The following is a 58,855-nucleotide window of genomic DNA, read 5'->3' as shown; positions in this document are numbered from 1 at the left end:
TGTGTGAGCATTCTTGATCGATGCAGGTTTTCCTCTAGAGATCTTCCCGTTCGCCCGAAAGGCTCTGTACGCTTTTTCCGAGGCCCCGTACGTTGGAGTACACGCAGTTGCCCAGGGGCCCTTCATATTAGTATCGGGTTTTTCCACTTGCTCGGAGGGCCTCGTACTCTTGCTGGAACTCATATATGATAAAGTACGGAGACACTCGATGCTCATGGGCCCTCCATCTTGATCGGAGGCTCTTTCCCTTTGATCTCATTTCGGAGGACTTTTCATTCCTGTCAAGTCTCTTGCAGTTAACCTGGCCGTGCACTCTTGACCGCACAGGGGTATTAATTCATAGTTCTGGGTGATTCCCCTTTGTTCAGAAGGTTCTGTGCTTTGGCCGGGGCATTTTATGTCAGCCTGCCGGGACGCTATCGGTTGTTTAGGGGCCCATGACGCTGGTCTTGAGTTCATTTTGCTTGCTTTTAGGATCCTATACTTACTGACGAGAGTCTGTTTGTTGTCCTCTTGTGGCACCCATGATCGCCCAAGTTTCGTCTCTATTGGCCTTAGTACCTTAGCCTGATAGCAGCAGTCGGATATGCGCCGACGAAATTTTGCGCACAATTGTCGAAAGTAATTTTGCGTGCCGCAGACGTTGTATGTGTCATTTCCCTAGGCTATTGAGAACGTAACTTATTACTATCGTGCATGACGTTTGTAACACATTTTGGATGTTGGGATATTTTGTACTCGTTTGTATGTAAGGAAAGATGGTGCGTTAGTCATCAGCCATCAGCTGTTAACACCGCCTTACCGGCCAGCCGCAAATAAGCTTATCAAGTCCGTGCTTGGTTTTGATCGTGTTTAGCAGCCAACTTGATTTCATTTTGCCTTTTTTTTTAGAAACACTCAGGCTCAAAATCACAGAATTTAGCATTATCCGTAGAGAAAAAGTAGGCTCCATGTGTATGCATACGGGGCACGCACAGATTTATAGGGCTGCGCTCAGTACGATCAGATAGCTTAGTTGTCCTTTTTCATGTTTTAGCCTCATTTTAATTCACGCTACTGAACATTGTTTAGACTCGTTACCTTTTCCAGACGAGATGTTCGATGGATAGAGCCCTAGGGGGCACATCGTCGTTTCCGGCTAGGGTCTCAAGGGCCTCTCCGTTCCAGCGCGAGGTGCCTACCGGCCGTCATTCTAGCGACACAGAGGCGGCGATGCCTGGTCGATCCGGCGGACCTCAGAGGGGTACATCATATGTTGGTCCTCTCCCTGACGCGGGAGGCCCCCCGACCCAACCACCTGACCCCGCAGCGACGTACGGGCCCTAACTCAAGCAAAAAGATTCCGTTTCGCTGCATGGGGCCCTATCAATAGCACAAAGGCTCCAGTTTGCTTAACCAGCCTTCGGCTGAAATATGGGTGAGGGTTTCTGTTAGGTACTGGGTCCCCTTGCTGACATAGCGCCTTTTTACCGTCTCATTGAGGCTCTCGTCATAAGTTCTCGTATTTTCTGTTATTGTCACAGGGCCCGACTCGCACAACAAGCCCCTTAGCATTCGGGGTGACATTCCTGCCCCCGTGCCCGAAATGTTCCCCTGGCTGATTTGGGACCCCTTGCGAACACCGAATACCCCGCTGGGCACTGTGGTCTCTGGCTGATACAGCTTTATAGGCCATTAGGTCCTACTTGCTCAGAAGCCCCGACCAATGTAGGTCGCTGGCGGCGGCCTTGTCCCTGCTTGGGAGATGTGTGGTCAGGCACAGACAGACACGGAGTCGGCCATCCGGCGCTGGTGGTGCTGCCCGACAAAGAGACTCTCGTCAACTCAGAGGGCCCCCAATCGATACAAAGGGCCCTATGACTGACATTTGACCGCCGCACCGCGCGTGCGACACTGGGAGAGTCGCGGATTTTTTCACCACGGCCGCTAGTGATCGGTCGCTCAAGCAGCCACGAAATCGATCAGCTGTTATGCCGTGCCATTGCGGCATCGAGGGAGACCATCGTCCCAGACGCTGTCCGTTTTGTCGGAGCCCAATCTGTTAACTTACTCGGGCACCCTCGATTATTCGGGGCCATCCACATAATGTCCTGCGTGCTTCCTATCTGAATGGAGGGCCCTGCACATTTGTCGGGAGCCCATGTGTTCGCCTGCCCGGCCATGTTGGGGACCTAGCGTTCGGAGGCCCTGCATATGGGGTCTTGGTGTATGAATTTAGGCCCCTACACTCCTGCACGGGCCGTCTGATAATCTGCCAGGCACTATCCACCCATTGATCTGTAGATCATGATGGACCTCTATACATATGCATACGTAGCACGCCTAGCTTTAGAGCCGTACGCAGTAAGATGGGTTTCCGTACTTCACTTTGCCTGTTGTTCCATAATACATAGCCTCAACTTACAGGATTTAACGTGATCTGTAGAACATGAATGAGCTTCATGTATATGCATACATAGCACGTCTAGCTATATAGGGCTATATATATATATATATATATATATATATACATTTATATATATACCTACATATATACATATATATATATATATATATATATATATATAAACCTACCTATATATATATATATATATATATATATATATATATATACATATATATAGCCGGCCCCAAACTCTACGGGGCCCAACAATGTTGCGTGCCCCCCCTCCCCCCACCTGACGAAATCCTGGATCCGCCCCTGAGCACATAGCGATGTATGTAATAACACTGCCTTCCACGCAGCACCCACCCTTGGTGCTGCTTAACCACATATCTTTTTTGACCCCTACGTGAGTTGGCGACGCCGTAATGACTTCTCTGAAACCTTCGAGTTTTCTTGCTGGGGAAAATTTCCCCAGTTGAGAAGGCCTGTAATAGACATCAATGTCACAATGGTTTCAAGGTGGTTTTCGCACTGCTGCCTCCATGTTGTCATTTAACGGTACTACAGACGGCTATTAGCGGCCATTTTACGGCCATTTTACAGAGCTAGGTCCAGGGGTGATAAAACCTGCCGACTTGGAGAAGATAGGCGACAAAAAAATGCATATATTCATGCGAAGCTTGGTGCCAAAAATGGCTTCTGGCAGCAAAGTTTGGTGATGGTGAAGACGATAAAATACAACACTCTATGCAAAATAACATGAGGTTTCCATGCATAGATATAATGCCTCCGTGGTAATAAATTTCGTCACGCAACACAAGCAAACATCTCTGTAAAGATTATTTGCCGTATTCTACTGCACCCTGGTATCTTTCCTAAGTTTCATTCCGACCCGGCGACAAAAACATCCGATGATTTTTAGTTGGTCGGCCAACTCGATGATAGGCCGGCGACAAATCAGTGTATTCCTTATGGCCCGGTCGGTCGGCCGATCCGCTGTTTTTAACAGCCAGCTCTCAGTGTCCCAAACAAGACAGCATAAAGTGCTGAAAAAGATCTAGATATGGGAATTCATCTGGCCGCGAGGGCGTGTTTCAAGTGTTGCGACGCGACCAATACGAAGTGGGCGGTGACTTTCGATGCACTGCAACTTTGCAAGTGGCATTTCCGTTGCAATGTCATGAATACCAGCTAAGAGTTTAATTTCTGGCCTTGTTTTCTTCGTTTACTGTGCCGTGATTAGTATGCTGTTCTCAGCGACGAGAGGCATTGACAGTGCAGGGTAAGTCGGCGAAATGATTCGATCAAGGTAGAAATTTACCTGCGATTATCCAACTCACCTTCTCAAGACACCGAAAAGGCTGTTGACTCATTGAAGCAGTCACAAGCGATCAGCCTTCTTCCCTTTCAAAGAACCGTGGATTTGACGTGGAAGTCTGATGGCACTCCTCGTGAAGAAGAATGACGGGAGGTGATAGTAGTTCTGAAATACCAATTTATGCCATTTTGTGCTTGTCCTGATTGAGAAAGGCTACCAGTCACATAGATCTTCAAATCATGGGTGTTCCTACTTTTTATTCAGTTCACGGCTGAAACCCTCTCCCCTAAGTTTATGGAGAAGTGTACTTAGCTGGCAGACATCGGTATTTTGGGAACACATTGCATATATGCCTCGTGGAGGCCCCCATATCTGACGTCATTCCCAGTGTCGCTTGCTACTGGTTCGGAATCTCCCATGCATTCTGCTGCCCCGGCAATCGAGGTCCTTCGTTATTTTTTTTCTTGGGGTGGAGGAAAGCAAATCCAGCCGTAGATGGCTTTTAAACGTGAGGTCCCGGCAAGTCCCGAGGGTGGAAGAAAACTCCTGTCGTGATTGGGCTGTCTCATTAGTCTAGAAGAGGTGCGCTTGCTTTCCTAACAGTAGCACTCATCCTGGCATTCCCTCAAGGGCAGTGTATGACTGAATGCTTCCGTTATGTACATGATATTGAAAATTGCAGTGATAAAAGAAACTCTTGATGATAGGCTGATTGCTGACACGCTTCTGGGCATGGACTAAATGACCTCTTTGTCATGTGGTATCGCATTACGCTACTCAATCTTGTTTTGTCGCCGACAATTTTTCCTCGAAAAATTTTGTCGGCGACAAAACGTACACTTTTAGCAGCCCTGGCCAGGTCAGGGCCTGGCTGCGTGACCGTGACATAACAGAGAATGCTGCCCTCCTTACCCCTCCCAGCCGTCACCACAACTGCGGCAGTCATCGCCACCGCCGTCACCACCGCTCCGGTCACCATCACCACCGCCGTCACCAACGTTCCGGTCACCATCACCACCGCCGTCACCAACGTTCCGGTCACCATCACCACCGCCGCCACTGCTCCGGTCACCGTCACCGCCGTCACCACCGTTCCGGTCACCATCACCACCGTCACCACCGCTCCGGTCGCCATCACCACCGTCACCACTGCTCCGGTCACCATCACCGCCGTCACCACCTCTCCGGTTGCCACCGCCACCCCCGTTGCCCTTGCCGCATGTACTTATGTGAGTCTGGTTGCATAGAAACGGACTGCACGGAACCGGAGCTGCACATTTTGAATGCGTGCAAAATATCGTGTACGATTGGTGTAACTGCTACAACGACTGGGGGACATTTTCCAGAATTCTCGCGGAATGGGGTTTGTCATCGAATTTTGCATGTGTAATGCACCTTGTACACTTCCCCATTCCAAATACAATTTTCGGCCAGGTCGTTCCTTCTTTCCAGCTTAACCTCCCCAGTTTTGATCCGTTCCCTAATCTCAGGGATGTCGTTACCCCCCCCCCCCCCCCTGAATTTCATCCAATAAATGCAATGCTTTTTCCAAAAGTGACGGGGGATTTCATTCCTTGTATACATCATTGTGTACATATACATCCACGCAACTTTCCCCTCCATTAAACCTTTGCACTACACATAGCTTGAAACAACTGATTGGTGAAATGTGCGAGACGGATTTTCTGTTTTTTTAAGTGTTTCTAAAAACGCAACGGAGTAACAGGGTCAAACAACTTTCGTTACTTATCCTGTACAGGAATGGAGTAACGAATAACGGAACTACCTTCCTAAAGTAACGGAGTAGCGAGTAACGGAACCTCTTTTTATGTAGCGGTCTCCAACAACGCCGCCGTCCGTAACGACGAACCCATCCTCAACGGAATATGAATTGATGGCTCAGAGCTGCGCTCCACGTCCAGAACACCATCCAACGGCTGGTTTGAACGTCACATCACCGTGTTGACCGCAGCGCTTAGCAGCGATCGACTGACTCTGCGCCTGGCCGTCGCCGTCGCCGCCGCGTCCCGCCGCGCCCAGTCCCTCCTCAGACAGTGGCGGAGGTCAATCACGCCATGCGGCGCCTCCGGCTGATTATCGCCCTCCTCTGGCTGGCCGAGGCGGCGGCGGTGGACGGGTCAGCGCGTCAGGGGGCGGCCCTGCCGGCCAGGGCGTTCGCGTTCGAGCCGCTGCCGCAGAGCAACGCCGAGATGCCGCCGGGGGACGGGTCCGAGCCGGGCGGCGTCAGCGAGTGTCACTGCCGCTACCTCTGTCTCAGCGATTCCGACTGCCGAGGGTACGGCTTCAGCGACACCTCGGCCGCCTGCCGACTGACTCACCTGCTGCCGACGCCGGAGAAGATGGAGACGAGCACCAATGTCTGGCGCTGGCACGCGCGCACCGGCGTCCGCCAGTTGGGCGAGCCGTGTACTACTGCGAGCGACTGTTCGCTACTTGTGGCTGGCGCGATCTGCCAGGACAGCATCTGCGTGTGCCGGCCGCCGCTCGAGGAGGGGGACGACCGCTGCCGCAAGACGGGCAACTTCAGCGCGGTGGGCACCGGTCGGCTGACCTCCAGTGTCCTGTTCGAGGCCCCGGGAGCATCCACCGACGACTGCGCTGTCGTCTGCGCCGACAACCTCACCTGCATCGCCTTCGACTTCGCGGCGACCGAGCAGCGCTGCACGTTCTACTCGGAGAGCATCACCAGCGACGCTGGCTCGGGACGCGACGTGCAGTCGTTCGTCTGGCACTTCCCGCGGCCGGACGGCACCCCACCACCCGACTACCGCCTGGTGGGAGATGTGCACCTCGTGACCCGCAACGTCACCACCGCCGCGGAGGCGCCGCGGACGTGCTACCTGGACGGCGCCATCGCCGCGCCGCCACCGTTCCCGCCGATGGCGCTGCTGGCTAACCTCGGCCCGCCACAGGCCACCCTTCCCGTCGTCGGGATTGACGACCTGGTGAACACGGGCAGCTTCGTCTCCAGCGACGGGACGCCGGCAAACGTGACTTGGGCTCCTGGTGAGCCGAGTAACGCGGGTGGCGTGGAAGACTGCGTGGAGATTTACTTCGCCGGAAGCGTCAACGACATCCCTTGCGACTCGAACCGCGGCCCGGCGCTCTGCCAGTACGTCGGCGAGAACCTGGCGCTCGGCAAGCTCAGCTGGATGAACCGGCCTCACATGTCATATCCACCCCAGCGCGGCAACGACGGCGACCCGGTGAGCAACCTCCATGGCCGGAACGACGCCACTGCGCCGCCGGTGCGCACCTGGACCGTCGACCTGGGCGCCCCGGTCCAGGTGAGCAGCGTGCTGTACGTGGCCCGTGTGTGCTGCGGCTGGCGCAACCGCAACACAGAGATCCGGGTCGGCAGCCATCCGGAGGCGTTCGACGAGCGCCACTCGGCGCGCTGCGTGCTGCGGGAGGCTCAGTTTGTGGAAGAGGGCTTTGCCCGGCTGCTCCGCTGCGCCACGCCGCTGACCGGCCGCTACATCCGCCTGATTCGCCGAAACGAGGTCATGGACTTCGCCGAGCTAGCTGTCTTCGGGAACCGGCTAGAGCGGCCGTAGCACCGCCGCCAGCCGCCAGCCGCCATCGCAACTTCCGGAGCCGCCGCCTCAGTGACGCTGGGGAGCGAGATGTCAGCACGGGTGGAGGGGGTGGGGAGGGGGAGGTCAGGGCGGCGCCCGGGATGGTCACCACAGTCTCCGTGACCACGCTTCACCTTCGCCATGGGGAATGCCAAGCAGCCGGTGGAGGAGTTCCAGGTGTGAAGACCACGTGGCGAAGCGTGCATGAGAGGGATCAATCGAAGGAAGAAAATCCTACGCACAATGCATTAACATGGATACGGACCCGTCCGCTCTGGCGGCCACTCATAAGGGCGATCATCCTGTGTGAGTGTCTCAAACCCTCCTCCTTCTTTTCCCCATTGTCTTCCCCTCAACAATCAGCACCTAACTCTACCCTACTTCCTCAAACACGGGCAGCAACACTGAGGTGCCGGCTGACCTAGATAGATACCTGGTCAGCGGACGGTGGCTGTGAGGCGCGAGTAGACGCTTATCCGTCGCATTCTACTCCGCGCCTCTTGTTCGTTGGCCTTTCTTCTGCATGATTTTCAAGAAAAGTTGTCGCTTTTTAGCGTAACTTTCTGAAATTGCTGGGGCTAACGAAAATTATGTTATTTGGATTGTCCACTCGGACCTTTATTCTTGTTGTTTTTCTACGTGACAGACCGGTGCCACATACTGACAGCAAGGCTATAATTACGTGTCAGCTATGCGGCGCTAGTCTCTATGAAAACATGGTGGTGACCGGCGCTGGTGACCTGTGACCCGGGTGCCATCTCGGGTGTGTCATCGCCATCACGTCCCCGACCATCTGGTGTGGGGTGCGGTGGTGTTCCGCGCGCCAAGGCATCACAGCAGAGCACTCTCGCCTCGACGAGAAGCCGCCTGTTTTTCGTATCTCCATAGAGTGTTCAGCCGCGCCCCAGAGCTGGCTGCCGCTGGCACCGGTCCCCACCGCTCCCCGAAACTAAGCAATGTTGGTTCACCCACCCGACGGATTGCTTGGATGCGGTGCATGCTATGTTGTTTACGCCTTTGAAGCTTGTTGTGTATGACATTGCTGACTTTTTTCATGTGAACGTTTGGCTCCTGTGTGAACACTTGTTTTATCGCGCGACTCGAGCCAGCCAAGGCCAGGGGTCTAGCTCCACAAAATCATTTGGGGTGTTTGCGAAGGTTAAACCTGCCTTCAGACCCAGTCAAAAATATGTTTCTCCCGGAACGTTCTCTGTTCACTTCGTCCTCAAAATAAGGGCTGGAGGCCCGTGGAAAACACAGCAAAATACGATCCCACATTCCTAGTGGAGTCCGTATCCCTACATTGGGCCCCAACCGTCGGCCCAGGGGCTAAACGACCCCTGGGAACTAAAGGGGCACGTGGCCCCTGCGCCCCTCCACCCTTTCATGTGCCATGGGACCAGAGTCCAGTCTTGGCTGAGCTTGTCTGAGTCCTCGCACAGAAGATCAGCGTCGAGTCGACCCGAGAGAAGGCGGGCGGTGCGCCACATCCTACGCCCGCCGCCAGAAAATCACGCCCGAAGGAAGACCAGAGTATAACGAGAATCCGCACTCAGAAGCTGGGAAACCTCAGAACCAAGGGAGCCAACCGACCAGCACCTCTAGCACCTCCAGCACATTCAGCACCCGCAGCAACACCGGCATCTCTCACACAACCAGCACCACCACCAGCGCCATCAGTACCTCCTGCATCACTAGCACCTCCAGAGCCTCCATGTCATCTAGCACCATCAACGTTTCCACTACTACCAGCACCTCCATCACTACCAACACCTCCAGTATGATCAGAATATCCAGCACCACCAGCACCTCCATCACTACCAACACCTCCAGCACTACGAGCATCTGCAGCTCCACCAGCACCTTCAGCACCACTCACCAAAGCGATACGGAACAGCGGCGACAAAGAGCTGTCGCCACCCAACCGGTCCGTACCTCACAGAGAGATCCGTGCTTCGCTTGTGGCTACCAGCTGTCGAAACCGTCGCCCTCCGTCGCCGCAGGTCATACAGATCAAACCACCGCAGTTGTCGGAACCGTCGCCCTCCGTCGCCGCAGGTCATACAGAACAAACTACCGCAAACCACCGTTTGGATGGACGCGGCGGCAACGCGACGGCTGGTGTGAGTCCAGTAATTACGTGCCGTCAGGCACGGGGCCGCAGTCGGTGCCACATTGCAACGGTTGATGGGTTTACTTTCTGTTGTGCTGGGCGGCGGTCTGAATTCATTCCGCTCGATTCGAAAGCAAGTGCTGCAGTCGCGTCCGGTTATGTCGGTAACTTTGAAGAAGGACCGCGCAATGGTACCGTGGTAGGCCGCCCGTCAGCTCAAATGGTCCGACCGCTTGAATTATGAGCGGATCAGTCCCCTCCTGTCAACGAATCTGGCAAGAACTAACCGGCCACAAAACCAAGGGGATTCTGGGAAAGAATCTCCTGGACGTGTATTTATGTGGAGAGGACCATTATATAATATAGAAACATCCAATTCCCCCCCCCCCCCGTGATAAGAGAATCGGAGCTTGTGACCAAAATAATTCAAAGTGGAGGACTGCGGGTTGATTTAAACGAAGCGTCCCACCATTTGGGGTGTCGTTATCTCGTTATCTCCTCCAAAAACATGCTCTTGTGAAACCTCTGGACCAATTTGGCCTAATAAAACCACTGAGTGGTGCCACTGCAGCACCGTTAATACGTAAAAAGGATATGAATTTTAATTCTTTTCGAGTCCAAATTACGCTTTAAGCTTTTTGTTATCGCACTGCACCTCTTTCCTGTAGTCGCGACCAGTGTTGTCATAACAACGACGGTGCCTACTTTACTGGCGCGAATAAAAGAACGTTTGTTATTGGCCCAGGGGGTAACGGCCTGTAACCGAGAAGTTGGTTGGTGAGTTGAAGCCTGAATCACTGCCGGACATGTATCATGTGATAGTCCCATTCCCAAAGCCGAGGTGCGCCTCGAAAAGAGCCACTGCGGCAATGGCCGGGGGAAATCAAAGCCAAAATATAACGCTTTGTTAAATTCGCGGGATCATAGCTTCACGCTCGCATGTTTTTGTCCCAACGGGGGATTTTAAGCCTTCATAGCGCTTATAACACACACAAGGTAGAGTGTTGCGAACACTGCAGACCACACACGTTGGAAAAGCAGGGCACGTGGAATACATTACATTCATAGTGATGAGCATGTTGTTCAATACGATTTCTCCCGCCGGAACGGCTGGTTATAAAAGAGCTGAGCTGTTCAGGAGGGTTTCGGAAAAAAACTGGAATTACGGATTAAGTCGTACGTGTCCGATCTACCAATAAGTGAAAATTACAAAAAGGTGGCATGCTTCCTTCAAGGAGCAGATGCGATGGAACAATGATGACAACGGCAAGAAGAGGAGCCATTTTGCTTTCACGTTCTGTTTGTCCAAGCTCTGACAGTAGAAAAGATCACTGCGACACCAGCCAGAGGCCGGGGAAGAGGCTGACCGGTTTAACCGCAATGCGACAAAACAACCGCCATTGTTACAGTTGCACGTGCAGCGGTATCATATAACATCCGGACGGCCAGCTGGGACTGGGCGGCTCATTTGACCACAATGCGGCAAAACAGCCGCCATTGTCACAGCTGCGCGTGCAGCGGTATCATTTAACATCCGGACGGCCAGCTGGGACTGGGCGGCTCATTTGACCACAATGCGGCAAAACAGCCGCCATTGTCACAGCTGCGCGTGCAGCGGTATCATTTAACATCCGGACGGCCAGCTGGGACTGGGCGGCCCATTTAACCGCAATGCGGCAAACAAAGTCGCTGTTTGGCAGGTGCATGTGCAACGGCTATCATGTGGGACATGGCCGGGCATCTGTGTTGGGTGGTCCATGCGAGCAAGAATGGACACCTCACGTTCCACGATCATATGTTCACAGTGTCAGTGGTGCGCCTTCCCTGACGCCATGACTCCTGTGACGACCGGCTTCTATCTTGTGATGCTCACTTCGCTGTGACATGAAAGCGCATCCGTTTGTAATCACGTACAGAACCACCAGGGACGCCGGGTAGCCATGGAGTGACGTTCTTGGAAGCTTGACTGGTCACAAAACACGCTGATGTTACACTTCTAAATCCCAGCGTTCTTATGAATAAACCAATTGTGCGTCCGCAGGGCACCAAGAGTGTACTATTCTACGGGACGTCACGTAAAATCCTTGCCGGACATGTTCACAGTGCGGTACGTTTTCTGCTTGCATCTTCTTAAATTCACAATAATCGTGCATGGGAGACATGGACCTTTACGCTTGCACATGCAATGCCTGCTCCGAACAATAAAATTTAAAGTTATGCTGTTTGGTATGCATCACACATTGTTTTCCACCAGTCGTGGTCGTTCTCAAGCGCAAACTTGGTTTGTTTATAATTGAGCCATTTGCGCCATTTGTCTCACCTCTATCAAGTAGCAAAGATTCTGCGCGCCCGGCAAAGATAACACGTGACGTCCCAGAAACTTTGCCGTCCGAGTCGTTGCGAACACCAAAAAGGTGCAAAATCAACACTATAGGGACTTTTCGCCTCGCCGACTGCCAAGGTCATGAAGAGACGCAATGTCTTTGCTATGAACCGCGTGGACTGCGGCGGTGGTATGGCCGGGGACCGAAACCAGACCCGAAATATCCAGAGATGAGCACCATACCACACCACCGCGACCGCTCCACCACAATCCGCAGAATCTGTGACGGACTGCAACGCCTGGGGTCGAGGCTCGTGCTTCTAAGATTTTAGAGTGAGCATGCTCAAAATTACGTCACATAACTTGTTTTAATAGTCGATTACATTGTCGGTTGTCGGTTGTCGATAACAGCGTTTAAAGATAATCACTTCAGAAGCGTCATCATTTTCGTCAACCAGTGGGCGACGGCTAAAAGTTAGCTACTGGGCTAAAGCTCCGCGTAAATGGAGACTGCAACGCCTGGTGTCGATGTTTTTGTTGCTAGGATTTGCGAGCGCGCATGCTAAAAAACATGTGACACAACTTGTATCACCAACGGATTCTAACTGAATGGTGAACATTTTCACACAAACATGGCTTGGCCATGTTAATACACATTGTTGACCATTCGATCTGCAATCAAATTTTCCCCTTTAAATTTGGATCAAGCACATCGATCTACAACCTACCTTCGCGATGTCCTCAAATCCTGTAGAACTGAGAGGAAAATTCTGACGAGGCGTCTGAATCCTATCGGCTTAGAAAAAGTCAACTTAATCATTGTAAATTAAGAGCGCTGGATATGCTTTCCATGCAGTCGTTCAACGCCTGATTTCAGCAGTTTATTGACCTCAAGGTACAAACAGAATTGAGCTCACCGTAGCTCCTGGCTTCTGTTCGGCCTGCCAGATAAAAGTAACGATAAAACGAAGAAAACCGGGTCCCTTGTTAACCAGTGAGCTATATCCGTGGATTTGGGGGATCACCATAAGATGGGCTTTTGTCAACCATGTGTATCCCCTTGGCAAGGCTCTGGCTACGCCCCTGCCTGCATACAGAAGCAAATCAAGTTGCGTACGTTGCATGATGGACAATGAAGTGTCTGTTGGGCCAATCCATACCTGAGGCAGACAGCTTTCCGGAGGCTATTTTTCTGCGATGGTGTGGTATAAGGGAAGATAATTCGGAAAAAAAACTGTTGCAGGTGTCCAACATATGTCTCATGCACCATGTAGAAGCAGCGCTGATCCAAAAATATGCAACGAAGTAGCCATACGATCAGCTCGCAGTCAGTCATGCGGGAGACATCCGGGCCAGGGCAGTGACCACCGACGACGGGCAGGAGCAGGGCCCAGATAAGGAACATATGACAGATGGGCCTCATTATGTGGCTTGGTTCTTAAAAGCAGTGTGAGCCATTGATCCACTTTCGAAGTTCTCCCCAGCCTATGTCCAGGCCGTATTTTGGCATGTGCCCTGTGGTGACACATGCCTCCTTGATGACCCAAAATGCCTACCTGCTCGTGCATTTTCGCTTCCCAAGGAGAGACAATGTTAGAATGGAAAAATAATCTCGGGAAGCTGGATAGCCTTATTTGCCAAATGACAGATGAGTCGAATAGGCAAGATTGTGCACCAGTGAGAAGCACCTAGATGCATATCTAGCATAGCAGCCATGACGTTTGAATAAAGAACGATAACAACCTCCATTTCTACTCCCTCCCGCCGGTCATCGGGCTCGCTTTCCAGAAAAAAATTGCTGAAGTACACCCTGAGCTTGGTCCCCCACCTTTTGGGACGTTCCTACGCCTTTGATTGAGACATGTATGACAAGTTTAATGAAGTTTTTATGGCAGTCCTTTTTCCTTCGATTTCGGCAAAGAAGCCCGGCGTGAGCTAGTTACATGAACCAAAACGCGCAAGTGTCATCGGCGTGTCGCATGTGCGATCATGGTCTTATGTGTCATATAACTGGAAGAAAAGATGAATCCAGACATAGCATAGATGATAAGGTCTAGCAGTATATAGTTTAAATACTATTACTACACGCAAAAACACCAAACGTGACAAAAAATGCAACAACTTGTTGGAATACCCCGTTTACAGAATGAATAAGGCCGGTCTAGCGAGCATATTCGAGGAAAACTTGATTGCATATCATTCTTCGGTACCGCACTGAGTGGTTCCTGACTGTTTCCAAGAACCATCTCACAGATTTGACAATAGCCTGGTGCTCTTCGCAAACTCAGTGCACGGCTTGAACGTAAAGCTACATACAATAGCCTAGCACCTCCCTAGCTCTAGTATTTGTTTTCATTAATCAGTCTTTCCAAATGAGGCTTAAATCAAGGTTGTACATCAGATATATTGACGAAATATGTTACATCGGAGCCTAGGAGACTGACTGGTTAGATTTATTTGCTAAAATTACAAACGCTTTCCCAACACGTCTGTCACACCGGTACAGAGCGCTCAATAAAGTTGATTGCTTCCTCGACACCTTATTTATAGTACCGCTGGACGGGACCTAAACCACAGCAATACACTTCAAGCCCATGGTGTCTCGATTATACTACACGTCGCGTCGGCACACCCACGACTTAACAGCAAGCAGCCATGAAAACTCAAATATTAAGAGCGTTGCGCGTTTCTTCTGGCCCTCAGTTGTGTGAGCATAATGTGTCTGAAATTGAGTTAAATGGAAGTGCTCCTCGTTTTCCGTGACCATATATACCCGTAAAAACGAGTGTCCGGTGCCGTTTGTATTGCGCCTCCTCGATGTAATTTCTCATCGCGTCCAAAAAGAAGCCGTAAAAGGGTGAAATAAACGCATTCTTCACATGTGGAGCACGTCTTCATAGATGACGTAATGTGAGAACAGAGAAATGCCGCGTTACCACTGCACAGTGGAATCATTGCAAATAGGGGTGGGTTCAGTATGTCGTGAAGGGAGGGGGGGGAGGGGGAACGCGTAACATTGTGGTGCCCGCTAGAGTTTGGGGTTCCCTCCAAACAAATTCGGCCATTACATTTTAAGATAAAAGGAATATGTACATTACATCCCCAGCTTTTTAGCCAAAGTAGCGCTAGCTTTTAGCACTTTTTTTTCTCTTTTTATCCCTCATTTTCTAAGGGCTGCCCGGCAAAACATGGGTTTCAATATTAAAGTTATTTACTTTATGCATAAATATGCATGCATAAACAAATATATATATATATATATATATATATATATACATTTTATATGTGTATATGTAATGGTAAATACGGGGCCCCACGCAAAAAATATGCACGACCTTAGGGTAGCATGACCAGCAATCCTTATCCTAATTTCATTCTAGTTGACCGCTCCAGGAAACCCCAGTGTTCCGTTGGGGGTAAAAGTTCCTCATGTATGCGCTAAAGGATTGAAAATGAAATAAGAAAAACGGGGTAAGACATAAAATCTCCAGGAACTTAAGCGCAGGGACAGTTCAGGTGGAATAATCGTAGCGTAAGATTTCGGACCGGTTCACTGGACACCTCGGTGGCGCACTGATACAGAAGGTGCGCACATCGTTGCGAGGAAAACATCACAGGCAAACACGCTAAATATACCTGATGTCGAATTAAGTAATCGCATCGTGTGCGTAGTTTGATAGATGCAGCATTGCACAAGAAACACTAGCTGTAAAGTAGACATTTTAACGCCAGGAGACAAGTATTCATATATTTAAATTGTTGCGCGGAATCGTCAACTTTGTTCGAGGCAAGAAAGCATGCATCATCTTGGGACGTCACATGAACAGCGTTTTTTCATGTGAAGTACTTATAGAAATGGCGCTTTAGCGATTGTCTTGAACACCTTGACCTAATTCTTGGTAATGGTCATCTGTTACTTCAAATTTAGCCGTCTGTGCTTCGATCAGCTTTTCGCACGTGCTGGATATGGGGTGCTTCTACATCACCATACTGAAGAATATTCACTCTCATTCAACGATGTTCACTTCTGACCACGAAATATTTTTGCTAGCTTGGTATTGCTGAAAACCCATCCCATAGTAGCCACGATGCTGGTGTATGATGCCGGAAACGATTATTAACTCGAACTTATTTGCTATTTGAACTTGTTTGAACTTATTAACCCAAACTTATAAGGTCTGCATTATACTGACAATCGAGCAGTCAAGATCGACATCCAGAATTGCCCACTGCTGGTGTTTGGACAATTATATTTTCGGGCCTAGCGCGGCTATAATTCCATTTCATATTCCGCCTGCTCTCAATGTTTTTTAGCACCCCAAAATGCGGGCAAACCTTGCCGGACTCGGCTTTGACAATCAGCGACTAATGCTCGGCGCGGCGCCTGCAGCCAGCTGTTGACGGTTGCGCGCAACAATTTAAATATATGAAGACTGGTCTCCTGGCGTTAGAATGTCTTCTTTACAGCTAGTGTTTCTTGTGCAATGCTGCATCTATCAGACTACGCACGAGATGCAATTACTTAATTCGACATCAGGTATACTTAACGTGTTTACCTGTGATGTTTTCCTCGCAGCGATGTGCGCACCTTCTGTATACGTGCGCCACCGAGGTGTCCAGTGAACCGGTCTGAAATCTTACGCTACGATTATCCCACCTGAACTGTCCCTGTACTTAAGTTCCTGGAGGTTTTATGCCTTACCCCGTTTTTCTTATTTCATTTTCAATCCTTTAGCCCATACATGAGGAACTTTTAACCCCAACGGAACACTAGGGTTTCCTGGAGCGGTCAACTAGAATGAAATTAGGATGAGGACTGCTAGTCATGCTACCCTAAGGTCGTGCATATTGTTTGAGTGGGGCCTCGTATTTACTATTACATAAACACATAAAATGCATGTATGTATATATACATCTATATAAATACATATATACATATATCTACATGTATATATATATATATGTTATATGTAGTTATGTGTTATATGTAGTGAAAAAGAAGCCAAATGCAACCTTCATCTGAAAAGTGGAGGGAGGGGGGGGGGGCAGTTAACATTGTAAGCCCCCACCTTGAAGAGTGGGGGGTCCATGGTCCCCTGGCCCCCCGTTCCTACACTCAGGGTTTCAGTGGACCAAAAGTGAAATGCACAGAATAGAGTAGAATACACAATATATGGTGTATGGTTCTGTACGCACGGGATGTACACAAAATGTCTTGTAATCTTTTCCAGTGAAGTTGTATATGAGAAGAATAATGCATGCCCCGCAGGGGCACCGGCTTTGGCCGGTGTAGGGGACTAGCGCCCCCTCGGGTCCCAGCTCCGGTAACGGGTGGACAGCGCAAGCTGGTCCTCTCAGGGCGTAGCGACCCTGCCGATGCGTGAGCTCCTGCTCCTCGTCCCACCCGCTCCTTCCACTTCACCCGCACTCCCACATCCGGCCCTATCACCATTCCTCATCCTCGTTTTATCGGGGTCGCCGTGCCCCCTCGCCCACGTCCCCGGGTTGATCGGATCCTGGTGGCTGAGGGGCGCGTCGTGCGGGTCAGTCACGGCACGTCCCAACACTCCACTTTGGCCAGAATATCCGGGGGCGTGGGGGGTCCGTGGGGCCCCACACGGGTCTAGCGGCTTGTCGCTCGCGTTGCGATTGGGTGCTCTTTGCGGGTCTCCGCTTGGGGCACCTGACCGCGCGCAGCGGCTTAAGGGGTCAAGGGGTGGCGGCGCTGAACCACGGTCAGGACGGGGAGGGGTCTCCCCGGTTACACCTGGCCGTGCGGGAGGCGTCGTTCGCCCCGTATAGCACCGGGGTAGCCCTGGCGGTACCACCACCCCCTGGGTGAGTGGGCCGTCCCCCAGTTGGGCTCCGAGGTGGGTGGGGAGCCTCGGTGCCGAATACTTAAACCGTACACCTATGGCAACTTCAAATAAAAAAAACACCCGCACCCCGAAAGGGGGGCGGACAGAGAGTACAGGAAGTAGCGCGTCAGCGCCTACCCCTCGAATCTTGATTTTTCGAGGTGCCGAGAAGGCGCTGTCTTCCCATTCGCCCTTTCAAAGGCGAAATGGGTGTGATCGTTTTGGAAAGGTGCTCCGATGTGATAAGCTACAGGACGGTGGGATCGAGGTCGAGTTTCAGAATGGAGAGGACGCGAAACGGGCATTGACTTGGGATAGGTTTGTGTACTGCGTGCGGGATGCGGAAGGGAAAAAGGACGTGTCAGTGGCGATGACCGCTGAGGTTCACAGGACAAAGAACTCTTCAAAGGGTATCATCAACTGCTTTAACTTGAAAGATGTCAGCGAGGAGAAGATAGTCGACGGCCTTGCCGAGTTCGGAGTGACAGATGCTCGCCGCATCAAGGTGCGCAGGGGTGCGGAGTTGGTCCCCACCAACAATATCGTACTGACTTTTAATCGTCCTGACATACCATCTGAAGTAAGGGTAGGCTATGTGAAGGTGAAGGTGCGCCTTTTTATTCCGAACCCCATGAGATGTTTTAAGTGCCAGATGTTTGGACATACGAGGGATTTCTGCCGTAACCAGCCAGCATGTGGCAAGTGTGCTTCTCCGGAGCACCCGAGCGATCAGTGCACTGCAGCGAACCCGTGGTGTGTGAACTGTGGGAAAAACCAGAAACCTCACTCCACTTTTGATCGCGCATGCCCGGCGTACGCCAGAGAGAAGGAGATCATCGCACTAAAAACCACGAAGAACATCTCATTTCGGGAAGCAAGGGACTTATATGAACTGAACCACCCTAAGACATCATATGCCACGGCGGCCAAGGCCATGTCCCACCTGAGGTCTCCTTAGACCAGATGACTGGAACGCAGTTCATTAAACTGCTTACATCGTTCGGGCTGTCGGTTGTACCGGCGTCTCAGGTGCACGCCACAGCATCGGCAACACTGTCGTCCCCCGTCTCGTTGGCACCTTGTGCCCCCTCTGAGGCACAGGCCAGCGCGCCAGTTGTTACCTCGCCGCCCCACCCCACACCAGCCGAAAGCAATGAGTGGACCGTGGCCCGCCGGGACCGAACCTCTCGGTCTTTGCCAGTAAGCGCGGGATCACCGGCTTCACAGCCGTCCTCCCCAGGAGCATCACGTCCAGCAACCCTGAGTGAGACGATGGGACGGAAACTGGACAACCTTGAGCGCCAAGAGGCGGAGAGACGGGCGCGCGAGGCAAAGCGTGCACGCCTTCAGGAGCAGGAGAGGGCAAAGGCAGCCAGTCGGCTGTCGGGTGCGGGCCCCGGGCATGCTTCCTCGGGGGAGGTTGTCCCACCTCCCCGAAAGCGTGTGGAAGCTCCCTCAGGCCCCTCCGACTCGCGGAGAGGCCCGTCTATGGGCACTCCACCACCACCGCCGCCTAGGACCACGACGTCGCCGGCGCCGGCTCAGTTTAGGACGGGGCGTCCGGAAAAGCGTGGACCGCCGGGGCCGATTTCGCCAACAGATGGCGGTAGTCCCCGGATCCGACCCAGGATCCGCCCGATCTCTTCGGGTTCTGACGATAAAACCCACAACCATGGGCCAGGCTCAAGCGCTGCTGAGTTCTTTTAAAACCTTACAGTGCTTTTAAAGCCTCCTCATTCAGTCAGTTTTACAGTGGAACTGTAAAGGTGTAAGGTCAAGCACCCAGGACTTGCAGACAGTTTAAAGCGCGCACTGCCCGGTAGCCGTGTGTCTCCAGGAGACCGAGTTGGCGCCTGATGCGGCCTTCAGCCTGAAAGGGTACTCTACCTTCCGCACTGACATGCCAACAGATACCGTTGCTCACGGTGGCGTTCTTTTGGCTGTACACCAAAGCGTACCTACGCGGCGTCTGGTGTTGAGAACAGACTTGCAGGCTGTCGCAGCAACGGTGAATTTCAACCGCCGCACCATAACTGTCTGCTCTCTCTACTTGCCACCTGGGGTTTCATTTCCATCTGGAGGACTACGAGAGTTAGTCTCTCAACTTCCTCCCCCTCTACTCGTTTTAGGCGATTTTAATGCACATCACACTGTGTGGGGGTGTGCTTCCACGAACACTCGCGGGAGGCTATGTGAGGCTCTCGTGCGTGACGAAGGTCTGTGCGTTTTAAATACAGGATCAAGAACGCATTTTACATTGCCATCCGGACAATCGTCGGTGCTAGACCTGAGCATTTGTAGTCCGCAGTTGGTACCACACTTCACCTGGGATGCTTCAGAGGACCCCCTTGGAAGTGACCACTTTCCGGTCTGGGTTCGGTACCGTGGTGGTACTGTTCTTGGTACTCGACCTCAGCGTTGGAATTTCAAGAAGGCGGACTGGAGGGGATTTGAGACTCGCCTGGACGAAACGTTTTCCAACGATTTCGACTCTGCAACTCCGACTACGGAGGAACTTACGTCTCTCGTGTTGGATGCGGCGAAAGGATGCATTCCGCGCACCTCCGGATGCCCTCGTCGTACCCCTGTACTTTGGTGGAGCGACGAGTGTCGCGACGCTATTCGTGCACGTCGGAGAGCTTTTAGGGCTTTTGACCGGCACAGCAGCACATTAAACCTCTTGGCTTTCAGGCAAGCACGCGCGGCCGCACGCCACACTATACGAGAGGCGAAACGTGCATCATGGCGCAGCTACGTCAATTTACTAAATCGCCACACGCCGACGTCACAGGTATGGGGCCGCATTAAGCGAATCGCTGGACTGCATCCAGCAGTTTCTCTTCCCGTACTGCGAGTGGGAAGTCAAGACATCACCTACCCAAGTGATGTGGCAGAAGCCATTGGGGAAGCCCTGTCAGACCGTTGCCGAAATGGCACCTGCGATCCGCGGTTTTTGCGGCACAGGGCACGATGTGAAACTTCGCAGGTTAATTTTTGTACAGATGACGTCCTGACGTACAACAAACATTTCACTATGATGGAGCTTCAAGCGGCCATTCGCTCGCTGCGTAGTGTAGCGGAGGGGCCCGACCTCATCCACAATGATATGATACGGCATTTTCCTCCCCGTGTACTACGAGCGTTGCTGGCAGTTTTCAACTGCATATGGGTGTCAGGTAACTTCCCACCAATCTGGCGAGAGGCAATAGTAGTGCCTATTTTAAAGCCCGGGAAAAGTGGGACGAACGCTCTTGACTACCGCCCGATCGCCCTCACATCTTCGCTTTGTAAGCTCATGGAAAGAATGGTGAATGTGCGGCTCTCGTGGACTTTAGAACGCCAGAACTTTTTCACGAATGCTCAGTGCGGATTCCGTAAGAACAGGAGCACGATTGACCATATCTTAACTCTTGATACCGCAGTGCGAGCCGGATTTAGTAGCAAGCGTCATACCGGCGCCATCTTCTTTGACATAGAAAAAGCTTATGACACCACATGGAGACATGGAATTATGATGAAGTTACTCGATTGTGGCATCCGTGGTCACATGGGAAAGTTTTTACAAAACTTTCTGACTGACAGATTCTTTCGGGTGCGTGTTGGTTCTTATCAATCCGACAGGTATCCACAGGACAATGGTGTGCCTCAGGGCAGCGTATTAAGTGTCATTCTTTTCGCAGTGATGATAAACGACATAGGGGACACGCTTCCACATGGGATCAGCCGTTCTCTGTTTGTAGACGACTTTGCTATTTGGTGTAGCTCATCGACCACTCGCACGATGGAGCGACAGCTGCAGCTGGCTGTCACACGTCTGGAGAAGTGGAGTGTGCTCAACGGTTTCCGGTTTTCTACATCGAAGACAACTGCAGTTCATTTCTGTCGTCGTCGCCGTCACTGTCCTGATATGGAAATCAGGCTGTATGGGCAACGCGTCGCCAATGAGAATACCGCGAAATTTCTCGGTATACGCTTTGACCGACGCCTAGCATACCGTGAGCACATCAGAAATCTCCGCGACAAATGTTTAAGATCGCTTAACATCCTAAGGTGCGTGGGACGTACGTCATACGGTGCTGATAGGAGGACACTCTTACTCCTATACCGCTCCCTGATTCGTTCAAAACTTGACTACGGCTGTTTTATCTACGACAGCTCATCAGACCTGATCAAACGTACTCTGAACACGGTGCATCACGCCGCACTCCGTATCGCCACAGGGGCTTTTCGGACATCGCCCATAGACAGTCTTCTGGTGGAGGCTCACGAGCCCCCACTAGCATTGCGAAGGCAGATGCTGGGACTGCGCTACACGTGCAAGCTGGCGCAGTTCCCAGATCATCCCACCTACAAAGCAGTGTTTTCGCGTAGCTTACGAAGGCTTTTCCTACGTCAACGGTCACCTAAAACTTCTCCCTTCTGTGTACGAATGAGAGAGCTTTTAGATGCGAGCGGCCTGAACCTACGGCGTGTCATCAGACCTAAACCCATGGAGACTGCTCCTTGGGAGCTAGCATCGCCAAGAGTGGATGTCTCTCTATCAGATATGCAAAAGCAACATATCCTCATGGCGGAACTCGAAGGCGCAGCTTTAGAGCACATGGCCTCCTTTGACGGGTACAAGATGACTTATACAGATGGTTCGAAGACGGATGCAGGGGTAGGGTGCGCTTTTGTGTGCGGATCGACCACACGGTCATTCACACTGCCTTCACACGCGTCGGTCTACACTTCCGAGCTTATAGCCATTAGCAAAGCTCTCTGTTTTATTGAAGTGGACGATAGCAATCTGCATTTAATTCTTTCCGACTCCTTGAGCAGCCTGCTGGCTGTTAGCGGCTTCTCCCCGTCGAATCCACTTGTTCAGGACATTCAATCTCGTCTTAGCTCACTGGATCGAGCAGGAAAAACGGTCGTTCTATGCTGGATCCCAAGTCACGTGGGGATATGCGGAAATGATCTTGCTGACGCGGCAGCAAAGCGCGCTACGACAGGGACTAGAATTCCTATAACACCACTACCTGCTCAAGACATGTACCCCGCAGTGTCGCTGTTTATGCAGAAGCGATGGCAGTTCTACTGGAACTCGCTGAGCGCCAACAAGCTGCAGTCGGTGAAACCCCGCATTGGATTATGGCAGTCGTGCTTTCGGGACAATAGGGTGGAAGAAGTTGCCCTTTGCCGGTTACGCATAGGTCACACATATGCTACGCACCGTCACCTGCTATTGGCTGGCGACAGACCATGCTGCGGTCGATGCTCTGATCCACTGACCGTGCATCACGTACTGGTCGCTTGCCGCCACCTTACGGCAACGAGAGCGCAGTTTTTCGGACGCCACGTCCAGAGTCGCACGCTATGCGACTTTTTAGGGGATTCTTCGAACATCGTCGGGTTTGGTAAAGTGCTCCAGTTCCTTCGCGCTATAGATTTTCCTGTAATCTTCTCATCATGATGCTAGGGCCGATCATCATGGCTCTATAGGGTGACCTGATTGATGCACTTCTCTGATTGACGGCTCTGCATGAATCGATAGTTATGGGCGCTGCATGACCTTTAGCAGTCGATGCGCCCTAAATCCCCAAATCATCATCATCATCAAGAATAATGCATGGCACTCAGGCTTGTTTAATGAACACCTGGAGACACATGTCTACGGAGACCGTACGCTCACAATTAGGGGAGGAAGTAGTCGACATACATGCACCAATGGCACACATTATAACACACTTAAGCTTTTAGGTGCAGATTTCAGCAACGGCATAAGACAACGCGGACCAAGGATATAAGAATCGCTGCGTATCGGTAAGCTTTGACAGAGGATAAACTCGCAGGCACCATCGTGAAATACTGATTGTTTGCGCTGTTGTTCAGGTAAGGTACGTTCAGCAATACTTGTCTACTGATTCACTTGGACACTGATTTCCAGTAGCGAATTGCTTCTTGATCTGTGGTACAGTCCATTGAAACCTTCCGTACTAGCCATCGATGTATCGTGCAAACCATATCATAGTGCCGTGTGTCTAACATTAGGATATAGAAGCTTGCATGCTTGATTATTTTAGTGCTTTTTCTTGTCAGGATCTGCACAGATTTGCAACGGTTGTGACCTTTCACAGGCCTTTTGAGTGGCGCGTTATCCGTTAACTTATTCACAGGTGACCACGTGTACTACCTGGAACAGCTGATTTATCATAGTATTTTGGAAATATTGGCATAGGATCTTGGCGTAGCCAAGAGTCTCCCGGTATACTGACGTACCTGTGTTTTGGCATATATTTGTAACAATTGAGAAAAAATCGTGCGTGCGCGCGTGCATGTGTGTATGTGTATGTGTATGTGTATGTGTATGTGTATGTGTATGTGTATGTGTATGTGTATGTGTATGTGTATGTGTATGTGTATGTGTATGTGTATGTGTATGTGTATGTGTATGTGTATGTGTATGTGTATGCGTATGCGTATGCGTCTGCGTGTGCGCGTGCGCGTGTGCGTGTGCGTGTGCGTGTGCGTGTGCGTGTGCGTGTGCGTGTGTGTGTGTGTGTGTGTGTGTGTGTGTGTGTGTGTGTGTGTGTGTGTGGTGTGTGTGTGTGTGTGTGTGTGTGTGTGTGTTACGGTACCGTTGTAAACATTAACGGTTAACACACGCGTAAGCGTTGCCTTTTTCTTTTAACGAGTGATGAATTTCTGGGTTTGCTCTCATGCGATGAACAGAGGCGGTATCACCGACTTCCCTTGTAGGGCGAGCATATCCCAAAAAACGAAGTTGTCCTCAGATTTCTCCCACTTTACAAACTAACTTCCTAGATATATGAAACTAAGCACAGCCACCTTTCAGCCCGGCGGGATCTCATAACTTGTTAATCAGTGCCTGCTATTGGACTGGTGGGACTTTTAGTAGCAGAGACACCGCCATAGCTCAATCAGTTAGTGCGTGCTGTCCAGCCCACATGTGACAGTGCAGGTAGGTTTGAGTCCCCCTGTTATTCGCCCTCAGCGCTCAACATTCGCCATTTGCCCCATTTCCTTTTAGGGTCTCATCCGGGGGAGTAGAAGGTTATTCCGAAGTCTCCTGAGCGTGAGCAATCCGAGTGTGAGTATTCCACGTATAGCTATTCCGGGTATTAAGCCTTCCGAACAAATTTTTCTGACCCTCATCTTTCCCAGCTCGGGAGACAAGCTCACCGTTGCTGCTTCGTCAACGGCGAAACTGCTTCGTTGCTTTGTGAGTTACTGGCTCGGGGGAATGAATGGACAGCGTAGAGGACAACAGCCACGTTTTGAAAACTTGGACTATTTTGATGTGCTTGGCCCCCATTCAGGGTCATTAGTTCACGACTTGACCGGTGTTACGTCTACGCAGCTGAAGCTAGACTTAAACACAGTTTAACATTTACGCACTCCCCTATTCTGAATTTTTATTGTCGAAATTGATTTACATGAATATTAATGCATGGTCCACTTAAATGAGGACTCACATGCCTCGGTGCCCACTTCAAAAGGCCAGACCTGGACCCCCCTCCACCCCCCCCCCCCCCCCCACCTCTAAAGGAGACCGCGTGCTGTTCAGGAAGTCGTCTGGAAAAGCCTTTCCCCATCTCATGGCGCCGCCCCTGACAGACCCAATAAATGGGGAACCCACATCGATGAAAAGTCTCCACCAATCTGTTGGTGCACCAGATAATTGATCTAAATGGCATCATGTGCGGTACGTGGATCACAAATGGCTATTCATTGAACCATATCCTATGATTTGTAATGTAGCGTGCTTTGTAACATGCTACACCTTTGACCTAGATGTCAATGATAAATGATCAGAAACAGGCTATTAAGCCAATAGGAAGCATAAATTATTGGTACCCATACTTTCCCCTTTCTTGCAAGGTTTACTCCTTTGGACGCTGTAGACTAATTGTGGTGAAAACGATGATAATTGCAGCGATCACTTAGAATAAACAACAGTTGCAACAAGAGGCCGGTCAGACACAGAACAAGTTCCATGCCGGCTAAGGGCGACGCTGCGACGCTTTCGCAGCAGCTCCGCGCGTGTCCAACGCCCCACTCCACGGTACTCGTCTCGTACTCAACAATTACTTGCAAGACGAGCGCTGCCTCGCCGACCAACGGCATCCGGCACCATCTCTGCACCGGCGTGGGAAATGAATCCGTTGCTATCTGACCCCCGGCTGCATGCTTGTAGTGTTCGTACTGGCGTCGACTGTATGCACGCGGCCGACGCTGGGCGGAGCAACATTGCCTACCAATAAGGGTGATTATTCACACCCAGGCGGCCGCTTCAGGAACTGTTTTGGAAGCTCTGGTTCTTGGACATTCTGTGCCTTGGACGATACGTACATTGGACATTCTGTACCTTGGACATTCTGTACATTGGGCATTATGAAACGGGCCCTTTCCACTCTGCGCCATTTTGGAAGTTATTTCTTATCTTGGACATTGTGTACCTTGGACATTATGAACTTTGGACATTCTGTACCTTGGACATTCTGTACCTTGGACAATATGAACGCCTTCCCTGTCCAACACCGAGCGTGACATCACACTGGGCCGGCAGAAGCGGATCATGACGTCACACGTGGCCGGCAGAAGTGGATCATGACACCACACCGGACCAGCAGGGGTAGATCGTGACGCCACACGGGGTCGGCAGGGGCGGATCATGACGTCACACCGGGCCGGCAGGAACGGATCATGGCGTCACACCGGACCAGCAGGGGTGGATCATGACGTCACACGGGACCGGCAGGGGCGGATCATGACGTCACGCCGGGCTGGCAGGAGCGGCTGTGCCGCGGCCGGCGCGGTGTCTCACCGCTGCCATCGACGTGGCCCCGTCTTTCCCAGAAGCCAGTCCGCTGTGCCGCAGGGCCGCGCGCCAACTGCGTACGCCGATCACATGCCGCTCCAGCCGGCGCGGCATGGGCAACAAAGGCGATGCACTCTCCCCCCGTCTTGCAGACAGCCGCTCGCACAAACTCGGCTTTATTCGCAGGTCACTGTGCGCTGGTTAAAATAGGCATGCGCGAACGGTTAGGACAGGCGTACAAGGCGGCGGCCGGCGGCGGCGGCAGCGGCGGGCCACCGCCGGCCACCGGAGAGCGTTAGAGCGATACATGTCACTGCGGCGGCGCACCGCCAGCGCAGCCTCTCAGCAGTCCAGCAGGCGGCAGGCCTCTGGGGTCCCGCAAGCGGCTCCGCCTCCACAAGCGCCGCCGGCACCGGGGGCAGGCCTACGAGGCTGTGCAGGCGACGCGTTCCTAGGCACCGGCCCGCTCAGTCACTCGGCGGGCCCAGTCAAACCCCAGCCCCGGGGCGGCCCCGGCGCGGCCGGCTCACTGCGGCGGCAGGTCGAGCGCCGCCAGCACGCCGTCGACGGCGGCCAGGGGGCCGGCGAACAGCGCCACCCGGCGGCGACCGAGGTGAAGCGGGCCGGGCGGCGCCCGCGGCGGCGGCTTGCCGCCGGCGCGCCACCGCTGCTGCGGCTGCTGCCTCCGCACCATCAGCGCGCGCAGGGAGCGGAGCTGCTGCACGGCTTTGGCATCGTCCCGCACCATCTGGGGTGGTCAGGGGCCACACAGGTCAACACGGCAGGCGAAGGTCACCGTGACAGACGGAGGTCACGCGGCGGACGGAGGTCACACGGAAGACGGAGGTCACATGGCAGACGGAGGTCACACGGCAGACCGAGGTCATAAGGCAGACGGAGGTCACACGGCAGGCCGAGGTCACACAGCAGGCCGAGGTCATACGGCAGACGGTCACATGGCAGACCGAGGTCACACGGCGGACGGAGGTCACGCGGCGGACGGAGGTCATACGGCAGACGGAGGTCACACGGCAGACTGAGGTCACAGGGTAGACGGAGGTCACACGGTAGACTGAGGTCGCAGGGTAGGTGGAGGTCACACGGCAGACGGAGGTCACAGGGTAGACGGAGGTCACATAGAGACACGACGCACACAGGTTATATTGTCGAGGCAAGCCATACGGAGGTCGGGGTGCCCACATAGCCCCACACAGTCACGCTACAGTCATCGCATCAGGAATCATCAACACTCACGAGATCAGGGATCACCAGCAGGGAGACCAGCCCAGCTACACACGCACACAGCCGGCCGTACCTGCGCCAGCGACGGGCTCTGGACGATGGAGACCAGCAGCGAGCCGGCGCGCGTCACAATGCCCGGCCCCTTCTCGCGGAAGACGGCCATCTTGTCGAGCAGCGTCATCAGCCAGTTGTCCACCTGAGGGCACGCCGCAGCCGGGCGTCAGCTCCAGCGGAGCCCACTGCTCCCGACGCGAGGCCGGGGCCGTGTGGCGACTGGCACCCACTGCGTTGACCGCATTAGCGCTCAGGGGTCACGGTGCCACCGAGACTCGAACCTGGGTCCCCCACGTGGGAGTCCGATGCGTTAACCACTCAGCCATCGGTCACTCGACCCCCCCCCCCCCCCCCCCCCTCCACCTCTTTGCGCCCGTCGTGGCCTTCCGCGCAACGCCATAGTTAACATCGTGAAGTTATTTATTGAGCTTTGAGGGCGCGTCCGCTGCCCTGGCTATGTGTTATGTCTCATTCCCAGGCATTGAGTCAGGTGCTCCGGCCGCCGCCGTCCGGCCGCCCTCGCCTGGTGTGCGGCGTCGGCTGGTCTGGTGCCCGGCCGCCGCCTGCCTGGTGACGGCCGCCGGTCCGGGGCCCCGCCCCGCCTCACTGGTGGACGGCGTCGGCCGTGTCGGTCCCCCGGCCGCCCGCCCTCACCTGTGGAGGCCGCCCGGTGCCCCGGCCGCCCGCCCTCATCTGGTGGACGGCGTCGGCCGTGTCCGGGAGCCCCCGGCCGTCCGCCCGCCTCCCTGGGGATGCGTCGCCTGTCGGTGCCCCGTGCCCCCTCCCTGTGGACGGCGTCGGCTGTGGTCGCGGTGCCCCATCTGTGGCCGGCGTCGGCCGTGTCCGGGTGCCCCCGGCCGCCCGCCCTCACCTGGTGGACGGCGTCGGCTGTGTCCTGGTGCCCCCGGCCGCCGCCCTCATCTGGTGGACGGCGTCGGCCGTGTCCGGGTGCCCGGCCTCGCCCCCACCGGTGACGGCGTCGCTGGTCCTGGTGCCTCCCGGCGTCCCTCACCTGGTGGACGGCGTCGGCCGTGTCCGGGTGCCGGGCCAGGTTGAGCAGCACGCTCAGACAGAGCTCCACGGCCGTGATGTGCGGCACGGAGCGGTTACACTGCCGAATCAGCGTGTACAGCACCGGCACGGCGTGCTCCTGCGCCACTAGCCGGCTGCAGGCGGCCGACAGCCGCGTGGTTGTCTCCAGGTGCTGCAGCGCCAGCAGCAGCCGGCCCATGTCGGCACAGCGCAGCAGGAAGGCCAGCGACTCGCACGTGCGGCCGGCCAACGTGCACGCGGCGGTGGCGGCCCGGCCGGCGGCCGTCAGGCGGCGGCGGGCGCGCGCGGCCGGCCGGCCGGCGGCGCGGCGCGCCAGCACTCCGCGCCACGCCGCCTGCCGGGAGGGGAGGGAGACACTGCGTCAGAGGGCGCTGAGGGGCGCGCCGGCGGACAGGCGTTGCGTCGCTGATACAACAGCTGATACAGCAACTGGTACAGCAACTGATACAGCAACTGATACAGCAACTGATACAGCAACTAATACAGTACGTGTTAACACAAACTGATGTGCGCGTTGTTCAGACGCGTTGATGCCTCGTTTGAGCGCATCAGGCTGGTGTAGATTCGCAAACCAACGTGACACGCGACCGCGCGGCCACTGTGGCATCATTCTACGCAAATGCAAGTTAGAGCAGGCGTTCGCGCCAACCTCAGCCAGACAATGCGATGGAAGGGACTGAAAGACGCACAGGATATTTACGGGGCATCCCTGGTACAGGACGGCTGTGTGGTCGAAGCGCGTTCTGGCCACAAGACTGGCCCCTGGCTACACGCACAGATGGCTGACGAATGCCGGGATGGGTGACAGACCATGGCATACATGATGTATGATGGTGCGGGCCTGTTTTGGTTGACACGTGACATCTGATCGGCAGCCGGTCAGTCTGCGCCGGCCGTCTCGCCCACCAGTGCACCGCCGGTGTCGTTCAGCACTCATGCGCCACCTGGGCCGGGCCGCAGCTCCCTCACCTGCAGCGTGACGACAGCTCGCAGCCGGCGGCGCGCGCGGCGCTCGGCCAGCCAGCGACGCACGCGTGTCTGCAGCAGCAGGGCGGCCACCTGGCGCCGCTGCTGGCGGCGGCCGCACAGCCAGCGGCGGACGGCGCGCTGTGGGTGCGGCGGCGGGGTCAGCGGCGGGGGCGGGGGTGCAGGGACACTGCGACCGTCCGGCACACGCCGGGGGTGCAGGGACACCGCGACCGTCCGGCACACGCCGAGGGTGCAGGGACACCGCTGACAGTCCGGCACACGCCGAGGGTGCAGGGACACCGCGACAGTCCGGCACACGCCGAGGGTGCAGGGACACTGCGACCGTCCGGCACACGCCGAGGGTGCAGGGACACCGCGACAGTCCGGCACACGCCGGGGGTGCAGGGACACTGCGACCGTCCGGCACACGCCGAGGGTGCAGGGACACTGCGACCGTCCGGCACACGCCGAGGGTGCAAGGACACTGCGACCGTCCGGCACACGCCGAGGGTGCAGGGACACCGCCACGGTCCGGCACACGCCGGGGGTACAGGGACCCACAGCGCACACGTGGGCCACTCGGGGCCACTGAGGGCGACGGGGAGGCGCGGTACAAAACTGCCACTTGCACGTGAGCACATGTAGGCTCATCGGTACATCCTGCCCGCCGCCCCGGCCCCGGCGGGTCGCCAGGAGCGGACACTGATCCCCGACGACGGATTCGTGATCGGCGACGTTCAGACTCGGATTTGGCCGCGTGATGTGCGTGGTCCCACGCCGGGCCGGCAGACGACCGGACGATGGTCTCCGCTGCAGGGGTCAGTCATCAGTGATGACGTCATTCATCAGTGGTGACGTCGGTCATCAGTGGTGACGTCAGTCATCAGTGGTGACGTCGGTCATCAGTGGTGACATCAGTCATCAGTGGTAACATCATTCACCAGAGGTGATGTTAGTCATCAGAGGTGGCGGCTTGGTATTGAAGTTCAAGACGGCTGGCTACCTAATATTCACAGAAAATTCGCATGCCTTCTCACCTGCCTTGACTGGATGCATTTTCCTTCACAGTTTGAATTACACCATTAACTTGGGGGGGGGGGGGGAGTCCGCTCCGGTAGCCCCGTTGGTTATAGCTCCCATGTTCCGCCCCACCTAACCGTGGCGGGCCGGGTTCAAGTCACTTTGGGCGAACGCTATTTGCCCCTGACGTGCGGAAGGTGTCGCCGAGCACTACGGCACGTTAACCTCTATCTTATAAAAGAAAAGTGGATTTTAAGTCGTTACGTCCAAGGCCCTAGTTACGTCCGTGACCAAAACAATGCTGGACAACTGACATTTGGCCTACATCCGTTTCGTTCATTACCCATCGACCATGTACCTTCTGAATCCCAAAACCGCTAAAAAAAACCCGACCCTCACCTTTCGCCCGTCTGCACGAAAGGGCATCTCCTACAAGCCCAAATCCCTGCGGTACCTGCATATCCACCAAGAATGTGTTGGAGCCCCACAGAGCCCCGCGCGAGCACGACTTCAGCTCCGGGTCAGGATCTCCGGCTTGTGGCCCAGGTATACGCATAGGGGGTTTGGAGTCGGTGCTCTGCGCCCACCCGTCTAACTGTCCACCGAGCTCGGCGAACTGCCGAGCACGTCACTGACCAATACATCAGTAAGCATGTGAGTGGGCTTAGGAAAGGTCCAGACACACACGTCAGCTACCGGCACGCCTGAAAATCCCCCCCCCCCCCCCCCCGTTCCAACGCCGCCGGTACCTGCATGACGAGCAGGGCGGACAGGCGGCGGCGCTGCTCCTCCTGCCGGCGGCGGCGCCACCAGCGCTGCAGCGTGCGCGCCGCCGCCTGGCGCCGCTCGCTCGGCCGCCAGCGCCAGTCCCTCTGCAGGGTGATGGTAGCGCGCCTCGGCCGCGACTCCGGCGACCGGCCGGCGTCGGCGCGGCGCGGCTCCACCTGCAGCAGGCCTGAGGTGCGGCGCGTGGCGCACTGCACCACGTGATCGCCGCGCATGAAGAGCAGCGCGCGGTACCAGGACTGGAGGGTCCGCGCGGCGTCCCGCTGCCTCAGGAAGGACTCGCGGGCCCGGCGCGAGGCGAGCAGCGCGCGACGTCGCGTCTGGATGGTTATCACGGCCCGCTTCAGCGCCACAAACTGCTGGCGCGTCCTCCTGGCGGTGACGGCGGAGCGGCGCCAGGTCTGGATCGACAGGGTGGCCCACCTCAGCCTCAGGAACTCCTCGCGAGCCATCCGCATGATGCGCACAGAGCGGTACCACGTCTGGATGGTGACCGCAGACAGCTTCACTTTCACTAAGCCGTCACGAGTCGTCCTCATGATGAGGAAGGAGCGATAGCACGTCTGAATCACCACCGCAGCTGCCTTCCGTCTCAGGTAGTCTTCGCGAGTCGTCCTCATGGCGAGGAGAGAGCGATACCACTCTTGGACGGTCCGCGCAGCAAACCTCTGTTTCACATAGTCCTCACGAACCTTCCTCACGGTGAGCACAGAGCAATACCACTTCTGGAATGGTTATCACAGCTCCTCTCTGACTCAGGTATTCCCGACGGGCCCCCCTCATGACGACGAGCGAGCGGTACTTCCTCTGGACTGCTACTGCTGTCCTCAGCAGCTTCCGGTAGTCCTCACGAGTGCTCCTCATGGCGAGGACACCACGGTACCACGTTTGGATGGTGACGGCAGATAGCTTCATTCGTACCAAGTTGTCACGAGCCTTCCTCATGGCGAGGACGGAGCGATACCAGGTCTGCACAGTCACTGCAGCTCTCTTCTGTCTCCAGCAGTCCTCGCGAGTCCTCCTCGCGGAGATCAGTGATCGGTACCAGGTTTGGAGCATTATAACAGCCCCCTTCTGTCCAAGATACTTCTCCCGCGTCTTCCTCGTGGCGACCAGTGACCGGTACCATGTTTGAATCGTTCGAGCAGCTTCCTTCTGGCTCAGATACTCCTCACGAGTCTTCCTTGTAGCGATCAGTGATCGGTACCATGTTTGAACCACTCGGGCAGCTTCCTTCTGTCTCAGATACTCCTCGCGTGTCTTTCTCGTGGCGATCAGTGACCGGTACCATCTTTGAACCGTTCGGGCAGCTTCCTTTTGTCTCAGATACTCAACACGAATGGTTCTGGTAACAATCAGTGATCGATACCAGGTCTGGAGTATCATAACAGCCTCCTTCTGTCCGAGATACTCCTCGCGTGTCTTCCTCGTGGCGATCAGTGACCGGTACCATGTTTGAACCGCTCGGGCAGCTTCCTTCTGTCTCAGATACTCGACACGAGTGGTTCTTGTAACAATCAGTGATCGGTACCAGGTCTGGAGTATCATAACAGCTTCCTTCTGTCTCAGATACTCCTCGCGTGTCTTCCTCGTGACGATCAGTGACCGGAACCATGTTTGAACCGCTCGGGCAGCCTCCCTCTGTCTCAGATACTCCTCGCGAGTTTTCCTCGTGGTGATCAGTGACCGGAACCATGTTTGAACCATTCGGGCAGCTTCCTTCTGTCTCAGATATTCGTCGCGAGTCTTCCTGGTGGCGATCAGTGACCGGTACCATGTTTGCACCGTTCGGGTAGCTTCCTTCTGTCTCAGATACTCAACACGAGTGGTTCTGGTAACAATCAGTGATCGGTACCAGGTCTGGAGTATCACAACAGCCTCCTTCTGTCCGAGATACTTCTCGCGTGTCTTCCTCGTGGCGATCAGTGACCGGTACCATGTTTGAACTGTTTGGGCAGCTTCCTTCTGTCTCAGATACTCAATACGAGTGGTTCTTGTAACAATCAGTGATCGGTACCAGGTCTGGAGTATCATAACAGCCTCCTTCTGCCTCAGATACTCCTCGCGAGTCTTTCTCGTGGCGATCAGTGACCGATACCATCTTTGGACCGCTCGGGCAGCTTCAATCTGTCCCAGATACTCCTCGCGGGTCTTCCTCGTGATTACCAGTGACTGGAACCATGTTTGAACCACTCGGGCAGCTTCCTTCTGTCTCAGATATTCGTCGCGAGTCTTCCTGGTGGCGATCAGTGACCGGTACCATGTTTGCACCGTTCGGGTAGCTTCCTTCTGTCTCAGATACTCAACACGAGTGGTTCTTGTAACAATCAGTGATCGGTACCAGGTCTGGAGTATCACAACCGCCTCCTTCTGTCCGAGATACTTCTCGCGTGTCTTCATCGTGGCGATCAGTGACCGGTACCATGTCTGAACTGTTTGGGCAGCTTCCTTCTGTCTCAGATACTCGACACGAGTGGTTCTTGTAACAATCAGTGATCGGTACCAGGTCTGGAGTACTATAACAGCTTCCTTCTGTCTCAGATACTCCTCGCGTGTCTTCCTCGTGGCGATCAGTGACCGGTACCATCTTTGGACCGCTCGGGCAGCTTCAATCTGTTCCAGATACTCCTCGCGGGTCTTCCTCGTGATTACCAGTGACTGGAACCATGTTTGAACCACTCGGGCAGCTTCCTTCTGTCTCAGATATTCGTCGCGAGTCTTCCTGGTGGCGATCAGTGACCGGTACCATGTTTGAACCGTTCGGGCAGCTTCCTTCTGTCTCAGATACTCAACACGAGTGGTTCTTGTAGCAATCAATGATCGGCACCAGGTCTGGAGTATCATAACAGCTTCCTTCTGCCTCAGATATTCGTCGCGAGTCTTCCTGGTGGCGATCAGTGACCGGTACCATGTTTGAACCGTTCGGGCAGCTTCCTTCTCTCTCAGATACTCAACACGAGTGGTTCTTGTAGCAATCAATGATCGGCACCAGGTCTGGAGTATAATAACAGCTTCCTTCTGCCTCAGATATTCGTCGCGAGTCTTCCTGGTGGCGATCAGTGACCGGTACCATGTTTGAACCACTCGGGCGGCTTCCTTCTGTCTCAGATACTCAACACGAGTGGTTCTTGTAACAATCAGTGATCGGTACCAGGTCTGGAGTATTATGACAGCTTCTTTCTGTCTCAGATACTCCTCGCGTGTCTTCCTCGTGGCGAGCAGTGACCGGTACCATGTTTGAACCGCTCGGGCAGCTTCCTTCTGTCTCAGATACTCCTCGCGAGTCTTCCTGGTGGCGACCAGCGATCTGTACCAGGTCTGTATGGTGACGACGGCCCTCCTCTTGGTCAGGAAGCACAGCTCCTCCTCCCTTCTGTCACGCAGCCCCCGGAACCACCGCTGGAGCCGTTCCGCCGCCATCGCCCTTCGCAGCAGCGTCGCCAGGTGGCGGCAGCGGCGCCGCAGTGTGAGGCGGCGCCAAAGTCGCTGCAGCAGCCGCGCGGCGGCGCGCCGCCCCTCCAGCCGCGCGTGCTCTCTTCGCGCCAGCAGCAGCGCGCGAAAGCGGCGCGCCAGAACGGTGGCGGCGGCGGAGCGGCGCGCCATCTGCCGGCGCGCCAGCCAGCCGCGCACCGCCGCCTGCACGAGCAGCACCTGGCGGCGGCGCGCGGCCGCCCGCCGGCCGGCCAGCCAGCGGCGCGCGTGACTCTGCAGAACGATGGCGGCGCGCGCCTCGGCCTGCCGGCAGAGGGTGAGAGCGCCGGTCAGAGGTCACGGTCGCGACCCCCTGCTTTTCCGTGCCGGCCGTCTGACGTGCGGCCACCAGGCGTGGCATGTCAGACGGCCGGCACAGGAAAGCAGGGACTGTGACGTCACAAAGTGGCTCGCAGCCGGCGACAGTTGCGATGAGAGAGATAAACAAGCATTGCGGAACCTCCACTGGCCGAGAAACGCAAGCGTTCCATATGGATCCGAGCGCCTTAACTTCTTGACTCTTAAATACCTGGGCCAGATATATATATATATATATATATATATATATATATATATATATATATATATATATATATATCTGGCGTACCGTTTCGCGCTTGGTGAGATGTTTGTACTTGTTGTTTGCGCTTTTGTACCTACTTTACTTAGTAACCCTGTGCTACATATATGCTGGTGACCATGGTCGGGAGCCTTAGTGGAGCCTGTCAGGTAGCCCGTGAGGGACATCGTCGCGGCCGCCCGCACCTCAGGGCAGTCTGGCGTCGGGTCACGTGACGTGACTCAGTTTTCGGACGCCCCCGGCGGTGCTCGTGTCCCTGACCCCGTCACCCCTCGCCGCAGATAAGCGAGGCGTCAGCCGGCTGCTGCTGACCCTCCCGCCCCTGGTAGCTGCGCGCCCGAAGTCGAGGCCAAGTGACGTGGAAACTAGTCCAGACCTCTGCCGTGGCGCCAGGCAGGTCCCAGCCTGCGGTAAGGCAGGTGCTGCGGCGCCAGGCAGGTCCCAGCCTGCGGTAAGGCTGGTGCTGTGGCGCCAGGCAGGTCCCAGCCTGTGGTAAGGCTGGTGCCGTGGCGCCAGGCAGGTCCCAGCCTGCGGTAAGGCAGGTGCTGCGGCGCCAGGCAGGTCCCAGCCTGTGGTAAGGCTGGCGCGCCGAGAAAGCCTGACGTGCGTCCCCAGCAGGGACAGGAAAAACAGACTGAGACTGGGCATTTTGGCATGACTGGGGAGATGATGTCCGACCCAAATAGTTTTCAACGGCAGCCACCACCGACGAGCCTCGGAACGTCCGCAGGCGGGTCAATGAGCCCGGTGGGTCGACAAACCCGGCCGATAAAAAAACTTTCAGCAACCCTTGTCCGTGTATTGTCGATAGTAAAGGCGTACAATAGCTAAAATGAGTGAAGTAGATATATATCCATTAACATATCACCAGGCACACGGCGGTTTAAGACGTCACATCAAAACAGTGTCAAGAGGACACGCATACAAGCTCCAGCCTCTCAGCCCCTGATTACAAGGTCTCGACACTGACCCACAAGCTTACATGTTCAAACAAGCCCCCGCGTGCCCCACCTCTCTTTCCCCGCCTCCCCACCCCGCCTCTCGGTGGCTTCACACCTCACCTCCTCACCTGGACAACTCACCTCATCACACTTCACCTCAACTGGACACCACGTCTGACCACACCTCACCCGTCACCCGTCACCTGGACACCTCGCCTCAGACCTCAGCGCGCCTCGGCGCCGTTTCGGTCGCCGCCGCCGTCCCGTACCTGTTGGCGGCGGCGGCGGGCGGCCAGCCGGCGGCGGCGCCAGCACAGCTGCAGCGTGCGCGCGGCGGCCACCTCGGCGCCCAGCTCCAGCAGCCGGCCGCACAGGTGCGCCAGCGTGACCAGCACCAGCCGTCGGTCCGGCAGCGTGCCGGAGTAGTCGGTCCAGCCGCTCAGCACCGGCACACCGCCCAGCTCGCGCATCTGACCGGAGAGAGGGGCAGACCCGAGCGGCCGTGTCAGCAGCGGGCCGCCCGGCACGGCGGAGGGGGCTGGGCATGGAGGCCGCCAACCTGTCAGTGGCAGCGCGGGGACCAACACACGCGTGCGCATCACTCTTTCAGACATGCGCACAACACACACCCTCACAAGTGGCAGCGCCACCAAGGCTCTGTTAACGATGGGCGGGGGCGGGGCGGGACAGGGGTGACGGGGTCCACGCCCACCCATGGCTTTCCCAACACGCACAGGGTACCCTCTGCGAGTAAGCGCCAACACACTCTCCGCCATCAGTGCGAAGCACCTGGCCACCCGGCCCTGAGCCCCTGCCTGCGCCAGCCTCACCGCCACGAACGCCGCCGTGAGGTTGGCCTTGTCGGCCTGGCGGCGCGCCTCCTGCTGCTCGGCGCCGTCCGGGCTGCTGTAGCTGAACGTCAAGCTGTCGTCGAGGTCGCCGTCGGAGCCGGAGCCCTGCCGCGCGCCGGACGTGACGTCAGCGGGACCGTGGCGGCGCTCACGAGTGCACAGTGTGGGCGATTCCCGCTGCCTGAATCGCGCGGGCGGGTCCGGAACAGGCTTACTTTACGAAATGCTTTCAGTGTTGAGCTGCTGATGAGGACGGCCATGTCCATCCTAAGTCTGCGCCCTCAAGGACGTTCTGACCGGTGCTTGCCTACATTAGCTCCGCTAGGCGAACGTCACACTAAACTCCCTCAGCGAGGGCGGCCACAGAACAAGGGCTAGCACGTGTACCAACTGCCTCGCGTTCACTGCGACCCGACCTCGCAGGTCCCGCGCCCGGCCTCCTCCTCCAACCGTGGAGGCGCTCTCCTGGGGCCTGACCCCACCTCCAGACCGTCACCTACCCTGTCGGCGCTCTCCCCGGCGTTGACGATGCGCTCCCGCGGCAGCAGCGTCGGCTGGTAGTGGTGCAGCAGCAGGCAGAAGGCACGGCCGTCGGCGAACGCGGCGCTGAGGTTGCGCGGCGGCCGTCCGTAGTGGGCGCACACCAGCCGCGCCCAGCGGGCCAGCAGGCGCACCGGCTCCGAGGTCGGCAGGCCGCCCTCGCCGGCCTCGTCGGCGTCAGCGTCGGCCACCGTCTCGGCCGGCAGCTGCTCCAGCAGCAGGCGACCTGGCGACACGGTCGACGACCAGGTCAGCGGCGCCGCCTCGGCCGGCGGCTGCTCCAGCAGCAGGCGGCCTGGCGACACGGCCAGCGGCCAGGTCAGCGGCGCCGCCTCGGCCGGCAGCTGCTCCAGCAGCAGGCGGCCTGGCGACACGGCCGGCGGCCAGGTCAGCGGCGCCACAGCCGTCTGTGGCACCGCCGGGTCAGTGTGTTCCGGAGCACACAGAGCGGCGGCTGCGCTGGTCGCAGCGCGTGGCGCGGTGTGGCTGGTGCAGGCAGCCCGGTGCGTTCGACCCCGGTGTGTGACGGGTGCTGCTCGCCGGCGTCCCCGGTCATCTCTGAACAAGCGGCGGCGGCGTGTCCTGATGCAGTGCGCCTATTTCTCCCACGTGCGTTAGCCGCGCCCTGACAACTGCAGATTTCGACACCATAAACTCTCCTCGTCTTAATGTAAGCATGGCTAATAGCTTTACGTGGCGGACATACGGTCTCCCCATTGCTAAGGAAGCACGCTTTTTGATTCGTCGCCGTGGTCTCACAGGCTAAGTACTAGGAAATTAAATATATAATTAATCCTATCGTATGACAAGCAATATAATGCCAGATATATTGGGCATGTCATATATATATATATATATATATATATATATATATATATATATATATATATATATATGTCGCCGCCGCCACTTTTTTGGCCTTTATATATATATATATATATATATATATATATATATATATATATATACGCATATAGGTCATATCTCACCGTAGTTCACTAGTGCACCCCCCGCCGTTGGCTTTGAGATATATAACTCCGAACACTAGCGACAGGCGACCAACGTGCGCGCCCCAGCACGGCTGTCCTGTGACCACGCCCCCCCCCCCCCCCCCCCCCCTCACCACCGCGCCGGCCACGCGTACCCTGCTCGGCACCCTCCCCACCGCGGCCGGCCACACGTACCCCGCTCGGCACCCTCCCCACCGCGGCCGGCCACACGTACCCTGCTCGGCACCCTCCCCACCGCGGCCGGTCACACGTACCCCGCTCGGCACCCTCCCCACCGCGGCCGGCCACACGTACCCTGCTTGGCACCCTCCCCACCGCGGCCGGTCACACGTACCCCGCTCGGCACCCTCCCCACCGCGGCCGGTCACACGTACCCTGCTTGGCACCCTCCCCACCGCGGCCGGCCACACGTACCCCGCTCGGCACCCTCCCCACCGCGGCCGGTCACACGTACCCCGCTCGGCGCCCTCCCACCGCGGCCGGCCACACATACCCTGCTCGGCACCCTCCCCACCGCGGCCGGCCCACACGTACCCTGCTCGGCAACCCTCCCCACCGCGGCCGGCCACACATACCCTGCTCGGCACCCTCCCCACCGCGGGGCCCGGCCACACGTACCCCGCTCGGCACCCTCCCACCGCGGCCGGCCACACGTACCCCTGCTCGGCACCTCCCCACCGCGGCCGGCCAACACGTACCCCGCTCGGCACCCTCCCACCGGCGGGCCGGCCACACTTACCCTGCTCGGCACCCTCCCCACCGCGGCCGGCCACACGTACCCTGCTCGGCACCCTCCCCACCGCGGCCGGCTACACGTACCCTGCTCGGCACCCTCCCCACCGCGGCCGGCCACACGTACCCTGCTCGGCACCCTCCCCACCGCGGCCGGCCACACGTACCCTGCTCGGCACCCTCCCCACCGCGGCCCGGCCACACGTACCCCGCTCGGCACCCTCCCCACCGCGGCCGGCCACACGTACCCTGCTCGGCACCCTCCCCACCGCGGCCGGCCACACGTACCCTGCTCGGCACCCTCCCCACCGCGGCCGGCCACACGTACCCTGCTCGGCACCCTCCCCACCGCGGCCGGCCACACGTACCCTGCTCGGCACCCTCCCCCCGCGGCCGGCCACACGTACCCTGCTCGGCACCCTCCCCACCGCGGCCGGCCACACGTACCCTGCTCGGCACCCTCCCCACCGCGGCCGGCCACACGTACCCCGCTCGGCACCCTCCCCACCGCGGCCGGCCACACGTACCCTGCTCGGCACCCTCCCCACCGCGGCCGGCCACACGTACCCTGCTCGGCACCCTCCCCACCGCGGCCGGCCACACGTACCCTGCTCGGCACCCTCCCCACCCGCGGCCACCACGTACCCTGCTCGGCACCCTCCCCACCGCGGCCGGCCACACGTACCCTGCTCGGCACCCTCCCCCCGCGGCCGGCCACACGTACCCTGCTCGGCACCCTCCCCACCGCGGCCGGCCACACGTACCCTGCTCGGCACCCTCCCCACCGCGGCCGGCCACACGTACCCTGCTCGGCACCCTCCCCCCGGCCGGCCACACGTACCCTGCTCGGCACCCTCCCCACCGCGGCCGGCCACACGTACCCTGCTCGGCACCCTCCCCACCGCGGCCGGCCACACGTACCCCGCTCGGCACCCTCCCCACCGCGGCCGGCCACACGTACCCTGCTCGGCACCCTCCCCACCGCGGCCGGCCACACGTACCCTGCTCGGCACCCTCCCCACCGCGGCCGGCCACACGTACCCGCTCGGCACCCTCCCCACCGCGGCCGGCCATACGTACCCTGCTCGGCACCCTCCCCACCGCGGCCGGCCACACGTACCCTGCTCGGCACCCTCCCCACCGCGGCCGGCCACACGTACCCTGCTCGGCACCCTCCCCACCGCGGCCGGCCACACGTACCCTGCTCGGCACCCTCCCCACCGCGGCCGGCCACACGTACCCTGCTCGGCACCCTCCCCACCGCGGCCGGCCACACGTACCCTGCTCGGCACCCTCCCCACCGCGGCCGGCCACACGTACCCCGCTCGGCACCCTCCCCCACCGCGGCCGGCCACACGTACCCTGCTCGGCACCCTCCCCACCGCGGCCGGCCACACGTACCCTGCTCGGCACCCTCCCCACCGCGGCCGGCCACACGTACCCCGCTCGGCACCCTCCCCACCGCGGCCGGCCATACGTACCCTGCTCGGCACCCTCCCCACCGCGGCCGGCCACACGTACCCTGCTCGGCACCCTCCCCACCGCGGCCGGCCACACGTACCCTGCTCGGCACCCTCCCCACCGCGGCCGGCCACACGTACCCTGCTCGGCCTCGGCGTTGCCGATGAAGCAGCTGTTGGAGAGGCTCTTCTCCAGGCGGGCCACCTCGCGGCGCAGCTTGTCCAGGTCCAGGCCGACGGTGATCTGGCGGAGCACGCCACACACACTGACACCCCGGTCAGGACCAGCGGCGGTCACAGGCCGGGCCGTGTCGCCACGGACCGCAGCGTCGCTCCCTCCCGCGGAGCACACCACACACACTGACACCCCGGTTAGGACCGGCGGCGGGGGCCGCAGGTCGGGCCGCGTCGCCACGGACCGCAGCGTCGCTCCCTCCCGCGGCCGGCTCTGACGGCAACCTTCGTGTCACCCGGCGAAACACGGCCGGCAGCAGGCCTTAACGCGCACTCTCGTGGCCGGCCTGGCTCGTGGCTGTGCTGCGTGACAGCATCGTTATGGACGTCAAATGCCCTCTACAACCAGCGCGCCCGAAAACATGCAATAAGCAGCATCGTCGCAGCGCAGGCGGTGGCACGACCCTGCCGGCCGGCCGCGCCAGTCCGGGGCGTTCCCGACGCGGGGAGGCCGCCGGCGCCGCCCCAGACTGTCCAGGACCATCTCACCAGAAGCGTGACGAACGGGACCACTAAACCGTCCAGAAGTGGCGAGTATGGAGCCGCAGAGGGGGGGGGGGGGCGGGATAGACCCGATACCCACCCTGTGCCCCCTGCCCTCCCCGGCCGGCACTCACCTGGTACCGCAGCGCCAGCAGCCAGAGCAGGTGGAGCGTGCGCTCGCAGTGGCCGTCCACCAGGTGGCGCGCCCACGGCTCGGCGTCCAGCTGCAGCTCGGCGGCGGCCACCGCCAGCCGGCTGTTGTGAAGCTTCTGCTGGCGGTCCAGCGCCGGCAGCCGCAGCTGGGCCGACAGGTCGAACCGCTGCCGCAGCAGCTCCACCACCCGCCTGCCGACCGGGAGCAGCACGGTCACGGCGACGAGCGACGTCACGGCGACGAGCGACGCAACGGCGGCGACCGACGTCACGGCGGCGAGCGACGTCACGGCGACGAGCGACGCCGCGGCGACGAGCGACGCCGCGGCGACAAGCGACGCCACGGCGACGAGCGAAGTCACCGCGACAAGAGACGGCACGGCGACGAGCGATGTCACGGCGGCGAGCGACGCCACGGCGACGAGCGACGTTACGGCGGCGAGCGATGCCACGGCGACGAGCGACGTCACGGCGACGAGCGACGAGCGACGTCACGGCGGCGAGTGACGCCACGGCGACGAGCGACGTCACGGCGGCGAGCGACGCCACGGCGACGAGCGACGTCACGGCGGCGAGCGACGCAACGGCGGCGAGCGACGTCACGGCGACAAGAGACGGCACGGCGACGAGCGACGTCACGGCGGCGAGCGACGCCACGGCGACGAGCGACGTTACGGCGGCGACCGACGTCACGGTGGCGAGCGACGCCACGGCGACGAGCGACGCCACGGCGACGAGCGGCGTCACGGCGACAAGAGACGGCACGGCGACGAGCGACGCCACGGCGACGAGCGACGTTACGGCGACGAGCGACGAGCGACGTCACGGCGGCGAGCGACGTCACGGCGGCGAGCGACGCCACGGCGACGAGCGACGCCACGGCGACGAGCGACGTCACAGCGACGAGCGACGCCGCAGCGTCTCACTGCCGGCAGTAATTGCAGCTTTCGGGAGCTTCGACTGCGCCGTAATGTCACAGCGGCCACAACGCAGCTCAGTGAGACGGCGGCAGGGTCAGGCGTCGCTGGACGGCGGGATACACACCACCGGTCAGCTGCAGCACGGCGTGGCGGCCGGCCAACACGGTGGGGACGAGCGCCGCAGGCGGGCGGCTTCCGCGCGGCCGCCGCGGGAGACGCCTGTCGGCGGGCGGGCGCACTACTCACGTCAGCCGGACGCCGCAGCGCAGGTCGGTGGCCAGGCAGGTGACAGCGTAGTCGAACTCGTGTAGCGCCGTCTGCTGGTGGCTGACGCGGTAGCCGTGGAACGCCAGGTGCTTGGTGATGTCGCCCTCGCCCGCCAGCATTTCGCGCGAGAACGCCACCAGCAACTCTCGACTCGCCTGGCCGAGGCAGGGCACGGCTCAGGTCAGGGGTCAGGTCAGGTCAGGGGTCAGGTCAGGTCACACTAGCAGCCCAAGGCTGGCACCAGGTCAGGTCAGGTTGCAGGACCCGTCATGACTGGTTTCACAGGCTGGGTGAGGTCATATGACAGGCAACAGCTGGGTCACGGGACAAACGTCAAAGGTATCCGACATGACCTGCCCTGGGTCAAGGCCACTTTGCCGGCACATCAGCCGAAGGTCAGCCTCTGCGATGACTCGCTCGTCGGCTGCTGGCCGGCGTCGGGTCACCACCCCCGCGCCGGAGGTCGCCCAGTCAGACCGCTTCGGATCATCCCCACTTGCCTTTTTTGCCTTATCATGCCTTTGCTTTTAGTAAAACAGCGAAATCTTATTTGAACTTCAAATGTGCCACCGTGACAAACACAGGCCAAGTACGACAAACAGGATACCGTTAAACTAAGAGACTTCATTGTCACCAGCTTCACGTCAATCCAGTGGGCGGACGTGACGTCAGGCCTCGCAGCCGGTTCAGCCCCACGAGCGCCGAGAGGCGCCGGCGCCGGCCCCCGCCTCGCCCTTCAGCCCCACGAGCGACGAGAGGCGCCGGCGCCGGTCCTCGCCCCGCCCTTCAGCCCCACGAGCGCCGAGAGGCGCCGGCGCCGGTCCTCGCCCCGCCCTTCAGCCCCACGAGCGCCGAGAGGCGCCGGCGCCGGTCCTCGCCCCGCCCTTCAGCCCCACGAGCGCCGAGAGGCGCCGGCGCCGGCCCCCGCCTCGCCCTTCAGCCCCCAGCGCCGAGAGGCGCCGGCGCCGGTCCTCGCCCCGCCGTTCAGCCCCACGAGCGCCGAGAGGCCCGGCGCCGGTCCTCGCCCCGCCCTTCAGCCCACGAGCGCCGAGAGGCGCCGGCGCCGGCCCTCGCCCCGCCCTTCAGTCCCACGAGCGCCGAGAGGTGTCGGCGCCGGCCCTCGCCCCGCCCTTCAGTCCCACGAGCGCCGAGAGGTGTCGGCGCCGGCCCTCGCCCCGCCCTTGTGCCCCACGAGCGCCGAGAGGCGTCGGCGCCGGCCCTCGCCCCGCCCTTCAGTCCCACGAGCGCCGAGAGGCGCCGGCGCCGGCCCTCGTCCCGCCTTTCAGTCCCACGGGCGCCGAGAGGTGTCAGCGCCGGCCCCCGCCTCGCCCTTCAGCCCCACGAGCGCCGAGAGGCGTCGGCGCCGGCCCTCGCCCCCGCCCCTCAGTCCCACCTTGATGTGGCCGCGCTTGTTAAAGAGACACGGGTCGTGGTGGATGAGCCGCCGGCTCTTGGCCACGTCCAGCAGCAGGACGAGCAGCAGGAACTTCTTCAGGATGAACCGCTTCAGCTCCGGCTCCCACTGCGGCCCGTACAGGTGTGGCACCGTAGGGTGGCGGTGGCGGGCCGCCAGCTCCGGACTCCACAGCAGCCTGAGGGCAGGCCATGTGAGGGTCTGCGTGGTGCTCAGTGCGCGCGGGAGAGCGACGGGCCTCAAATGCGGCACCTGCCGTCTGTGTGGTGCCCAGCGCGCGCGGCGCGAGCGATGGGTTTCAAACGCGGCACCGGCTGTCTGTGTGGTGCCCAGCGCGCGCGGCGCGAGCGATGGGTTTCAAACGCAGCACCTGCCGTCTGCGTGGCGCTCAGTGCGCGCGGGGGAACGACGGGCCTCAAACGCGGCACCGGTCGTCTGTGTGGTGCCCGGCGCGCGCGGACGCGAGCGATGGGTTTCAAACGCGGCACCGGCCGTCTGTGCGGTGCTCAGTGCGCGCGGCGCGCCGCAGCGTGACGTCCGGAGGGGAGATGTGGTGTCGGCCTGACGTGGTGCAGTCTGACGCGGTGGTGACTTGGCACCAGCGAGACTCCAGCCGTTTGTGACGTGGGTGGTGGGCGAGCACGACCCGACCGCCTCAGGAGTCGGTGCGGCGTCGGTGTCGCCGCGACACTAGCGTCGACACGCCATTGTTGTTGGTGCTACGGCGACAGCAGTGCGGCAGCGTGACACCAGGACATCATCAGCACAGCCGCCAACCGACCGTGTGGCTGCTGAGCCCCACCAGAGTCGTCGGTGTCAGTGTCAGCGTGTGAGCGCGTCAGTGCCACGGTATGACACCAGCGCCCAGCCGCCCACTGACCGTGTGGTGATGAACCTCGCCAGGGTGGTGAGGTCGTCCGGCGCCTGCAGGTGGATCACTTCTCCGTAGACGGTCTCCAGGCCCAGCCGCAACCACAGCGGGTTGTAGTTCAGCAGCCAGCCCACCACCAGCTGTTTCAGACCTGAGCAGACGGAGCACACATGGAGGCTTGCAGACCACACTTCAGACCTGCACAGACGGAGCACACATGGAGGCCCGCAGACCACACTTCAGAACTGGACAGACGGAGCACACATGGAGGCTTGCAGACCACACTTCAGACCTGGACAGACGGAACACACATGGAGGCCTGCAGACCATACTTCAGACCTGGACAGACGGAGCACACATGGGGGCCCGCAGACCACACTTCAGATCTGAGCAGACGGAGCACACATGGAGGCCCGCAGACCACACCACGTATAGATCTGCCCTGCACCCGCTTATAAGGACCTTGCTACATCGGTCTATCGACGCCCACAAATGCCAGAGGCGCTGCAGCCGCCACGCCGAGATTGAAAGTTCCGTGCGGTTGGGATCGAACGCGAGCTCTCTCGGGCGTGGTCAGGCGACGCCCGGCCGGCCGCGGTCGGCGCGTGACGCCACACGTACCGACGTCGGCGTGCAGGGTGCGGTCACGGCGCACGCGCAGTCCGCCCGTCTCCACCTCGCGCTCAACGTTACGGATGACCCGGGTCATCTGCGGCTCCTCGAACAGCCTGCGCACAGAGCCGCCGCCGGTGATGCAGGCGGTGTAGCGGCACGCGACAGATGCCGCCCTGCGGTGTACATGCAGCGCTTCCGGCTGTCCTCGTAACGACTGACCGTGACCGCGAACTGATCATGGATGGTGCCAAGTAGAAATCAGAGGACGGCGGCGTGAAAAACAAGAAGGCAGGTCAAGAAGGGAAACCGTAGAGGGCACAGTGTACACGACACAAAGAAGAGCACTAAAAACAAGAAAAACGAACGTTGATCAGCTGTCCTGCGCCGTGCCATGATCAGCTGTCCGGTACCGTGTCATGATCAGCCGTCCAGAGCCGTGTCATGATCAGCTGTTCGGCGCTGTGTGAGCGCCACTCACCTGCAGGCGTCCATACGGAGCCGGTTGAGCCGGCGCTGGGCCGTGTACTCTCGCAGCGAGAGCGTCTCTCGTGAGGGGGCCGGCGGCACGCGCGTCCGCTTCGCCTCCAGCAGGATCCGCGCGGCGTCCACTGGCCGAGAGAGACGGACGACCAGTCAGCGGAGGCGGCCGGAGAGGAGTCACCATGGGCGGGGAGGAGTCATTACGGATAGGGAAGAGTCGCTACGGACAGGGAGGAGTCACCATGGGCGGGGAGCAGTCATTACGGACAGGGACAAGTCATCACGGACAGGAAGGAGTCACTACGACAGGGAGGAGTCGTTACGGAGAGGGGGGAGTCATCATGACCAGGGAGGATTCATTACAAATAGGGAGGATTCACTACGAGCATGGAGGAGTCCCACGGACAGGAAGGAATCACCATGACCAGCAAGGAGTCGCCACGGACAGGGGGAGTCATCACGAACAGGGAGGAGTTACCATGGACAGGGGGAGTCATCACGAACAGGAAGGAGTTAATACCGAGGGGAGGGCACATTCATCATTTCCCGACGCATGCAGCCCCTAGGGTCGCCAGCGTCAGACTCTGCCGGCGGCGGCGGTCTGACGTGACACGGAACTGACAGCGAGCCTCGAAGCCACGCACCCGCCGCTGACACGTACCGTGCCAACACATCGCCTCTCGCACCACCAGCTGACGTCGCTGACCACTCCCAGGTCAGAAAACCCACCGAACAGCCCTCCGCCGTGCAGTGCGCCCGGCCCCGGCCCGCCGGACCGTTTCCCTCCGCCGTGCAGTGTGCTCGGCCCCGGTCCGCCGGACCGTTTCCCTCCGCCGTGCAGTGCGCCCGGCCCCGGCCCGCCGGACCGCCCCCTCCCCCGCACCTTTGACGTCGTCGCAGCTGTACTCGCTGGGCGTCAGGATGAAGTTGAGCCAGGCGGTGAAAGGCCGCGCTCCTGCTTTCGGCAGCCAAGTCCTTGTCGTAGTACAGTTTGCTGGTGGCGACCACGCAGGGCGACGATGACGGAGGCGGCTTCTTGAGCGCCGGCCCGAGCACCGGCCCACGGCGCGCTGCGCGCGGTCCGCCGGGCAGGGTGAGGCCGCCCCAGACACAGGCCGGCCCGTCGCAGCGGCGCGTGCGCTCTCGGGCCGTGAGGCCACAGACACAGGCAGCAGCCACGCTACGGCAGCGGCGCGGCGGGCTCGCGCTCTCTCGGGCAGGGCGTGAGGCCACAACAGCAGCGGCAGCCCACGCTACGGCAGCGGCGCGGCGGGCTCGCGCTCTCGGGGCAGGGCGGTGAGGCCACACAGACACAGGCAGCAGCCACGCTACAGCGAGCGGCGCGGCGGGCTCGCGCTCTCGGGGCAGGGCGGTGAGGCCGCTCAGACACAGGCAGCAGCCACGCTACGGCAGCGGCGCGGCGGGCTCGCGCTCTCGGGGCAGGGCGGTGAGGCCGCTCAGACACAGGCAGCAGCCACGCTACGGCGGCAGCTTTAAAACGCCGCTGGACTCCCCGAAGACATGTGTAGCGATCGTGTTGTTCGGTATAACACACCGTGCACATGGAGGTATTCAACACAAACCGCTCCATCCTCAGGGTTTTCCGCGCGATACTAGCAGACCAGAAAGTCCAACATGCCTGCCTTCCACGACTGCAACAATGATTTGACAAAAATTCCAGAGGGAGCAAATGCGAATACGAAATGCAAACGGCTTAACGGAAGGATTGGGACGAGTATCAGTATCACGGATGGGATAACTGGCCGGGCTATCGTCCCCGTCTGGTTATCCGTGATACGAAATGTGAGTTTTGAAACCGTCCGGCCGCTGCTGCATACGCCCCCTGCCGGGCGGGGCAGCCACACCTTGTCATGCCCATGGTGTCGTGAAGCCGCCGCTCACCTGGAGGCGAACGGGTTGGGTTTGGTGGCGACGGCTCGAGCCGGTCTGCTGAGCACCAGCCGCCGCTGTCGCACGGCCGTCGTCGCCGCCGCCGCCCGCCGGGCCACGGCACCCACTGGCCGACACAGGGGGGGAGGAGGGGTCAGCTGCTGAGGTCGACACCGCCGACAGACGGGCGCGGGCGGGGGGCGGTCTGTGGTGCGGTGGACACTGAAGACGCACCGACGGCGCTGAAGTCAAAACGTCTGCTGATCCCCGCTCTTGCGTGAACTACGTAGCATTCTAAAGGGTATACAGCTAACAACCATCACGCAAAAACAAATGCTGCTATTCGGCATGCATTGGTAAAGCATTGGCATATGACGTGTAAGATCTACGGAAGCTCAAAACACAACACAAGTCACCACTACAGCCCCAGGCGTGGCCGGTCAGTGCCGACACCAGCTACGCCACACAACACTGGCTGGTGCACGCCCCGCCCCCTCCCCAGTCCTCGTCTTAGCGTCACCCTGTCCACACGCTCCATCCCCTCCCAGTCTCCCTCACTCGTCACTTCCCCAGCCCCCGTCCTTCTCCCCGCCATACGCCTCACCCCCTCCCCAGTCCTCGTCTTAGCGTCACCCGTCCACACGCTCCATCCCCTCCCAGTCTCCCTCAACCGTCCCTTCCCCAGCCCCCGTTCGTCTCCCCACCTCACGCTCCATCCCCCCCCCCCCCCCCAGCCTCCCTCACCCGTCCATGCGCACCGTCCCTTCCCCAGCCCCCGTCCGTCTCCCCACCACACGCCCCATCCCCTCCCAGCCTCCCTCACCAGTCCATACTCACCGCCCCTTCCCCAGCCCCCGTCCGTCTCCCCACTACGCGCCCCGTCCCCTCCCCAGCCGTCTCTGCCTCTCCCCCACACGCCCCGTCAGCCCGCCTCACCGTTCGCCCTGGCCGGCGACACCCTCAGCCGGGCGGCGCGCCTCTTCCCGGGTGTGACGGTCAGCGCCGGCCGCCGCGTCCGCGGCCGCGCTGCAGCGCCGACCGCCGCCGCCCGACGCGCCGGCGCCGCGGCCGGTGGCGACAGCGGGATGAACAGCAGCCCGCTGGCGCGCCGCGGCTCGATGGCCGGCTCGACGGAAGGCTCGACGGACGGCTCGACGGACGGCCCGACGGAGGGCCACTCGGTAGCCGTGGTCCACTCGGCGGCGGTGGCGTCGGACGCGCACGCCGTCGGCGGCGACAGCGGCAAGAACAGCAGCCCGCCGGCCGAGTCGCCGCCGGCGACGGCGGCCGGCTCGCCGGGCGGGTCGAACACGGCGTCCGGCTCGGCGGCCGTCCATCCGGCGCCGGCGCTTCTGTCGGCCACATCGGCCGCGCGCTCCGCCTGCTCTGCGTGCTCCAGCGGCGTCTCCTCCAGCGAGAAGGTCAGGTTTCGGCCGGAGGAGGCCACGCTGCCGCTCTCCTCCCGGATGCAGCTGAGGCCGCCGCCGGGGCTGCGCGGTGACGGCACACCGCGCGGAGGTGCCGGCGGCGGCGGCGGCGGCGGCGACGCCTCCACGTGCGGCAGCGCCAGCCCTGAGGGCGCCGGCGACTTGACGTACGTCTCCGACGACAGATTCCCAGACACGTCCGACGAGGCGTCGGCCGCGGCCGGCGGCGGCAGGCCCGGCGCCGCCTCCGCGTCCGCATCGGTCCCAAGTGGCGCTGCGGGCGGCGCCGGCCGCGGCGCCGCCTCGCCGCGCGCGAACACGTGTCGAATCAGCGTCTCCTCCTCCAGGATCTCCTCGTGCACACACTGGACCCGTTCGCCGGAGGCCGCGCGTCGGGCGGCCGGTGCCGTCGCGCGCGGCGCCGGCTCGGTCGCCTGGGCCGGCGCGCCGGCGCGCTCCGCCCCGGCCGTGACCCGCAGCTTGCCCTCGGGCGTCAGGCGCGCCACCAGCCGGCCACCGCCCGGCTCCACGCGCCACGTACGCGAGAGCCGCGGCGGCGTCTGCAGGGCCGCCGCCTCCCGCTCTGCCGCCGCCGCTGGCAGCAGGTCAGGCCCGCTCCAGAGCGGCGCCGCGTCCTCCCCGGCCGGCTCGTCCGGCGGCGACAGCTCGTCGCCGTCCGGCTGGGTGTGCGCCACGCTCCTCGCGAACAGCTGAGGCGTGCGGAACGCCGTGCCGTCCAGCACGAGCTCCTGCTGGACCGTCTGCCTGACGGAGACCGTGCACTGCTCCTCGGTGTAGCGCACGCCGCCGCGCCGTCCTCCGGCGACGGCCGGCTCCGGCCCCTCCTCGCCACAGCCGCCGCGCTGTCCTCCGGCTCCGGCCGGCCCCGGCCCCTCCTCGCCACAGCCGCCGCGCTGTCTCCCGCCGAAGCGTTTGCCGAACAGCGCCGGCGTGCTCATCCAGTCGTGGTCCTGCTCGCTAGTCTCCACGTGCACCGCCGCGCACTGCTCCTCTGCGTTCTGCGCGACGTCGCGGTCGCCTCTGGCGCCGTGGCGCTCGTGGCGCTCCTCCTTGGCGCTGCCGGCGCCGCGACCGAACAAAGCCGGCGTCTTCACCCAGTGCTGCGGCGAGCTCTGGCCGTCGGCCGGGTTGCGCGCGCGCGCAGCCGCCGCCCGCCGGCCTACGCGCGCGAACAGCTGCGGCGTCTCGAACACGAACCCCTCCTCCTCCGCGATGGCCCCACCCACCTCGGGCGCCGCCAATGTCGGGCCCGCCGCCCGAACGAACGTCTGCCGCCGCAGTGGTGACTCGGGCACGGAGCAGGGCGGCAGGGGCGGCGCGGCGGCCTCGCGGCGGCCGGCGCGGCCCGACGCCGGCGGCTCGGCCAGGAACGTATGCCGCCGCGGCGTGGCCGGCGGCGGCGCCGGCGCCGGCTCGCTGCGGATCAGGCTCACGGAGAAGTCGGGCGGCGTGCGCAGCGCGTCCAGCAGCGTCGAGCAGTCAGTGGACGTCTCCAGCCGGTGGGTGGAGTTGAGCGGCGCCGGCGGGGGTCGCAGCAGGCCGTCCGCCGCCGCCGCCGCCGCTGCCCTCGGCGCCGGCGGACGGTTCTCGCGGCCCGGCCGGGACGCCGCCGGTTTGGCCGGCGCCGGCCGCCCGGCCGAGGTGCCCGCGTTCCGCGACTGAGGCTTCAGGAAGCGCGGGCCCTTGGCCGATGATGTCTTCTTCTGGAAGGGAACCGACTGGTGAGTGGCGCATGTGCAGACGCGTTCCCTCAAAGGCTACCTCCTTCCTCACACAGCATGAAATGTACTAGTGTTACGATCACGTGAAATGTACAGCACTAGTGTTACGATCACGTGCATGGAATGATGCGACGAGCACCGAGTGAGGTCCAGTGCACCATGTCGCGCACTGACACAGCACACACACGCATCGTCACACGGTTTGTCGTTTTCAGGGGAGCTTGTAGTGCACAGCCCCAAGCGGACACACGATTGCCAGCATCCTTAGGAGGGCTCACAATACGACCCTATATCTAAGTCCGCCTCGGCCTTTGCACTGGATAGAGCACGTGCTCTGGACTAGCCCCGCACATAGCCACACTGCGCGGGGAACAGGGGCAGAAACATGGAGCATGAGACAGGCGACGGGCGACTAGCGATGGGCGACGGGCGACGGGCGACGGGCGACGGAGGGTGGGCGACGGGGGATGGACGACGGGCGGCGTGGGACGGGGGACGGGGACGGGGACGGGGGACGGGGGACGGGGGACGGGGGACGGGGGACGGGGGACGGGGGACGGGGACGTGGGACGGGGGACGGGGGACGGGGGACGGGGGACGGGGGACGGGGGACAGGGGACGGGGGACGGGGGACGGGGGACGGGGGACGGGGGACGGGGGACAGGGGACGGGGGATGGGGGACGGGGTACGGGGGACGGGCGATGGGCGACTGAGGATGGGCGACGAGGGATGGGCGATGGGAGACGGGGACGAGGGACGGCGGGCGGCGGGCGGCGGACGGGGAACAGGGGACAGCGGATGGGAGACCGCGGACGGGGGACGGGGGACGGGGGACGGGAGACGGGGGACGGGCGGCGGCGCCGGAGACTGACCTTCTTGGTGTCAGGCGCGCGTCCCGTGCCGAGCAGCACCGCCTGGCAGCGCACGCCGCCGTCGGTGCGCAGCGCCAGCACCCCGCGCTGGTTGCCGCCGGCCGCCGGCGTCCAGTGCACGGCCAGCACGGCGTCCATCAGCGGTTCCAGGTGCAGCACTGGCACGTCCACGCGGAAGCCCAGCGCCTCGGGCACCTTCTCCACTATCAGCTGGCGGCAGCGGGCGGAGCGTCAGACACGGAGTGGAAGCGGCACGACCGGACACGTGAAAAACTATCGCACAAAGACGCCGTTGTCTCCTGGCAGACCAAAAGGTTGATTTCACGGGTATTTGCGTCGGATGGCAACAACGCGTCGCGCAGACCGCAATAAAGGGCCCGCTCCTGCTCCAACGGACAGGTCATCCTGGGTGTCACGCGAGACGGCGCTGGAGCGAGGGGTCCACCACAGGCGCGAACTCCTGCTGCGGGGGGACCAGGGCCAGGACTCAGCGGTCCCTGCGATCCAGGGCTCCGTAGTGCACGACTCCGTGGTCCAGGACTCCGCGGCCCAAGACCCTGAGGTCCAGGACTCTGTGGTCCAGGACTCCGCGGTCCCACAGCCGGAGTACTAAAACGCCAGTGACGTCAGAGCTCCGCAGCACCGAGGCTGTCCCGAACGATGACGTCACCGTGTCTAAGTCTGCTTTCGCGTTTCCAGCCCGACGAACGCCACCATCTCCAGTGGCGCCAGCGGTGCGTCCAAACCTCCGCCTGCTGTGGAGCCACCTTACTGAGATTAAGAGCCCCGCCGCGCCGGAACACAAACCGCTTCCTTTGTGATTTATTGGCGTGACTGGGCGCGCCGGCTGCAGCGGTCATTTGGCGCCAAAACAAACCGAGTCCGTTTCAAACCGTCAGCGAGCGCGGCCGCACGCCACCCACCTGGACCGGCTGCTCGGAGGGGTTCTGCACGATCAGGCCGATGGTGCGGCTCGAGCCGACGCGCACCGTGCCGAACGCCACCTTGGGCGTGGCTGCGAACCGGCGCAGCTGCAGCACGGGCACCGGCTCCGGGCTGGCCGGCGCCCGGCGCCCGGGCGGGCTCCGCCGTACCTGGCGACGCGCCCGGGGTCAGACTGGGTCAGGGGGTCAGGCTGGGTCAGGGTGTCAGACCGGGGCAGGAGGTCAGACTGGGTCAGGGTGTCAGACCGGGGCAGGGGGTCAGACTGGGTCAGGGGTCAGACTGGGGCAGGAGGTCAGACTGGGTCAGGTCAGATTGGGTCAGGGGTTCAGACTGGGTCGGGGGTCAGACTGGGTCGGGGGTCAGACTGGGGCGATACACAGGGTTGGGTTGCTGCGGGCACGACTGCGGACACGGGCACGAACTGCGGCGTCATACAGGTCCCGACAGTCACAGTCGCATGCTCTGCCCCCCCCCCCACACACACACATACACACACACAGAATCACGCCACAGGCATGGACTGTAGCCAGACCTGGAGTCAGGCCGCAGTTAGATGCAAGCTGGTCCAATGTGGACTGTGACAGGCGCAGAGCACAGTGGCATGTGGGGGCTGGGTTATCACAGGCTCAAACAGTGGTAGCCAACAAAGGGTCAAGCTGCTGTAGGTGGGCCTCAGTCATGAGTGGACTGTCAGGGACACAGAGCAGCCACACACACACACACAGGGACTGACTTGTGTTATGCCTGGTATCTTTTAGCTGGCATAGTCCAAAAGCAAATGACACCTGTAACAGTGCACACATGTATCCAAGTAAGATCCAGGCCCACCAGTGCCTCCACCCCACCCAATACAGCTGCTGAGTCTGCAATGATGCAAACAATGCCTAACATGGTGTCATGGTATTTGAAACTGACAGTGGTTCCAGTATAACACATGCTTGTTGAGTATTCATGGAACTCTGATCAAAGTAATCCCTTCAGCATGAGAGTTGTCAACAACTGGACCTCTCTTCCCTAGTGTAGTTGCTTTCTATGCATTACACCAGTTCATGTCCAGGCTAGCCTCATGCTGGGTATGCCTGAGTTTCTGGCCAGCTTTGATAAATTTCAAATGGTAGGAGCTCAATACAAGTGAGTCCAGGGTCCAATGAGTCCAGTGCCCTTCCAAAGCAAAAGCCCATACCTGATAAGGTCATGTGATGTAACATAAGAAATCATACAGTCAGCAGACAAGCAACAAACCACAATCAGCATTAGCAATTTCAGAGTGTTCCTCATACAACTGAGATGGAACCAGTTACCAAATTGGCAGGAAAGTTAGCATAAACAGCAATTATGTTATGAATAGGACGCATTCTTACCTCAAAGGAAACTGCTTTTGATGCCATGGTCTGAAAAATAACAACAAAAGTCAGATATGTCATGCCTGATAAATGATAGCATTATATATATGCATGCTATATATATATATATATATATATATATACATATATACATCCATGGTAAATATGACTAAACCTGAGTACAGATGACACAATCTCTACCACCACACATTAGCTTATGTTGCAAAGCATGCTTGAAATAACATTATTGTGTTAAGGATAACACAAAAATAGAACACCCATTCATTGCTATTTGTATGCAAAGCTGAAAATCTCAAGACATACAAGAGCTTTACATTTGACAACTACACAACCTTTTAAAAATAAATGCCTTCCGATCTGGAAGTACATCTGCAGGCAGACACCTAAATCCTTCACAGGTTATCAGAACATGCGGATGTTTCCTTCAACATGACCTGGTTAAATGCCAATCAGCTTTTAAAAGTGTCTGATGAGGTCAGATGCTGGATATTCTCGCAAAGTGGCATGAATGCTCCAAATTATTTTTGCATCGGAGATTGGGTTTTAGGGCGTGTCTACTTGGGTCACTTTAAGCTGACAGTCATGCATGGTTTGTAACAAATTTGGTCCAGCTCGTTTTATCGTTGTCTTCTACCCATGATTAAATCCATTGAAACGGCCAGTCACGACGTTTCCGCCCCAGACCGTGTTGTTTACCATCACAACCCGTGAACGGGCAATGGCCGTAGGCCCGTAACACAACCATTTCAACAAACCTTCAGATAATCATCGTTCCTAACAAAGCTGCATGGCATGCAATTAAGACAATTTAATCAGCGATTGCACCAGAACAAGTAAGCAAACAAACCAAAAGAAACTACGAGAAGTTCAGAAGCACTCGCCTGCGCCATGCATCACTCTCCCCTTTTAAACTTTTGAACTCAAACTCGCCGCTTGTGAGTTTATAGTGATGGTCCACATCCACAAGTTACAAGTACTGGATATAGTACTTGTTTCTTTATTGGTAGGCTAAAACCTAAAGAATAGAAAAAGTGAACTCAACGCATTAGTCTAGTTTACTTTTTGAACTTAAATTTCTATCAAAATAGTGATCTATTCAGCCCTCAAGGCGAATATATAAAATATGTGCAAGTGCTAAGTACCCATTTGTTCTGAATCCGAATTCGGAGGTAATGCATCCATTATTAAATAAAGAAGAAGAGGCAGCTAATTTTCTGTTGTGAAGATGTCTTGAAGTGTTCCTTTCCCGGTTTTTGCTAATCTACCGCGCGAAGAGCCATGACGAAGAAAACACATTCCAGTACCATTAATACGCACCACGTGTTTAACGTGCAGAAGTTCATTGTTGCAGTGTGCGTAAATTCATGTTCATACACAGGGGCGGCACCTCTTAGTTGACTCAGGCGATAAGGTTGACTCAATCCAGGCGCGGATCCAGAGTGGGGGAGGGGGGGGGGGGCACGGGGCCATTCCCCCGCCCTTTGGACCGCGAAGCAGCCCATAAGCTCCGAAAGTGATTCGTAGCCTGCCGAATAGACGTAGTTTTTTATTCAAAACGCAACAAACTTGGACGTATTTGGGCTTCCAGACGACCAAGAACAGTCGCGAGCGAAAGCGAAGGGCCCTACGAGTAGGCAAAGCTATCCTTCACTGATTGAGAGAGTGGTGTTTGGGAGATTATAAGCCCCATTACGCTGTCCAGAGACCTCACGCTGTTTCTGGGGACCCAATATATCCACTTGCAGGGGCAATGCAATTGGTAAGGAGCTTTCTAACTTGCCTTTTATTCCTTTGCATTTGCTCGGCGGGTCCTGCGCTGTTGCTGGAGCCCTTCCTGCTAACGCGTTACTCTTTTCAATCAGGGGCTTCCCCTGATTCTTTTCATTCGCCCGAAAGGCTCTATACGCTATATCCATGGCCCCTTATGTTAACCTGCCGGGGCATCTTCGGTTGTTCAGGAACCCTTCACCTTGGTCTCGGTCAACCTACCGGCACGCTCACGATATGCCTATCAGTCCTTTTCATTGGTGTAGGGCTCTTCCAGTTCTCTTTCACTTGCTCAGGGATCTATGCTCTTGTCGGAGGCCCATCTGTTAACCTGCTTGGGCACACTCGGTCGTTCGGGCCCTCAAAATTAACTTGCCCGGCTGCACCAGGTTGTTCGTGGGCCCTGCGCATCGGGTTTTGGTATTTGAATGTTAGGTCCTGAGCTCCTGTCGAGGGCCATCCGTTAGCACGCCTGGACGCACTTGATCTTTAGCGGCCGTTCACACTGGGTCTCGGGTACTTCCTATTTGAGTGGATGGTCCCCTCGCTCTTGTCGGGGCCCTGCCTGTTGACCTGCTCGGAGACACCCGATCATTACTAGGCCATCCATATTGTGTTTCGGGTATTTCTTCGTTGAGAAGCCTTCCGCGTTGCCCTTCATCTTTTTGCACTTCTTCGAAGGGCCGTCCGCTGCTGTTAAAGCACTAACTGCTAACATGGATGGACATTCCTGATTGAGCAGGGGCCCTCCACCGATTCTTCTCATTTGCCCAAAAGCCTCTATAGGCTTTAGCCGGGGCTCAATATGGCTGGTACACTCAGTTGTTCAGGGACCTTTCATGTTAGTCTTGGATTCTTTCCACTTGTTTGGAAGGCCTCTGCGCTGTTGCTGGGGCTCGTGTAAGGTAAGGCACCGAGCCGCTCAATGCTCAGAGCCCTCTTCATGGATATGGAGCTCCTTTCCCTTTGACCTCGTTTGCGGAGGACCCTTCACTGTTATCGGGCCCCTTCCTGGTAATCTGCCCGGGCACTCTTGATCACACAGAGGCATGAATGCACGCACGTTGGTCTTGGGCAATTCCCCTTTCCTCAAAGGGCCCTGTGCTCTGGCCGAGGTCCGATGTGTCAGCCTGCTGGGGCACTCCCGGTAGTTCAGGGACCCACCACGCTGGTCTTGGGTTCTTCTTGCTTGTTCTGAAGACCATATTCTTGCTGACGGAAGTCTTTTTTGGTCTGCCGCGGCACCCATGATCGCTCAGGCTCCGTCTCTATTGGCCTGAGTGGTTTTACCTTGGAGCAGCAATCGGATATGCGCCGAAAAATTTTCACGCGCAATGGTCGAGGATAATTTTATGTGCCACCGACGTCGTGCGCGTCATTTCCGTTAGTTATTGAATTAGTGACACCTGCAATGTTAGCACACCACGTTCTTGGTACATTCAAAATGTTAAAATATGCTGTACTCCTCCATAACAGACAGCGCAAAAAACTCTGCAGTTGTCAGCAGCCATCAGCTCATCACATCGACCAGCCGGCGAGCTGTAAATAATTTAGAAATAAAAGTCGTGCTTAATCCTAATGGTATTTAGCGTCAACATTCAGTTATTTTGCTATGATTTTGTCTGAAAATTAGTCTTAAAATGAAAGGATTTACCATGATCTGAACAAAATGAGTATGCTCAAGGCATGTGCACACGGAGCACGCTTAGTTTTCGAGGGCTGCGCACAGTTAGACGGCTTCACACACAAAAACAACATGCTAAAATCTTAAAATGTAATGCCTGGAATGCAAAAAAAACTTGGACGGGCCATTGGCTTTATGGGACTCCACAATTTGCGGCCCCCCCCCCCCCCCCCCCACACACACAGTTGATGAAATTCTGGATCCCCCACCCCTTGAGAGGAACACGCGCGATTTTTAATGCCTTGAGAAGCACCTCAGTCACGGTGGAGTGATTAAGCTAAAGAAGAAGATGTCTTACCACCACTGACCGCGCGTCTGATGTCCTCCGGGGCGTCTGACCGCGCGTCTGATGTCCTCCGGGGCGCGTCCCAGTCCTCAGTCGCTGTCGCTAGCTCTGGGTTGCCACGAAACCACGGACAGTGGGCGACATCCCATCACTCTGATCAGTAGACACTAGGCGTCATCGCATACCCTGATCAGTGAGCGGTGGGCGTCATCACATCACTCTGATCAGTGGGCGGTGGGCGTCATCGCATCCCTCTGATCAGTAGACGTTGCATCACTCTGATCGGTGGACATCTCATCACTCTGATCAG

The 58,855-nt window shown here is 58.5% G+C and overlaps 5 protein-coding genes across 5 annotated transcripts; all 5 read right to left on the bottom strand.

Annotated features, from left to right (window-relative positions):
* Nucleotides 1-8,950: 8,950 nt before the first annotated feature.
* Nucleotides 8,951-29,011, bottom strand: LOC119089456 (abnormal spindle-like microcephaly-associated protein homolog). Its single transcript, XM_037212165.1, has 5 exons — nucleotides 28,730-29,011; nucleotides 27,737-27,859; nucleotides 27,087-27,169; nucleotides 12,468-12,495; nucleotides 8,951-9,166 (listed from the first exon to the last, which is right to left on the bottom strand). Exons 1-5 carry the CDS (start codon nucleotides 28,946-28,948, stop codon nucleotides 8,951-8,953), a joined length of 669 nt encoding a protein of 222 aa, XP_037068060.1. The 5' UTR covers nucleotides 28,949-29,011.
* Nucleotides 29,012-29,897: 886 nt separating this feature from the next.
* On the bottom strand, nucleotides 29,898-32,191 carry LOC119089449 (protein abnormal spindle-like). Its single transcript, XM_037212153.1, has 2 exons — nucleotides 31,709-32,191; nucleotides 29,898-29,926 (listed from the first exon to the last, which is right to left on the bottom strand). Exons 1-2 carry the CDS (start codon nucleotides 32,163-32,165, stop codon nucleotides 29,898-29,900), a joined length of 486 nt encoding a protein of 161 aa, XP_037068048.1. The 5' UTR covers nucleotides 32,166-32,191.
* Nucleotides 32,192-32,204: 13 nt separating this feature from the next.
* Nucleotides 32,205-35,026, bottom strand: LOC119090176 (protein abnormal spindle). Its single transcript, XM_037212970.1, has 2 exons — nucleotides 34,568-35,026; nucleotides 32,205-33,028 (listed from the first exon to the last, which is right to left on the bottom strand). The coding sequence occupies exons 1-2, from the start codon at nucleotides 34,963-34,965 to the stop codon at nucleotides 32,230-32,232; spliced, it is 1,197 nt and encodes a 398-aa protein (XP_037068865.1). The 5' UTR covers nucleotides 34,966-35,026; the 3' UTR covers nucleotides 32,205-32,229.
* A 935-nt stretch (nucleotides 35,027-35,961) lies between these two features.
* On the bottom strand, nucleotides 35,962-37,969 carry LOC119089440 (abnormal spindle-like microcephaly-associated protein homolog; the record flags this gene model as incomplete). Its single annotated transcript, XM_037212142.1, has 4 exons — nucleotides 35,962-35,974; nucleotides 36,892-37,007; nucleotides 37,368-37,493; nucleotides 37,889-37,969. Coding segments are annotated over 4 exons (336 nt in total), but the record flags the coding sequence as incomplete, so codon positions are not given.
* A 209-nt stretch (nucleotides 37,970-38,178) lies between these two features.
* LOC119089434 (abnormal spindle-like microcephaly-associated protein homolog) lies at nucleotides 38,179-57,954 on the bottom strand. The gene is made up of 17 exons (XM_037212129.1): nucleotides 57,941-57,954; nucleotides 53,423-53,555; nucleotides 52,500-52,709; nucleotides 51,543-51,608; nucleotides 51,256-51,395; nucleotides 50,800-50,961; nucleotides 49,832-49,947; nucleotides 47,451-47,561; nucleotides 46,566-46,695; nucleotides 46,094-46,200; nucleotides 45,482-45,623; nucleotides 44,581-44,779; nucleotides 43,167-43,342; nucleotides 41,982-42,192; nucleotides 41,272-41,374; nucleotides 38,262-38,292; nucleotides 38,179-38,191 (listed from the first exon to the last, which is right to left on the bottom strand). Exons 1-17 carry the CDS (start codon nucleotides 57,952-57,954, stop codon nucleotides 38,179-38,181), a joined length of 2,064 nt encoding a protein of 687 aa, XP_037068024.1.
* Nucleotides 57,955-58,855: the final 901 nt, after the last annotated feature.

This window comes from Pollicipes pollicipes, unplaced genomic scaffold (assembly GCF_011947565.3).
Source record: "Pollicipes pollicipes isolate AB1234 unplaced genomic scaffold, Ppol_2.1 Scaffold_1600;HRSCAF=1878_pilon_pilon_pilon, whole genome shotgun sequence".
NCBI lineage: Eukaryota > Metazoa > Arthropoda > Thecostraca > Pollicipedomorpha > Pollicipedidae > Pollicipes > Pollicipes pollicipes.
The sequence above is the reverse complement of the archived record's forward strand: the minus strand, read 5'-3'. Positions and strand labels throughout refer to the sequence as shown.

Bases quoted from the DNA above. Each gene is read 5' to 3' on its own strand.
- LOC119090176 (XM_037212970.1), bottom strand. From the start codon at position 34,965: ATGGCGGCGGAACGGCTCCAGCGGTGGTTCCGGGGGCTGCGTGACAGA. The intron at 33,029-34,567 runs GCAGAAGGAAGC...CGAGTATCTGAG, and splicing joins ACTCGCGACGAATATCTGAG to ACAGAAGGAAGCTGCCCGAG.
- LOC119089456 (XM_037212165.1), bottom strand. From the start codon at position 28,948: ATGGGCCGGCTGCTGCTGGCGCTGCAGCACCTGGAGACAACCACGCGG. The intron at 12,496-27,086 runs GTGGCGCGCCGG...TTTTCCTCTCAG, and splicing joins AGGCAGCAGCCGCAGCAGCG to TTCTACAGGATTTGAGGACA. The intron at 9,167-12,467 runs GTAGGTTGTAGA...GTGGTGCTGAAG, and splicing joins GATTTGAGGACATCGCGAAG to GTGCTGGTGGAGCTGCAGAT.
- LOC119089449 (XM_037212153.1), bottom strand. From the start codon at position 32,165: ATGAGGACGACTCGCGAAGACTACCTGAGACGGAAGGCAGCTGCGGTG. The intron at 29,927-31,708 runs TGCAGGTGGAGC...GGACGGTCGCAG, and splicing joins GCGCCGCACCTCAGGCCTGC to TGTCCCTGCACCCCCGCCCC.
- LOC119089434 (XM_037212129.1), bottom strand. The intron at 46,696-47,450 runs GTGCGGGGGAGG...TCTCTCGGCCAG, and splicing joins CAGCTGCGACGACGTCAAAG to TGGACGCCGCGCGGATCCTG. The intron at 38,293-41,271 runs GTACGTGTGGCC...CCGTGTCGCCAG, and splicing joins CAACGCCGAGGCCGAGCAGG to GCCGCCTGCTGCTGGAGCAG.